Source organism: Capra hircus, chromosome 4 (genome assembly GCF_001704415.2).
Source record: "Capra hircus breed San Clemente chromosome 4, ASM170441v1, whole genome shotgun sequence".
In the NCBI taxonomy this organism is placed as follows: domain Eukaryota; kingdom Metazoa; phylum Chordata; class Mammalia; order Artiodactyla; family Bovidae; genus Capra; species Capra hircus.
In genome coordinates this window covers 2,288,019-2,358,695 of record NC_030811.1, presented here as the reverse complement: position 1 = coordinate 2,358,695, position 70,677 = coordinate 2,288,019, and the positions used below count along the sequence as shown (strand labels likewise).

The following is a 70,677-nucleotide window of genomic DNA, read 5'->3' as shown; positions in this document are numbered from 1 at the left end:
TAGCCACCCCAGACACGGCCCCTGTCTGGGGCCCCAGGACGTCCATGCACTGGGGTGGCCTCGTGGATTTGGGGCTCACAGAGGCACAGGGCTCAGAGGGGCCGCCAGAGGCCTCCAGGCCTTGCCCCCTCACCGGGGCTCTCTACACAGTGGCTCTGATGGGCCCCTCGACCCCAGGCACGCATCGGGGACTTGCTTCGGCAAACAAGAGCGGTTCCAGGGCTGCCGACTACTGCACTCGCCCTACCTGGCCTGATGGGCCGTGGCCGTTCCGCTGGAGCCCCAGTCCAGGTCCTCACGCCCCGGGGTGCGCCAAGTGGGTGGGTGTGTGACCCTCTAAGACAGCGGGGTCAGAGAGGCGTCTTCTTGCTTCTTCCAAGGTGGTGGCCCTGGGGTCCCCTCGGGAAGGGTTAGGGCGCTGTGGGCCCAGGTCCCCTCCCTGCAGCTCCTTCTCCCCATTCCCTCTGCGTCCCCAACCCTGAGGCAGCAGCCGGGCCTTCACAGTGCTCGGCCCTGGGCCCCCCCGCCTTCCCCCCTCCTCTGGCTCCACGTGAGCACCCTCCTGCACCCCGATTAACCAGGTTTAGCTGTTGGGTACAGCCTCAGGCTCAGAGATGCCCACCACGGTGCTTAAATGAGCCCGGGAGTTATTCCTCTCGCATGCAGAGGCCTGGAAATCTCTGCTCCCCCCAGACGGACATGAGCTTCTGGTCTGTCTGGTCCAGGCTCATCTGCAACAACACTCCGGCCACAGAGGAGGGGACGGGAAAAGATGAGATGCGATGGTCGCGAAGGTGGTGACAGGGTTGCAAGGTCACTTCCCTTCACGTACCACCGGGGAGAGTCTTGCCTGCTTGGACTGAGCTCTGGGGAGGGGGCACGTGGCCTCCACTGAGGCCAGAGGCGGGAGGCCCTGTGTGAAGGGAAGGGAGGGGGTATCCGGCTTGATCGAGACTCCAGCACCACGGTCCCGCCTCTGGTCTTTCCTGCAGGCGCCCTGTTCCCACAGGGATTTTCCCAGAGTGCCTTGTGCGGTGGGGGAGGGGGGATGCTTGAGGGGCCGTTTGTTCTCTCGCTTCTGCTGGCAACTCTGGTCACAGGATCTTGCCTGATCGGCCAGAAGAAAGCTGGCCGCTGAGGCTTCCTGCGGCCCCCGAGGGCTCCCAGGCCTTCTCCTGGGGGTTGGAGGAGGCTGGACGGTGGGCGTCCCTCTCAGCCTGTGTTTCTGATGCCTGGACGCGGTGCTGTGGTCCGGTCCTAGCCAGGACCTGGAGCGGGCAGCACCCAGGCTGCGTCCTGACGTCTGCTGCGAGCCCCACCACCCTCGGTCTCCTCGGCATTGCGTGCTCTCTTCCCACCCCCGTTGCCAGGGCCCGGGCCTAGGGGTGCTACAGCCCACGTCCTGACAGTCTCTGCTCATGCCCCTTCAGCCAGACCCAGCTCCCAGGCCCCCAGCTCTCAGCCTCACCAGGGGAACACGTCGGCGCCTTTCCAGAAAGGTCGAAGGATCCATCCCCCTGGAGGGAGGCCATGGTGCTCCCTGTGCCCTGGGGAGGGGCCAGGTGAGGGCGTGGGCAAGTGTCCGTGTGGGAGGTGGTCCCAGGAGTCGGGCGAGCAAGGAGCAGCTGGGGGGCTGTGTACAGGAGGACGGGGCTCTGATCTATGAGGCAGGGACGCCCCTGGAGTTGCCTCTTGGTGGGGAGGGGGTGGGCCTCTGCCCAGAGCTGTCCTCCCCCGGCCGGGGCGGGGGCTGCCTCTGGGGGCGTCGCAGAAGAGCCCGAGGAACAGCAGAGACCCTCGGACGGCGGGGAGTGGCACGGAGCTGTCCAACATCCTGATGGGAGTCAGGCAGCCCGAGAAACTCCCCCAACTCCCCCGCCAAAGACAGGCCCCACACGCTCAGAGAGAACCATCGCCCAGACACTGGCGCCAGTCAAGATCGCCGGCTACACTGTGCTCCCCGTGTTTCACGCCACTCAGGATTTCACACCTGGTTTTCCGTGTGTAGACGCTATCTTCCAGTCTGTCCTGGGAAGACTCATGACCCCACTGTTCCCGTGTCTCCCTCCCACCCAGGGCAGAGCACGGGCGACGGGCTCCCGAGACCAGGGTCCTTCACGATCGGAGAGGGGACTTCCCACAGAAACTCAGAACGTGGCATTTTCACTCTAGCATCTTTGATGCAAGGAACATTCCCCTTCGGTCGACAGGGGACCCCGAACATGGACTCACAGAGATTTAAACCCCTGGTCTGAAGGGAACAATCTTCACACAGTCATCATCATATCAACGCACTTAATGTTTTAAAACCTTATTTATCTTTGGTAATCAACTTAGGAATACAGCCCAGAAGACTTAATTATGGCTTCAGGAGTGAATGCTAGTGTTAGGGTTCCTGCCAGTGTGAAATAAAATCGGCAAAGTGGTAGAGAGAGCAGAGGGGAGCGAGGGGGAGGTGCCCCTGCCCCTGGTCTGTAGGGTGGGTGTCGAGACACCTGGACAGCTGGCAGAAGGGACAAAGTGTATCACCTCAATGTATCAACTGGAGTCAGAGGAGAACTGAAACTACCGGATAGTAACACAGCTACTGGGACTTCCCTCATGGTGCAGTGGATAGGAATCTGCCTACCAGCGCAGGGGACGCAGGTTTGATCCCTGGTCGGGGAAGATCCCGCGTGCAGCAGAGCAATGAAGCCCGTGCACCACAGCTACTGAAGCTCGAGCGCCCGGAGCCGCTGCCCCACAGCAAGAGGAGCCGCTGCGATGAGACGCCCCTGCACCGCAGGGAGGGGTAGCCCCAGCTTGCCCCGACTAGAGAAGATCCCAGTGCAGAGATGAGGACCCAGAGGTGCCAACCCCCCCCCCAAAAAAACCCCAAAACCCAAAAAACAAACCAGCGTAGCTGCCGTATGACTGGGGGGTCTTGAGAAGCAGTGAGTGAGGGGCCCTTTGCTTGTCTCGAGCGGCCCCCACAGAGAATTTCTAAAGCTGAAAACTGGAAGGAATAGAGGCTGTCCTGCCGGGACAGACAAGGTGTGCTGTTTACAAACACGCTCAAAAGCGTCAGCTGTGCAGCTTCGAGGGAGAGTTACTTTCAGCTCGTGTTAACTGGGGGCGGGGGGGGGGGTTTGGGGGTGAAGATGCAGCCCCGGCTATGGTTTTGGCTGGGGAGGCAGCTTTCACTGGCACTGAGGATCTGCATCCCTGAGATGAGCCGGTGCTGAAAAGTGTGACCCGGCTCCCCTCTTCCTGCGGGGTCCCTTGGATGGGGCAACCACCTCCCAGGTCAGTCAGTCAATTCAGTTAGTCAGTTCAGTCACTCAGTCGTGTCTGACTCTTTGCGACCCCATGAATCACAGCACGCCAGGCCTCCCTGTCCATCACCATCTCCCGGAGTTCACTCAGACTCACGTCCATCGAGTCAGGGATGCCATCCAGCCATCTCATCCTCTGTCGTCCCCTTCTCCTCCTGCCCTCAATCCCTCCCAAGATCAGAGTCTTTTCCAATGAGTCAACTCTTTGCATGAGGTGGCCAAAGTACTGGAGTTTCAGCTTTAGCATCATCCCTTCCAAAGAAAACCCAGGACTGATCTCCTTTATAATGGATTGGTTGGATCTCTTTGCAGTCCAAGGGACTCTCAAGAGTCTTCTCCAACACCACAGTTCAAAAGCATCAATTCTTCGGCATTCAGCTTTCTTCACAGTCCAACTCTCCCATCCATACATGACCACTGAAAAAACCATAGCCTTGACTAGACGGACCTTTATTAGCAAAGTAACGTCACTGCTTTTGAATATGCTATCTAGGTTGGTCATAACTTCCCTTCCAAGGAGTAAGCGTCTTTTAATTTCATGGCTGCAATCACCATCTGCAGTGATTTTGGAGTCCAAAAAAATAAAGTCTGACACTGTTTCCACTGTTTCCCCATCTATTTCCCGTGAAGTGATGGGACCAGATGCCCTGATCTTTGTTTTCTGAATGTTGAGCTTTAAGTCAACTTTTTCACTCTCCTCTTTCACTTTCATCAAGAGGCTTTTTAGTTCCTCTTCACTTTCTGCCATAAGGGTGGTGTCATCTGCATATCTGAGGTTATTGATATTTCTCCCAGTAATCTTGATTTCAGCTTGTGCTTCTTCCAGCCCAGCGTTTTTCACGATGTACTCTCCCGGGTCAGAGGTCAACAAACTTGGCTGGCCACTCATTTTTAGGTGACTGTTGAATTGAGCAGTTTTTCCATTTTTAGATGATTGGAAAAAATCAAAAGTTGAGAAATAACCCATGACATGGGAAAATTATATGAAATTCAAATTTCAGTTCCTAAGTCACATTTTATTGCAGAAAAAAAAAATTCAGAAGGTTCTAAAAGGCAAAGCTTGAATTTGCTGTAGGCTGGCCGCTGTTCATACACGACTTGTACTGTATGAGGGATTACAAACAACATGGAGATGATTTAAAGCATAGGAAGGAGGTGCATAGGTTAGATGCAAATACTGTGCCGGTTTATGTGAGAGCCTGGAGCATCCTCGGATATTGGTGCCCATGGGAGTCCTGGGTCCAGTGCCCCCCGTAGACACCTGGCGACAGCTGCTTGCCGTCTGCCCTTCACGGGACAGGCTTGCCCGCGTGCTCCTTAGGGGTGGGCACTCGCTTGGCCCTCCCCAGCAGGAGGATTCACTCATTCGCTCATGCACGCCTTCATCCCGCAAACGTTTAATGAGCACTGACTTCGTAAGAGGATCCACCCCTTGGAGATGTCGCTGCCACAAAAGTATATGAAAGATGCGTTTCCTCCTCAAGAAGAGCAGGTCTGAACTAGCCATTCAGGCCCCTCTGTCTCAGAGTGGGGCCCTTCCTGCGATTCCCCCAACGCCCGCTGTCGTCAAGCCTGGGGTCCCCAGGGGATCAGCAGCGTGTGCTCAGTCTGAATTCAGCTTTTCCAAAGAGAGGCACGACCCTGGAGGTGGAGTGGGTCCCATTTTCCTCTGGGGAGCTCAGAGGCCCAGATGTTGCTGGACGGGGCAGCCTCATGGGTCCCAGGCGGTGTCTCACTTACCGAGGAGTCCCTGAGGGTGTGAAATAGACCAGCCAAAGAGCCCCCAGACCCTCAGCCCCTCTCCAAAGCGGGTCTGACTTGGTTTACAAACATTTCGTGGAGTTCTCGCACAGATGGGGAGAATGGAGGGCCTAGAATTAACGACCCGAGTTTGCCAGGGAAAGCTCTCAAGAAGGTGCAGCGTGAGGGCTACGATCTGATGGGCGTTTGGTGCGCTCAGCCAGGAGGGGCGGCCAGGACGGAGTTGGAGGTGGTGCCGGGGTTTCCAGCTGCTGCGGGCGGTCCTCCCACCGCCTGGAGAGGGGCCGCTCCTGGGGGCAGGTGGGCTTTAAAACTCTCATCCTCCACCCAGTCCCGTCCCACATCCCACCTCCATCGTGGTCCAGAGGTCATCTGGGGCAGAGGTCATCTTCCTGAATGCTGCCCCCTGACCCCGGCCCTTCTCCCCTGCCCGGACCGGGCACGGCCCCCATCATTCTCCTGTCCCCTGATAGAAGGAGCAACGAAATAAATGTGCCTCCGTCAGCCGTGTCTGCTCTTGGCCCCGTGAAGGAGAGGCACCCGTCTTCACGCACAGGCAGCGTCGCTTGTATGAAGGGGCCCCGAGAGCCTGGGTTTCAGCGATACCTCTGCACGCTTCCTCACATACCTCCTCTTCCCCGGGGCTGATCCAGGCGCCCTCTCTGCCCCAGACGCGCCCCGACTCCACCGCTGATCACAGCACACGTGTCCCTCTGCGTTCCCGTTTCTCCAGGACCCTGCACGGTGCCGCGCTTCTGCCGCCGTCCTCGCCTTGGGGCTTCTGGGTGGCCAGGCACACCCCGGCTGGGCTGCGCGGGAGCGTTCGGGGGCTTGCTTCCCCGGGCAGTGGATGCCGCCCGGCGTGGGGGGGCTGGCTCGCACGCGCTGAGCCGCCTCCCCGGACCGCCGCTCACTCGCGGCTTTTCCTCTCCCCTCGATGTTTGGGTTTAGTCACGTGCTCTGCGTTAGTTTCCCGCAGAATGGAGCCTCTCCCAGTCCTGGGGGCTGCAGTCCAAGCTTCAGATGCGGGCAGGGCGGGCTCCTCCTGAGGCCTCTCGGCTTTTCTCCCCATGTCCTCACGGCGTCACCCCTCTGCATGCCTGTGTCCTGATCTCTTACAAGGACACCAGTCAGATTAGACCAGGGCCCACCCGCGTGACCTCATTCACCTTAATCACCTCTTTTAAGGCCCCATCTCCAAATGCAGTCACATGCTGAAGTCCAGGGGTTAGGACTCTGGCATATTTCATATTTATTTCATATTTCTGGGGTGGGGGTGTGTGCGCAATTCAACCTGTAACAGATTCTGAAAATAAATGAAGTTGAAGCTATTATTTGAGGAAACATCCTTAAGGCCAATGAGTTTTTTTAAAAAGTTAATTTATTTATTTTAATTGGAGGCTAATTACTTTACAATATTGTGGTGGTTCTTGCCATACATTGACATGAATCCCCCATCCTGACCCCCCCCCATCCCATCCCTCAGGGTCACCCCAGTGCACCGGCCCTGAGCACCCTGTCTCATGCATCAAACCTGGACTGGCGATCTGTTTCGCATATGGTAATATACATGTTTCAATGCTATTCTCTCACATCACCCCACCCTTGCCTTCTCGCACAGAGTCCAAAAGTCTGTTCTTTACATCTGTGTCTCTTTTGCTGTCTCACATATATATATATAAGGTCATCGTTACCATCTTTCTAAATTCTATATATATGTTAATATACTGTATTGGTGTTTTTCTTTCTGACTTAACTTCATTCTGTATAATAGGCTCCAGTTTCATCCACCTCATTAGAATTGATTAAAATGAATTCTTTTTAATTGCTGAGTAATATTCCATTGTGTACATATACACAAAGGCCAATAAGTTAAAAAAAAATCACTCAGATGGATACTAGGCATCTCATCATTCACGAAATGCTGCATTTTGGAGCATTATTAGAAGGGTAACATTGAGCTCTATGTGCGCATAGATGATATGGTCCAGAATGCTTAAAATGCCAATTTTTTTTTTTTTAAGATAAGAATGGATATAGGCATGACCTGAAGCAAGCCCATTGGAGGCAAGTCGACCTCCTAGCGCCCTGTTGGGGTGTCTGGCCTCCAGTGACTGGGGAAGCAGGTGAGCATACCTGCTGCCTGGGAGGAGATGGGCAGGGAGGCGGCAGCTCTTGCCTCCCGTCTTGGATGACAGGGACTTTGGCTGGAGGCCTGGGCGCCTGGTCTCCCGTCTTTCCTGCACCCCAACTCCTGTCTGGCTGGCTGTGGAGTTCTGACCCTCCCCAGCAGAGAGGCTAGGTGGCATTGCCCCCAGCACTTCAGCTGGTCTCTGCCCCTCCTGGGCAACCAGGGGCCTCTCACGGGTGGACCGATGCTCCTTCTCTCCACTCCTTGCAGAATGGCGCTCCTCTTAATCAGTTTTCAGTATTTCTGGACAATCAGCCCAGGTTTTGTGTTGCCAAATTACAGCTACCCCCTGCCCAGACTGGAATCCAGGAGTGTTTTTGTCTAGAACAGTCGCTGAGTCCCAAGGAGTGAAAATCTTTTGAAGAGTAGTATCAGATACACTCTCTCAGCTGGCAACTGCCTATGTTTTATTTACAGCTTCACATTTCCTTAGTTCCGAGGATAATGTTATTTTTGTCCTGAAAATTCAGCCTTCCTATTAATAACAAATGCAAACCCGTGGCCATATCCTGCCGCCGTTCCGTGCTCAGATCAATGGCAGGATGCTGCTTCTGCTGTATGTGTGTGTGTGTGTGTGTGTGTGTTTACTGAGAAAACATTTTGTTTTGCTGTGTCTAGTACTCTTTAGCTATGATCTGTCCAGAGTGCTTGAAATGGGTCCCAATAGCTTTTTACCCTCCTGGTTTGGTTATCACCAAGCGCAGATGACTCACAGGCATTTTAGTCCAGTTTTTAGAGGCAGAATTTTGGAGGTTAAAGAAGATGTTAAGACCGTGGGCTTTTGCAGCCTCATCACAGAGATGAAAAGGAGGAAGGAAGAGAACTTAGAGGCTGCAGGTCCTCTGTGAGTTAGCAGCATAGTCAGTGCTGGAACGCTGGGACCCTCTTCTCAGTGGGACATTTCCTCTTTGCTGATGGTTCCTTCCCTGAAGCATGGATTCATGGAGTTGGCCACCCTGCAGCTTGGAGTCTGCTCTGTGGACCGTCCGTGATGTTAAGGGACGCAGAGCCAGGGCGTCGAGAGGGGACTGTTTGCATGACCTGGATTTCCGACCGCCTGGTCCTCCTGGTGGCGAATCGCAGCGCCTGCATTTTCCGATTGGTTCGCCCAGAGTCACTTTTATCTGGTAATTGCCCAGCTGTCCATGCTGTTATTGGTATTGGCGTCTCATGTGTGCACAGGGCTGGAACTGATTGGCTGAACTGCTGGATCAAGCCAGAAACATATAACCATACTTGAAGAATCCAATTAGACGTTTAGGGAAATAGCAGTTCCCCCCGCCACGGCCCTCCCCCCCAGAGTCTCGCTTTGTACGATTCAGATAGGAAGCAATCTTGGAACCATCTGAAAACACGCAGAAGCCCGCCGCTGCTCCCTGGAGGGAGGGAGCATCGATCTCGCGCTGCTCCTATTGATTTAATGTCGCCTCTGTGATTTAATCGCGTTTTCTTTCCTCTCTGTTTGCAGTCTTTCTTCTATTGTCTGCCATAAGCAGCCAAGGCCTTTCAGCCGCTGAGCTGGTCAAAATAACTTTGTTTTCCATTTGCATTGTTTTGAAGCAATGATTAAGCCGCTCAGGGTGGGACATTGGTGGCTGTGTTTTGAGGGATGTATGATATGGCGGGGCTCCCGAGTCTTGGCCTTGGAGCCCCAGCCGCAGGGTTGGTGGGGGTCTCGGCCACGGGGGCAGGGGCGGCTTCCCCTTCAGCTCCGAGGGAAGCGCTTGCTCCGCGGACGATGCCCTTCTCGCCCCTCCTCCTCCCCCAGGCCACAGAGGCCATGGTGGAGAGGGCCGCTCGCTCGGAATGAGGAGTGGTCCAAGGGAGACTTTGGGACGGACTTTGTCTTAGAGTTCCTTTGATCACTAGGACGACTCTGATTGGTGCTGGCGTGGCAGCCTTGAGGGGCGGCAGACAGCTGGGGGGCCGCTGCGGGCGGCGTGGAGGCCCTGGCTGTCCATGGGTCCCAGCCGGCCGTCACCGAGTCGTGCTGTCTGTCCCTGTCTGGGCAGAAGATCCCAAGACATGCAAGTGTGTGTTGTGTGGAGGGGATGAGAGTCTTCTCTGGAATGCCCCTGACTCGAGAGCTTTGCTTTAAGATTTTAAAAAGGTGATTTTTTCCTTTTTTAGATAAGCTTTTTCCTTTATTTTTTTAGAAGCAATAGACATAGACATAGACAGAGAGGCAGACAGGGAGAGGGAGAGAGGGGATGAGAGAGAGGCAGGGAGGGAGAAACAGCTACCTGGTTCTAATCAGCGATCTCCATGAATGTTGGCCAGGACCGGCCTGGGGGTCCAGACCCTGGCGGGTCCTCCTTCCCTGGGGCCGAGACTGAGGTTCCCTGGGCTCTGAATCTGCCCTGACTGTGCTCAGGTCTCTGTCTCCCTTTAGGCGGTACCCTCTGCCTTCCCCTCCTTCTTCATCCATGAAGATCAGGATAAAATGCTACCTCCAACTTGATTAAACGTTTTAGCCCCAAACTCAGGAGATAGTGGAGGATGGAGGAGCCTGGTGTGCTGCCGTCTACGAGGTCGCAAAGAGTCAGATACGACTTAGCTACCCAACAACAACAACAACTAAACCTTCTAGAAGTTAAGAGTCACTTAATAAAACAAAGTGCCTGAGAGAAGGAATAAAAAAGGCACTTACTGTTTAGGCAGTATGCATGAAGCCCTGTATATTATTAAGTCCGTGGGAGCGATCCTAGTAGTACCCATGAACGTTTGCAGGGTCCAGTTCACTCCTTACCATACAGAAGAAGGTAAACAAATGCGCCAGACACTCAAGACAGGAGCAAAGACAACAAGCACGAACAACGGCAAGAAAAGCAGGGAAAGCGAATGACAGGCAGGAGTGAGCCTGTTAGAAAACAGGCCAGCAATCGGGGCCGCAAGGCCATGGCTGGCTGTGTGGGAAGAAATGATAGAAATAAAGATATCCAAAAACTGAAATAAAAAGAAATGAAATGCATAGCATTAGAAGATACAAGCATATAGTACTGGAAAATGAGATCTGACTATGGACATGTCGTTATTAAGAGTAAACCCGAGAATGAATATGGCCGTGATATAATTCTCTGCCTGTAAATGTGTGGATTTTTCACGCACTGAATTGTTTTGTGGGAGAACACAGATACGCAAAACAGGCTCAATAAGAGGTCTAAAGCATGGATGGATTGATGTTCTGGGAATAAATTCTTCATGTTGTTAAAAGAGTTACTACCAAACTGGAAACATAAGTCTGAGAGTTTCAGCAGCAAATTCTTTTAAACCTCCAGGGAAGGGATAATTTTCTTTAACAGATTATTTTTTTAGAGCAGTTTTGGGTCACGGCACACCTGAAGGGCACATGCAGAGATTTCCCACATACCCGCTGCTCCACTCATGCCCTGGTGGTGGTTCAGTCTCGACTCAGAGTTGTGTGCAACTCTCTGCTACCCCATGGACTGCATCACGCCGGGCTCCTCTGTCCTTCATTGTCTCCCAGAGCTTGCTCAAATTCATGTCCATTGAGTCGGTGATGCCATCCAACCATCTCATCCTCTGTCGTCCCCTTCTCCTCCCACCTTCATCTTTCCCAGCATCAGGGTCTTTTCTGATGAGTCAGCTCTTCACATGAGGTGGCCAAAGGATTGGAGCTTCAGTTTCAGTCCTTCCAATGAATATTCAGGGTTAATTTCCTTTAGGATTGACTGGTTTGCTCTCCTTGCCGTCCAAAGAAGTCTCAAGAGTCTTCTCCAGCGCCACAGTGCAAAAGCATAACACTCGTGCACAACCTCTCCCATTACCAACGTCCCCCAGCACCCAGCGGAAGGTGTTCTGTGCTTGTTTTTAACCCAGGTTGGATCTACATTGACATCATTATCACCCAAAGTCCACAGCTTACATCAGGGCTCACTCTGGTGCTGAGCACCCTGTGGGTTTGCACGTGTACCCACTGTGGTATTGCATGGAGCGGTTCTACTGCCCTGAAAATCTGCACTCATCCACTTAGTCCCCTGCCCCCAATCCCGGGCCGCCACCCACCTCTTTGCTGTCTTCTGAGTTTGCCTTTTCCAGGATGTCGTGCGTTTGGGGTCGCAGTGTGTAACCTTTTGCAGACAGGTTTCTGCCGCTCCGTCATCAACATTTAAACTTTCTCCTCGTCTCTCTATGGCTCACAGCTCATTTCTTTTCAGTGCTGAATAAGGTTCCATTGGGCTTCGCTGGTGGCTCAGACAGTAAAGAATCGGCCTGAATGCTGGAGACCTGGGTTTGATCCCTGGGTCAGGAAGACCCCCTGGAGAAGGGAACGGCCACCCGTTCCACTATGCTTGCCTGGAGAATCCCACGGACAGAGGAGCCTGGAGGGCTACAGCCCATGGGGTCACAAATCATCAGGCATGACTGAGTGATTTTCACACTTTGCAACATTTCATTGCCTAGATCCACCACAGTTTATTTATCCACTGAAGGACATCTTTGTTGCATCCAGGTTTTGGCGATTAAGAATAAAATGACTATAAACATTCACCTGCACATTTTTGCAGAGACATGAGTTTTCAGCTCCTTTGGGTAAATAACAAGGAGAATGATTGCTGGCTCGTATGGTAAGAGCATGTTTAGTTTTGTAAGAAATAAACTGAAAGAGAATGAACTGCAAATGCTACTGAGACTATTCAGACAGTTTGTGCTCAGTAGGCTACTTACAGTGAAGAACATTAACCAGTAGGTGTTCTCCCTGTTTGCAACAACTGGTTGGAAAATTTAAGGGGAGAAAATATCGTATTCATTATAGTGTATAAATTGCCTTGGAATAAATGTAAGAAGCATACAGAATTCCTATAGCAAACAACCAAAACAGTTTCATTTAATGAAATGGAAAGGTATGCCATGTTCCCACATGTAAAAAATCATTATTATAAAGATACAGTTTCCTCATAATTAATTAAAAATAAAATATAACTCAAACAGAAACAGACTCACAGACATAGGAAAAAAACTTTCTTGTTACCAGAGGGGAAAGTGAAGTGAAGTGAAGATCACTCAGTCGTGTCTGACTCTGTGTGACCCCGTGGACTGCAGCCCACCAGGCTCTTCTGTCCATGGGATTCTCCAGGCAAGAACACTGCAGTGGGTTGTCATTTCCTCCTCCAGGGGATTTTCCCAACCCAGGGATCAGATGCGAGTCTCCTGCATTGCCGGCGCAGATTCTGCCTGCAAAAGGGGAGTCGAGAAGTGTTGGATTAGGAGTGTGAAATCAACAGATTCAAACTGCTATACATAGAACAGATACACGACAGTCATTCACTGTAGGCACACGGAACTACATTCAACATCTTGTAATAACCTATAGTGGAAAATGATCTGAAAAAATATGCATGTACATAACTGAGTATACACAGTTTCGTATATGTAAAAAACTGGACTGCTCTTTGCTGTGCACTTGAAACAGCACAATATTGTTCAATTAAAAAAATATACCTGCACCTGTTTGCAACAACTAGCTGAAAATTTATTAAATATAAAAATACTTCAACTAAAAAAATACATCAGTTAAAAAATACTATATTTCAATTAAAAACATATAATGTAATCTCAACCAAACTTGTGTAAGGATATTTTTGGAACTTGACCAAGTAAGTCTAAATTAAAGAGATAACAATAAGTGAGAATAGAGAAAGATTTTTAGAAAAGCATTTTAATAGTATATTTGATGTCTCGGATTAAAAGTATTGTGAGGACATATTGAATCCACCAGTGTGAAAATAGTAAATCAATAGGGAAAAAAAAGAAAACTGAGAAACAGATGCAATATTTAAAAATCTAGTATATAATAAAATGTGCATTTCACATTAGTGGGGAAAGAGTAAGTTATTCATGAAAGGTGCTGGGACACCATGTCACGACTCAGAGAAGAAGAATTTGGGTCATACTACCTATCAGACATCAAAATAGACTGCATGTGGGTTAAATAATTCCATGAGAGAGAAAAATGAATCGGGGGAAAACAGAGCAGTGTTTATCTGACCTTAGAAAGGACAGGACCCTATAAAGGCAAAGACTGAGGTTTGACTATATTAAATTTTAAATATCTGCAAATTAAAAATAGTATTTCAAGTTAAAATGCAAACAAAATGTACTGGGAAAAATCCACACATCACAAAGAGGTAGAATTCTTAAATACAAACATTCCAGTGAGGATCCATAAGAAAAGGCGGAACATCCAAGGAGAAAAGTGAGCAAATAACATCAATAGACTATTCACTGAAGCCAGTGAGAGTAAGTCAAGTATTCAGTCCCACTAGCAGTTAAATAATTCACAGTATAATTAAAATAATATCTTTTAATGATCAAATGGGCAGAGATAAAATACTGAGATAACAACCAGCCCAGATCGGCACAAGACTGAATGACGAAACTCTTGTGTCCACATATGAGTGAATTGGTACAATTTTCTGGAAGCACTTTTATTACTGTTAATCAAGCTTCTTAAGGCTTAAACCACTTGACCTAGCAATAAACCTCTCCTAGGAATTTACCCTAAAAATAATTTTAAAAAGCTGCATGCAATAATTTTTATTTCAATGTCATAAATTGTCCCCAAAGAGTGGAGACAACATCAATAGCTAAAATGCGAGATTGTCCAATAAAAAAGCCCTGTTTATGTAATGTGATACCACAGTCATAAGTATGAAGAAAATCTAACGAGTTGGAAGATTTGCATCACGTAATAAGTGACAGAAAGGATGCTTCTTGTAAGAAATTCCCTAAGTCCAATAACGTAAAATAAATGTTCGGTAAGTATAAGTCCTTAAAATAGTTACTGTTTGGCTCTAGCTGGTGCAATTAGGGGAGATTGAAAGCTACCTTTGTGTAGCTTCCGAATTTTGTACAAGGAACACGTATTACTTTTATAATCGTGGGGAAAAAGGGAGTACCATGAGGCTGAAGGAAGGGCTTTGCAGACTGAGGGGAGGAAGAAGTGTGTAAGAGGGCGCCAGCTACCTGGCGTGCCTTCAGGAGTCCTCATCCATGGGACCAGCATCCGACGGCGGAAGCACGCTTGCAGGTGTATCCTCGGCGTCTCTGCTGGGGGCCCTTGGAGGGGATGTCTTGTCGTCACACAGTGTGTTGTGTGCTGGCTGAATGCTGGCCCTCCCTTGTGGAAGAGCGGTTTCTGGGGTGGGGGGCCTTTGGGGGCGTCCCCTCCCCTCCCCCTGTTCCCAGCCCTGTTGTGTATCCGTTTTGGGCTCAGGGGAGATGGCTAATCCCTGCTAGAGGGTCAGAGATGCCCTCGTTGACATTTTTTAAACTTGGATCTTGTGAAGGCCTGGGATCCCATGATGTCGTTTAATAGCTCCTCCTCCAGAGCTGCAGAAAGCCTGAGAAAGACCCGCTGCGTACGGAAGGCAGGAGCGGTCGGAGCTGCACTCCCCTCAGGGCAGGCATTTATTCCGTCACATCCCGGACTCTTTGCTCCGCAGTTGCACACTTTGAACAGAAGCGTCACACTTTCAGAGCTGCGTTTCTCAACATGGGATCCAGGGATTCTGCGTCAGAACTGAACTGCTCGGAGGCAGGGGTATCTCTTCTTCAGCCCTGTCCCTCCTTGTCCCCAGCTCCTCCCCTGCCTCTCTCACCATGGCCTCCGCTCTGCCCTGAGCCCCGTGTTCCCAGCCCATCTCTCCTATAACATGCATCTAAAGACAGCTACTGTGTTTGTTTTGCCAGGATATCGTTCACAGCACAAAGATGACAGTAATAATTCAACGAATTTACTGGGTGCTGACTTTGAGACTGGCATTGTGGCCTACCTAATTATCTCAGCTGGAGAAAGTGTCTAAATTATTCTTCTTTCTCAGATGCAGTGGCACAGAGAGGATAAGTAAGTTGTCTGCAGTAACACAGCTGCATACTGAGCGGTAGATTGGGAGTGGCCCACACAGCCTGCCTCTTCTCGTCTGTTCCACACATTCTTCTTGGGACTGAGTCCAGCTTGCTTCAGTTTAGCTGCCGAATTGTGTCCGACTCTTTGCGACCCCATGGACGGCAGCACGCCAGGCTTCCCTGTCCTGCACTGTCTTCTGGAGCTTGCTCGAACTCATGTCCATCGAGTCGGTGAGGCCATCCAACCATCTCGTCCTCTGTTGTCCCCTTCTCCTCTTGCCCTTAATCTTCCCCAGCACCAGGGTCTTTTCCAGAGGGTCAGCTCTTTGCATTATGTGGCCAAAATATTGGCACTTCAGCTTCAGCATCAGTCCTTCCAATGAATATTCAGGGTTGATTCCTTTAGGATTGACTGGTTTGACCTCTTTGCAGTCCAAGGGACTCTCAAGAGTCTTCTCTAGCACCACAGTTCGAAAGCATCAATTCTTCAGTGCTCAGCCTTCATTATTGTCCAACTCTCACATCCATACGTGACTGCTGGTAAAACCGTAGCTTTGACTAGACAGACCTCTGTCAGCAAACTGATGGCTCTGCTTTTTAATACCTTGTCTAGGTTTGTCATAGCTTTCCTTCCAAGGAGCAAGCATCTTTTAATTTCATGGCTGTAGACCCTGTCCATGGTGATGTTGGAGCCCAAGGAAATAAAGTCTGCCACGGTTTCTAATTTTTCCCCATCTATTTGCCATGCAGTGATGGGACTGGATGCCATGATTCTAGTTTTTTGAATGTGGCTTGCTTCAGAGTTGGCCTCAAGAGTGTCCAGATCTGGAATCAATATGCTGAATGTGGTTCCAGCTGGAGTCTGAGTGTTAAATCCTGTGGAGGTTGCCCAAACTCGTGTTATTTTTATTGTATTTTTCGGATCTGTCTCATTGGCAGTACACGCTCTTGGTCTTCTTCACGTGTACTAAATTACGTCTCCTCCAGCTTGCACCACGTGGTCAGTTGAGTTTAGCATTTGTATTCATGTTGGACAAATTCCATCTTATTAGTTTTGCTATATATCTAGACTCTTTAGTTAAACATTTTTTAATCCAGTCACTTGAATATTGTTGTTGTTCAGTTGCTAAGTTGTGTCCGACCCCTTGTGACCCCATGGACTGTAGCCTGCTAGGTTCCTCTGTCCATGAGATTTCCCAGGCAAGAATGCTGGAGTGGCTTGCTATTTCCTTCTTCAGGGGTTCTTCCTGACCCAGGGACTGAGCCCACGTCTACACTGGCAGGTGGATTCTTTACCGTCAGCCACCAGGGAGGCCCTTTGCATATTAACTGCATCTTAAGGTTTGTGTTAGCCTCAACCCCAGGCCTCCCACGTGGCAGGTGAGAATTTTACCACTGAACCACCAATGCCTCAGTGAAATACTTGCCATATATCTAGACTCTTTAATTTTTTTTGATGCAGCCTTTTGAATATTGCTATTTAGTTGCTAAGTTGTGTCTGACCCTTTGCGATCCCACGGACCGTAGCCTGCTAGGTTCGTCCCTCTGTGAGATTTCCCAGACGAGAATACTGGAGGGTGCTGCCATTTCCTCCTCCAGGGGCTCTTCCCGACCCGGGGACTGAGCCCACACCTCCTGCACTGGCGGGCGGTTTCTTTGCCACGATCTACCAGGGAGGCCCTCGGAATGTTAACTGCATCTTAAGGTTTGTATCAGCCTCGGATTTTCCGAGCAGGTTGGCCTTTTCTACGTGGATTCGATGTGGAGGAGCCCAGCTCTGGGGGCGGGGGCTGGACACCATCTCCCTCCTCAGGAAATGGGCCCCTTGCTGCCCGCCACTCAGCCCTGTCCTTACTCCTGGAATATGGCAAGACGTGGCTGCAGGCGTGGACACCCTGGAAATGGTGCTGTCTAAAGCAACCCACCACACAAGTGTGTTTAAACGAGATTTCTCAGCTTCTAACGGTAGACTTGAGAGAGGGTGCAAGGGAACCGCGCGAGGGAGTTTGTGCCTGCAGTTACCTGGGCCCAGGGCGATTCCTCCTGGGCCGCGGTCTCCTCAGGGGGCTCTCCAGGCCGCTGCTCGCCGCTCTGGGGGTGCCGTGTCTTCACCAGCGTGCCCACCCTTCTGTTGGCGCTTCCTGTCCTCTGCAGGCTCGCCACAGACGTCCAGTGGGTCGTGAGAACATCCGACCGCTAAGCGAGCGCGCCGCTCCCCAGAGAGTCTGGTCTCACTCGCGTCTTCCCGGGCTTGACTTCATGCTTGGTGTGCAGGTCACATGGCCTGTACTCACACCCCTGGAACACGCCCGTGAAACAAGTGGGTGCTAAAGCCACACAAAACCGTCCCTGCGGTTCTGCCGAGAAGCATTTATGTGAGGACGAAGAGTGTCCCCTGGGGCAATTTCTGAAGAGTGGCCGGAACAGGCTGACTGCAATTTAAGTGAGCCCCACTGTTTGCCGGTTTCCCTCCTGTTTTCCAGGAGTTGAGTCCTCACTCTGAGACAGGAGCAGCTTGCAGGGCTGAGCTGTGGCCTTTCCGGGAGCCAGCTCACCTTGAATGTGGCCTCACACGATTCTCCCCGGGCCCCCTTTGCCTGCAGCGGCTCAGAGCTCCCTGCCTTGGACAGTGGTCCCGCCGGGGTCATGTCCAGGCAGGGGTGGCGGTGTCCACGACACCCAGGCAGTGAGTGACCGTCGGACACACGTGAGGGGGTGTGTCTGCTCTCTCACCTGGAGACGCGTTGATTTCTGCCCCTCAGAAACAATGTCTGGTGAGGGGGCCTGGAGAGGAAGGAATGTTCTCCATGGACTCTGGGTGTGATCTGGGCGCCAGGAGAATTCTCGGTTCAGCCCATGCTTCGCCCCAGTCTCCATGGCCAAGCATCTTGGAGGGGAGTGTGGCTCCCCTGGGTGTGGACTGAGCAGCGCCCCTGGATGGAGCTCGTGGGAGACAGTGGATCCCTTCCAGGCCTCCTGAGCCGTCGTCTTCTCACTTCTTGGTGGGACAAATCATTTTAAAAGAGACGGTCTTCTTCTGAAACACACCCCCTCCAGGGTCTCCAGGGGCAGCGTGGCTGCTACGGGGGCCCCAACCCCACGGGTGCTTGCATGCAGCTTGCTGGCCTCTGCACATCCTCCTCCTGGCAAACAGAGTTGCTCCCCACTCTCGGAGAAAGCGTCCTAACGGAGATCACAAATTCCCAGGAACTCAGATCCAGACAGTAAAGAATCCGCCTGCGGTGCAGGAGACCCGGGTTCGATCCCTGGGTGGGGAACATACCCCTGGAGGAGGGCATGGCACCCCACTCCAGTATTCTTGCCTGGAGAATCCTATGGACGGAGGAGCCTGGGGGGCTACAGTCCATGGGGTCGCAAGGAATCGGACACGACTGAGCGACTCAGACCCAATTACAGTAAAAACATCAGCATCATCCTTATCACAGTGTTTCCCGCCCAGAAGCCTGAAGAAGGGACAGACCCTGTTCCCAGCTGTGTCAGGGGTGCCGGCCCCCGTTGGAGAGAGACAGGAGGCAGGCCTGGCCTCCTGTCTGAGCCCAGGTGGCTGAGCCACCTTCCCGAGCAGCTGTCCTGGGCTCTCGGGCACCTCCCTTCACGGTTTGGCTGAGACCAGTGGGGAGCTGATAGCCGGACTGCGCGTGGTTAGGAGCAGGCCCGGCCACGGAGCAGGGTCGGGGCCTCACTGCGGGGGCCAGGGTCCAGCAGGGGCTCCTGGAGAAGGGGGCAGATGCCAAAGTGCTCTTCTCGGCCAGAGGCCCCAGACGCCAGTGTGCCGGTGTGAGCGCTGCCTTTCGCCGCTGAGATGAGCGCGTGGCTGGGTAACCCCTCCATGGGCCTGCTGTCCCGCTGCTTCCGGAGCTGAGCCTGAGTCCTGGGTTTACGGCCACCTGGCCCCCCGACCTTGCGAGCTGGGTGACCTGCCAAGGCCTCCCTTTGGCCTGCCCGTCTCACCTGGCGGCGGTTGTGGAAAGCAATGCAAGAGGCCAAACGTGCACTGAGTGGGAGGCCTTTGTCATCGGTCAGATGACAGCATCGGACGAGGCCGTCCTCGGGACGCCTCGCGAGGCCAGCGGCGGGGGCGCCCTTCTCGGCTGGGAGAGTCGGCTAACAAGAAGGCCGGGCTCTTCCAGGTCAGCGACGGCTCCAGGAGGGATGGGGGCCCCTGCGGGAGACTCTTGCAGGGTCTCAGACGGGAGGATCTTTACAGGAGGATTCCTGTTCCTCACGTGAATCAGACCCACGCCACGGGGAAGGAGACTTCTAAACCCAGTGATCCTGGGACAGTTTTGTAACCACCCAGGAGCTAATCTTTCCTGGGTCGGGAAGATCACCTGGAGGAGGAAATGGCACCCCACTCCCGTATTCTTGTCTGGAGAATCCCATGGACGGAGGAGCCTGCAGGTTACAGGCCACGGGGCCAGAGTTGGACACGACTGAGGGACTGAAGCACCCCCACCAGGAGCTCAGGACCTGGGGTCTCAGCAGGTCTCCCTCCATTTCACCCACGGTGGCCCCACTTTGTATACAACAACCCCAAATGCCCCCCAAATCCTGGGGCTTCCCAGGTGGTTGTAGTGCTAAAGAACCTTCCTGACAATGCAGGAGACCCAAGAGATGTGGGTTCCACTCCTGGGTCGGGAAGATTCCCTGGAGAAGGGCATGACAACCCACTCCAGTGGTCTTGCCTGAGAATCCCATGGACAGGGGGGCCTGGCAGGCTACAGTCCACGGGGCTGCCAAGAGTCGGAAAGACTGAGCAGGCAGCCCCAAACGCCTTATTCACAGGGCTTCTGCCCTTCATGGAAACTTGCTGCTGTGAAACCTAAGGCATGCAGGAAGGTGCATAATGGATAACCAACAGGGTAAGGAAGGGTCATAAGCAACAGCATGACCCCCAACACACTCGAGAAGCAGAACACAGCTGTCTCCCCAGGGCTTCCCCAGCTTACTCCTCACCTCGCTTGGTGAGCGTCCGGCTCTCCATGTACCTTCCACAGCGTGCACCTTCTTAGCTCAGCTCAGTCACTCAGCCGTGTCTGACTCTTCGCGACCCCATGGATTGCAGCACACCAGGCCTCCCTGTCCATCACCAACTCCCGGAGCTTACTGAGACTCTTGTCCATCACGTCAGTGATGCCATCCAACCATCTCATCCTTCTTATTGCCATAGAATATTCTGGTAACAAGGACGAACAAATTAAAACTACAAGCAACAACACGGATTAATCTTAAGACACGACAATGAGCAAACGAAACAAGAGTGGGAGGAACAGATACAGAGGAATCCCGCTGGCGTAAAGTTCACCCAGAGGCAACCTTTGGGCCCGATGGAGCGAGAGGACACCCCTGCCCCCCCACCTGCCCAGGCCTCCAGGTGAAGCTGCTCAGGGCTTGGGGCCCACGTTTCCTAACTGGTAACGACACTGTCCCAGGAAAACTAGGTTTTCAAGTCTCTCCCTTCTTCGGCGGAAGAATGCGGACTAGCAAACACACCACTGGCTTGCAGAGGGTTCTAAATGGGGGTGTGGCCACTCAGGGATCCGCACTCACGTGGAGATATCCAGACCCGGACCTCACGGCGCGATGCCCGTGGGGAGGGGGCGGGGGTCGCTGGGCCGGGAGGCCGTGGTGGGAGCGTCCCCAGAAACAGCCCTGGCCGCAGGACCACTGCTTGCCTTGGACTCAGTCCCGCACAAACTCCGGGGAGTAAGAAGCAGAGTCGGACCCCTGGCCCTCGAGGGGCAGACAGCATGACCCAGAAGCCTGGATGGATGTGGCGGGGCCCTGTGGGGCTGGCCTGGTGCCCGCCCATCACGCGGGAGGCAGGACGGGCCCCTGAGCTGGGAAGGGGGGATGGGGGGGGAGCAGCTGTCACTCTCTCGAGTCCTGAGTCCTTCCCGGGACAGGGGCGTGGGGGCACTGACCAGGGGAGATGCCCGCGGCTCCGGGAGAGAAAGGGGGGCCTCGGGCCCACCCGGAGCCGTGAGTGCGGGAAGGAGGCTGAGGCCGGCCCCCGCGGCTCGTCTCCCACCTGGCCTGCCTCCCAGGGGTCGTGCCAGCCTCTTGGCGCCCCACCCGCTGGCTCCGTGCTGCCTTCGGGAGACCTTCGATGGCGCTGCGCTGCGCTTCCGGGCGGGCCGGCCCACGCTCCGGGGGCTCCCTTTCTGAGTGCTCCCTCCCCAGCACTGCCCTCTGCTCGGGGCTGCTCCACAGAACCTCTTTGTTCTGCATGGAGCCTGCTCTCTGTCCACCACTGTGCACTCGGGACAAAGAGGCCTGAGTCACCGCTGACCACGCGGCCCTGCCCTGCCCTCCCCTTCCAGAAGCGCTGAGCTCATCTCCTAGCAGGACTCTGGGCTGTGGGACTCCAGTTTCCCTTTCCAGTCCTCTCTCCTGTCCCCATCCCCCACCCCCCCCCAGCCTTCCCTTTGATGTTGGAGGTGATGGAGGAGGTGAGCAGGGAGCCTTGTCTCATGAGCACCCGTGCCGAAGGACCCCCGATCCTAAAGAGAGAGAGTGGGCCCTGCAAGGACACACGGCTCAGGGGGAAAGATGGACCCCAGAAAGGTGGGTGCTCAGGTCAGCGACCAGACTCTGCTCCCACCAGGCCCATGGAGGGCAGTGGGCTTTGCCCCCGCCAGGCTAGGGCAGGAGCCGGGCTGGGGTAGGGTAGGAGTGGATAGCTGCGGGGTGGGGGGGTGTCCTCTGGGTTCTGGGGAGGGGACTAGACTGAGGGACCCCCGAGTCCTTCCCCTGCTTAGATTCTGAGCATCCTGCCTCGTGGGGAAGGCTCTCTGGGCAGCAGCGCCGTCCGTGCTTTTCGTTTGACTTCAGTTTCCCGGTGTTGGTTTCGGCGTCCGGCACCGCGAGTCAGCACGTCCGTGTGCTCTTTCTGCCTGGTCCTTCTCTCATGCAGGTTACTCAGAGTGCTGAGTAAGTGCCCTGAGCTGCCGTCCCACCGTCAGCCCGAGCAGGGGCCGGCAGCGTCCCTTCCACTTAGCTCTGCTGCCCCTCGACTTCGTGACGCTGGCTGAGGAGTGATCGTCGTGATCCTCTTACTCTTTTGGAGGACAGCTTTTGCAGCATGTGAACCTGAGTTTCCGTGTATGTTGAACAGGCAATGTCGCATGTTTGATGACTGGCTCTTGTTGGCACCCGGGAACTCAGGTCCTGCCCCTCTTCCCTTTGGGACCTGCTTGGCGCCAACACGGGGTGACTTTTCTTAGCGGATCTTTGGAGACGGAAGTTCACGTAAAAGTGACGGAGCGGGGAGGGCACTGCGTGTCTGCAGGACGGAAGACCCTGGGGGCTGGCGGGCGCGCTCTTCTGGGGCCCCAGCTCCACCACGGGAGAAGGACAGCGTGCCTCTTCACTGGGGCAGCTCTCGGTGGACAGGAAAGCACTCTGATGCTCTGAGTCGGATGGCATTTCCTACTTTACGGGGATGAAACATGCCGGGAAAGTTAAACGGGGTGGCAAGCTCGTGCCAGCTTGCCCGGTGTTCCTGGTTCCAGCACGGAGAAGGCCTGCCTCCAGGGAAACTCACCGGTCCAGGGACGACCGGAGACCATTCCAGGACAGGCTGGGGCTTGAACTCGAGCCCCTGAACTTGGGGCCTGCTCACGACGGAGGCTCTTGCCTGGGGGCTGCTCTGTGCTGACCAACGGTTGTGAACGCTCATTGCGTCATCAGTCCTTCCACTCAGCGGACGAGGACTCCCGGGGCGGGATCGCCGGCTTGATTGGGTCCAGCTGGGACCCCGAGCCCCGTCCTCAATGCACGCTCGCCAGTCCTGGCCCCCCTCTGTGTGCATGCGCAGTGGGGGCTACCTTGAGTTCCTGAGCAGGGGCCGCAGGGGGCTGACAAGCCCTGAAGACCCGCCCTTTCCCTGAGCCCCCGGGGGATGATGAGGAGGAGGATGGAAGGGGGTGCCTGCCCCCTTCACCAGGCGGCCGCCTCAAGTGGCCTGGCTCGACTCCTGCCCCAGGAGCTGGTCTGCGTGGGCCTAGTGCCTCACCAGCCCCAACCTGAACCCGAACCCTACCCGCTTGTCTGGACCCTGGAGGCGTAGGGTGGGGCGGCCCAGGGCTGGGTTTGGGCTGTGGAAGCCATGTGCTGTCTGCCCTGGAGCTGTTCTCAGCTGGAAGGGCTCTTTCGTCAGCCTCTGCTGCCGTTCCCTCTCCTGCCAGCTGTCTGTGACTCTGCGGGGTCGGGGGCAGAGGGAGCCAGCAGGGTGGTGTCAAGGTGACCTCACGGGACCCTTAAGACAAAGCCAAGCGGGGAGGAGAGAGGCCTCGTGGCAAAGGCAAGCACAGAGCGCAGGCACAAAAGTCTGAGGATGCTCAGAGTTGGGTGGGAGCCCGTGGTTCCCCGGGAAGCCCGGAAAAGGGTGGGCCTCCAGGTGGAGCTTTCTGATGCGTTTCAAGAGCTTCTTGAGACAGAGTTGCTCAGTCCCCAAGGCCAGAGTGGAGTCTCAGGAGGGCCAGGCACATCCTTGGGTTCTTCTAGAAGGTTCCTTCAAAGGAGCTGCTCCAGACCCTTCCTCAAGGATGCAGCTACAGCCAGGAGGCCACGTGTGCCCCCACGGGGCCCGTTAGGAGTTGTCTGTCCTCCCCTGGCCCTGCAGCTTTCTCCAGAGATGCCAAAAAGCAGGTGTATTTAGCAGCACCCCCTGCCCTGCACGCTGGGAACAGCTGAGAAGCTAAGTTCTATGAGGCTCTCCGTTTAGGTGCCTACATTGTGTCAAAATGCCAGAGTTCGTGATGATAGCCACTTTCCTACTTGTCCCCTTAAGAGTGCCTGTGGATTTTTTTGCTTCTGCCAGTTTGCAGACCTGAAGACCTGTGACCTATGACCCCAAGACCTGTCACGATCCTGGGCAGGTGTCAGTGGAGCTGAGTTTCTGTTGGGCCGGCTACCACCTTGACCTCCAGGAAGGAAGGGGTTTGAGAGTCAAGATCAAACGACTGTCGGAGAACGTTAGTGCAGACGCTCCCCACCCCTGCTTGGGGCCTCAGTGATATCAGGGGCTGCTCCCCTCCTTTCAGCCCGCTCTGCAAGCTTGGGTCCTTCTCATGTTTTGCCCAGGGTCCTGGTCTCCACGTCTTTGCCCATTTGCTGGCTGTTTCCAACGGTCCCCAGGTGTAGTGAAGCGTGGTACCCATCTCCCAAGTTTCAGGATGTGGTGCTGGGCCGTGTGCAGAGAGGACCTGCTAGATCAAGTCCACTCAGGCACCTGTTAGAGGGCTGTTGGCTGGAGCTCACTGTCCATGAACCAATGGGATGCACTCAGCACGGAGTCTTTAAACAGAAACAGGCAAAAGAAGCGCGTATGCTGATCAGTTGGCAAAATGAGAAGCCTGAGGCTCGTGGGCACCCAGCCCCATCTTTCCTGGGAACCACGGCCCAGTTCCTGACATCTCGGTGCTTGTGGGCTTTCTAGAACACAGCTTCCACGATAAGAGGGCTGGCTGGGTCGTACCTCCCCAGAGATGCCGGCTGGGCTTGGGGGCTCCCCGAGGCCCCTTGCCTGGTGCCCAGCTGCGGCTACCTCTCCTTCCGGGCCTGGCCGAGCCAGTGGCCTTTCAAACAAGCACCTCTTTATTGCCACGGTTCCCGGGCCACGATAGCATTTGTTTATGATGGGAAAATAGGCCTTGGCTTTGCGTGGCCTTGCTGGTTGATGCCACAGTGCTGACTTCTGCCCCCGAGGCTGTCACCTTTATGGGAGTGGGATGGGGGACTTCCTGCTGGCCAGGCAATCTCAAAGGGCACTGTGTGACCTTCCAGGCCCGACAACAAAAGGATTTTCATCTGGCGGGGCATTGCTCGCCCTGTGGCTGCCCAGCGTGGTCACATTGTCCGTGACCTTCAGGACAGGACCGCTTGGAAGTTGGGTACAGGAGCCCACTTTCTCCCGGGACAATGGAACCTCGAGTGCCAGCCATTCTCAATGCCCGGCCCGGCCATCTGTCCCGTTCAGAACCGTAGGTGTCTGAAATAGATGACGCTGCAGCAAGCGGGCCTTGAGAACTTCAACTCTCGGCGGGGCCTGGCTGGCAGCCACCCTCGGGCTCTCTCTCGGGACGTGTTGCAAAGGCGTGGGGGTCTGGGGGGCTCCCGGCCCTGGGGGCTGCACCCCTACATTCCAGAAGCCCCAGCAGACCCTGGATCTGGCCTGTCTGACCTCTCCTGGATAGATGGCAGGGCAGTGAGTAAAGTCTCACCCCCATGCGACAGGACTCGGGCGGGGCGGCTGGAATGTCACGCGGTACAGAGGAATGTAGCAGGTCGCACAGCCGGACGCACACAGACCGGGCCTTGTGGGGCTGGGGCAGAGAAGCCGGCCTTGTGGAGGACCATGGGGGCGGGCGAGGCTGCAACGAGGGCTCTCCTCCCCCAGGAGAGGCACTGGCCGCCTGTTCTCCCCAGTATCCAGGGTTTGCCTCCCACCACCCATCATGGGCAGGGCGGCCTTCATGCCTAAATCACCTGGGGACTGCTTTGTCTCCTGATGGAATCCCAGCAACATGTGGAACATGGACACTGGGGTTTATGGCTCCGCTGCTCGGTCTCAGGGGTGCTCGGCTCATCTCTCGGCCTTGGTGTCCTTGTCTGTGAAATGGGTGCTGGACGCTGACGTTGAAGAGTGGTGGGGCCGCTCCTGTAGCCTGGCTGGAGGCCCATGTCCAGAGGGAGGCTGTCTGCACACACTGCTGCCTCCGCCAATAGGCCTGAGCCTGGTTACCAGCAAGGGGTGCTGGGAGAGGGCAGGGAGCTGGCCACCCCCTCCCCGCCATATGGGTGTTGAAACCTCTCCTGTGACTTGCTCCTCACGGCGTGGAAAGTAGCAGTGAGGTGCTGGTGGGACGGATCAGGCCAGTGGGGCAGCATGCTGCTCTGCACGGCTCTACGGGTGCCCGAGGACAGGGCCCGGTGGGAAGCTTGTTGGCAGCAGAGCTGAGTGAGGACCCATGGCCCCGGGACTCAGTCCCAGGCTCCCTTGGTGGGCGTGGTGCTGAGGACCGCTCCTTGCAGGCCCTGGGGGAAGAGCTGGTGCTCTGGGAGGCGGGGAGGGGGCCTGGCACCCAGGGAGGTGGCGCTGAGCAGGTGGGGGGGTGGTCCCTGAAGGCTCCTGTGGCCCAATTGATGCTGTGATCTGCAGCGACTGCAGACGGGACCAGCTAGGGGACTCAGAACTTTTGGACCCACCTCAGAGTGGCCCAGGGTCTGGCTGGGGGCGGGCCAGCAGATAGCAGGTGAGGAATGAAGCTGACTGCTTCAACCTGGCCCCCGGGGTGGCCCCCAAAGCCCCTCGCATCACCCAGAATGAGGGGAAGGGGTTGGGAAGGGCCTTTGACTGGTCGATTGGCCCACTCACTCTTGCCTGAGAGATATATGAGCATCCGTGTTCTGTGCGGTAGGTAACGGGGCTCCAGAAGGTGAACAGAGGAGAGAGAAAAACCTTTCCCACAGGAGCTCATATCTCAAGAGGAGAGAAATGGCAGACACACAAGTGAGAACACGCAGCTGCTCCTGGTGGCATCTGCTGCGGACGAGACAAGCAGGGGGCAGGGCACTGGCCAGAGGGGGCGGTGCCAAGGCAGGCAGGGTCCAGGGGTGCCCCAGGGCTGGCGGGGAAGGGCCCCGAGTGGAGGGGGCCCCGAGCGAGCCTGGCCGTGACCCGAAGCCCTGGAACGCGTCTCGTTGCTCATGGGGAGCTTGTGGGTCACACAGACCTGGGGCGCTGGTGCAGCAGGGCACCTGCCTGGGCAGCTGGGTCCTCAGCGAAGGGGGGGCACGTGAGGCCAGCATGCCTGCCCCTGACTCGACAGGAGGTAGTGATGACCCGTGGTGAGGAGGAATCAGCCCCGCCGGGCGCAGCTCAGCACCACACGCCCTGGTGTCTCCCGTGATGCTGGGCATGCGTGTCTCAGGGCTGCAGATGGGGAGACTGAGGCTCAGGGCGGTGGGCACGAGCGGTCACAAAGTGCTGACCGCGCAGCTCGGGTGGGAGGCGTCCAGGCTCTTCGGCTCCAGCTGCCAGTCCCCTCAGTCCCTTGTAGGCAAGGTGTTGGAGCCCTGGGTCTCTCCTAGGTGAGCCTTGGTTGGGGGGGGTCCCAACACGTGGGTGCCCTGCTCCGGGAACATGGGTGGGGCGGGCACTCAGCACAGCCCCTCTGCCCGGGGTTGGGTCAGCTATAAAAATACCCAGCCTGGGTTTCTGGCGTCCTGTCCTTGCAGTATTGGATTGCATGGTTATAGCTCTGCGGATGGGCCCTGATGGGCCGCAAGATGTCAAGCGGCAACACCGAGATGAATGCTCTCCTTAATGCCCGGTTCTGGCTTCGACCTTGTAGGGCAGCAAGGGCCCGGCCACCTTGCTTCTCCAGAATTTTGAAAAAATTAACTCCTTATTCTTATCTCAATCGTTTGCCAACTGTTTGTTTGTTTTTATCTTGAGCTCAAGTGTTTTGAAGAGGGGGGCAGGAGGGAAAGAGGGGAGGGTGGAGGGGAGGAGGGAAAGAGGGGAGGGTGGAGGGGAGGAGGGAGGGAGAGGATGGGGGAGGGCAGGAGGGAAAGAGGGGAGGGTGGAGGGGAGGAGGGAGGGAGAGGATGGGGGAGGGCAGGAGGGAAAGAGGGGAGGGTGGAGGGGAGGAGGGAGGGAGAGGATGGGGGAGGGCAGGAGGGAAAAGAGGGGGAGGGTGGAGGGGGAGGAGGGAGGGAGGGAGGGAGGAGGAGGGAGGGAGAGGATGGGGGAGGGCAGGAGGGAGGGAGAGGATGGGGGAGGGGGAGGGAGGGAGAGGGAGGAGGGAGGGGAGGGGGAAGGGAGGGGAGGGGGAGGAGAGGAGAGAGGAGGAGGGGGGGAGGTAGGAGGAAGAGGATGGGGGAGGGGAGGGGGAGGGCAGAGGAGGGGAGGGGAGGAGCACGTGGGAGGAGGCACCCTCGCCTGCCCCCCAGTCCCTGCCCTGCCCCCGATGTCCAGCTGACTGCGGGGCCACCCTGCGCGGGAGCCTGGACGAGCGGGCGCCCTGGGTCCCCGCGGCAGCTGCTCTTCCCCACGTGGATCCTGCAGCGTCGTGTCTCTTGCCGCAGCCGTGTGCCCTGCGTGCTCCAGCTCTCCACCCGCTCTGCCCGTCTCTCCTCTCTCCCTCCTCGCCCGCCTCCTCCCTCAGCTGGGTTTTGTTTCCCGCCCACCCCCCCGGAGGCCTGGAGGGGAGACCCTCCCACCTGCTTGCTCAAGACGCCCGGGTGTCCTGAAGCGGGGCGGGGCCGCTCTTGGAGGGGGCTTTCCCGACAGTGCCTGTGGGGGTTGGGGGTGCCTTCCGGCAACCTCTACCTGCCTGTGGGGTTTACCTCTGGGCCCCTGACGACCCTGCAGGAAGCGGGTGGGGCTGCAGGGGCTCCAGGGGCCGGAGGGGCCACACTGGCCCCTCCTGCTGGTGCCATCCTGGGTCAGTGGAGAGCAGGGGGAGCTGGGGGCAGCTCCTTGGTGAGGGTCCCGCCGTCCAGCTCGTTCCCGACTCTGCCCCTCGTGAGGGCGTGTCGGGGACCCGAGTGATGAACCCTAGGGGATGTGGAGTCCTGTCCCCCGAGGACTCGGGTGATGCTTAGGGTGGCCAGTGGTGCCATTTCCTGCTGCCCAAAGCCCTGCAAAGGAGAGGGGCGGGAGCCCAGGGATGCAGTGGGCAGGGCTCTGCCTCCGGGGGCCTGGGCAGGACAGAGGAGGCCGGAGGGGCAGGAGAGAGGGCCTGAATCCGGTGCCTTACCCTGTGTCTTAAAACAGCGGCAACTCCCAGGTATGAGCTTGTGAACACAGGAAAGGAGGCAGGGGGCAGGGGGCTGCAGGCTCACTTCAACACTGTTGTGAAAGGCCCCGCCAGCCCAGGACCATCCTGAAGGAAATCATCCCCGGATAGTCACTGGGAGGACTGATGCTGACTCTGAAACTCCAGTAAAAGTATTGGCCCCCGTGATGGGAAGAATTGACTCTTTGGAAAAGACCCTGATGCTGGGAAAGACTGAAGGTGGGAGGAGAAGGGGACGACAGAGGATGAGATGGCTGGATGGCGTCACTGATTTGATGGGCATGAGTTTGAGCCAGCTCCGGGACTAGGTGATGGACCGGGAGGCCTGGCGTGCAGCAGTCCATGGGGTTGCAAAGAGTCAGACACGCCTGAAGAACAACAAGCCCAAGAAAGTGTCCCTGAGCCCCTGCCCTCCCATTTGGTCACAGACACTGGGACCTGTGTTCTCCTGGTGTCAATGGCAGTGGAATGAACCGGGGAGTGACGAAGGCACAGGGGCAGCCCGAGCTAAGGGGGCAGAGGACCCCCACCCAGACTCATGCCTTGTACTCCACTGGACAGGACACACTCACTTTCTCTTGAAACCCGTGCTGCGTCCCGTGGAGGAAGTACCGTGGCCCTTCAGAGACACTCCTGAAAGGAAGACGAACACTCCGAAGCCTCACTTGTCCTGCACTGTGGAGTCAAACAGACATCCAGCCACTGGGGCCGGGGGCTGTGGGTGGCGCCCATGTGCCCACCTGGCCTGGTCGTCAGCTTCAGTGGGTGTGGAGAAATCTCCCCTGGCCTCAGCCAGAGGCTGGGTTCTGAGAGGGACCTGATTTGCACTGGGCATCCTCACTGTCAAAAGATACCTCGGGTCAAACCATTTCAGGGGTCCCCCAACCTTGGAAATCTCAGAAGATTTTCTACATTCATGATGGGAGCCGAGAACCTGAATCGGTCATCATTTTAGAAACCAGAATATTAGAGACTCGGCTGACTCAGCTTGACAGCTTGTGTGTCTGACTGCTCTGGCCCTGCGCGCAGTAGGTCCTCAGCAATTGGGCTGGAAACGAAGATGAGCTGCGGTTTGAGGGAAGGTGGTGGGTGGGGGAAAGTTGGAAAGAGGGAGAGAAGGTGGGATTTCATTTCCTGCCATTCCGCGTCCGGGGCACAAGCATCCGTGATTGCGTCACAGGGACCTGCCCTCTAGGGAATACATCAACCCTCCTTTCTGAAATCTGCAGCAGCGGGGCCTGGGGTGCAGCTGTGGCTCCCAGGGGGGATGGTGCAGACCTTGGTGTGCACAGAGCTCTCTCACAAACGGGGAGGAAGAAGCTGGCGGGCAGCCCCGGATGACACGACGCCTGGCGTTTCAGGGTCGAGGGACCGATGAGCCGCCGATGGAGGCGCCAATGGGGCCTGTGACCCCTCCCCGCCACGGAGCTCCGTGTCCAGGGGCGCACCAGCTGCAGGGCGGCAGGGTGCTCTGGAGACACGCGTGCCGGTGCCCCCACCTGGCTGGCCGCGTCCGCTGTGGGGGCTGTTGTGGACTCCAGGCCCCGCCATCGGTGTCAGCGTTTGCAACCCATCTCAGATGATGCTGGCACACCTGGGGTCCAGGACGGGGCCTCTGAGCTCATCCAACAGCCTCACCTGGTGGGCGGAGGGGCTGAGGCCGGGGGTGGGTAGGTGGTGAGACCAGAGTGTCCCACCCCTGTCCAGCGTCCCAGACTGGGCAACGTCCAGGAGTGTCCCACAGACTCTTGCCTGCTTGTTCTCTGGATCCTCCTTGATTCCCATGACAGCTGGTTTGCGGCCAGCTCCAGGGGGCTCCGGTGCACGACGTGGGTGCTGGGGAGGGTCAGAGAGGAGGTAAGGCAGGTACACTTGCTCCTACCTGAGACCTGAGGAAGCTGAGCCCTGGCCTGGCTCACCCGAGGTCCCCCGTGCACAGAGCCAGACGCCAGGGAACACGCCAAGCCATCAGGTGCTGCCACCTGTTGGATCCACCAGCTGTCCAAGGAGGGTGTGCCCAGAGGCCGATGGATAAACTCGGAAACCCACGGTGCACTTGCCTCGGCCGGGCACAGTGGGTCTGCCCTGGATTGCTCCATGGTGACCCACAGCTCACGGCCACTGCATCTGGGAGCGGCCACATCCCTCAGGGCCCCATATGGAAGCCTCTGGGGGGTCCTGGCCTGTGGCTTTGGATGTGTGTGTGCTGGGCTGGAAGCAGCAGATATGGTTATAATACTCGGTTTCCAGGAAGTGTGAGTCTGTCTTGGGCCTGAGATTTTGGACCAAAGAGCTTTTTAGAGGATTTGGAGCTAAGAATCCCCAGACTGTATGGCCCCCGTGACCAGGTGCCCTGCGCATTCCCCAGCCCTGGGGTGAAGCGTCACATTCCTATTCGGAGGCACACCCCACTGAGTCCTTTGGGCCTGCTGGCTGGATGTGCGATCAATTCACTCCTCCTCAGGGCCTGGCTCAAAGCCCTTCTCTGGGAGATACTTCTGGGTTTATCCAGCCCTTGTTTACTCATCCACTAATTTACTTGTTCAGAAATGTTCACAGGATGCTCGCTCTGTCCCAGGACCACGGAGCTTCTGATGACAGGGACAGAGCTGAAGTCTCCAACACCATCGAGCCTCTTCCAAAACTCCCCGGTCCCAACTCGGGAAGACCCAGCTCCGAGGTCAGCAGATAGTGGTGCCTGTGCTGAGTCAGTCGCTGCCTTGCACATGAGCTGCGTGTGTCTGCCCCTGAAGCCAGAGAGGGCGCATCTTTGATGTCCCGACAGGTGGGTGTGGGGATGGGTGGAGGTGGCTGGGTGGACCTTCTGAAAACTCGCTTTGAAAAAATCGATATGACTTCATAGCTCACCATGCGCACGTGTTATTATTAGTAATTATTGGGAAAGAGTGAAAACAGAAATCTTTATTTTTTAATGGGGCGTGATTAAACTTTAATGACCAGTGACCTCACGAAATGAATGCCGCACGATGTAATTTGCCCATCTCTGCTTGTGCGTACCTTCTGGGTATTAGAAAATTACATAATTAAGTATAGATTACCACAGGCATGTCTTTACACATTTTATTATTCGTTAGAGACTTAGTAGTAATACTCTGTATTTATATGTGCTTTTCAACAGATTATCTCCAATCACTTTACAAATATTATCTCATTAATCCTTTGCAATAGTTTCATGAATTTCTCTATTTGATGGATTAAAAAACCACAACCTGCAGCAATTAAGTGACAAGCTGAACATCGTACACTCCACGCGTCTACCAGGGAAAAGGCGGCTTCACCAGCTGTATCCACCTGGAGAGGGTGTGTTCTCATTAAGTCAGAACCGAAGGTTAAAAAAATCCTTTCCAAGCGCTCAGGAAAATAAGTAGAAGTAGGATTGTTCATCGTAGAACAATCATGGTGGCTGATTCTTCACCATCCTTCATCGTTGAAGTTCTAGAAGAAGATTGTAGATGGAGCTTTCAAAGAGAGGTGTTTTTTTTTTTAATATAAAGCGTCTGCCTCCAATGCGGGAGACCTGGGTTTGATCCCTGGGTCGTGAAGATCCCCTGGAGAAGGAAATGGCAACCCACTCCAGTATTCTTGCCTGGAGAATCCCATGGACAGAGGAGCCTGGTGGGCTGCAGTCCATGGGGTCACAAAGAGTCGGACACGACTGAGCGACTTTACTTACTTACTTACCTGCATCCAAATCAGGGCATGGGAGCAGGAAGCCGTTTGTTTCATATTCACTTGCAAACTGCTTTGTTGCTTGTGTTTGTGGACCATGGCTGTAGAGGTTACCATCACGGAGCAAGACGGCACCCAAGGACAGCAGACGGTGCCCAGTAGCAGCAGAACCCGTTCCTGGGCCCTTCTGGTGATGAGCCTTCTTGGGCGGTTTGGGCCTCGTTTCCTGAGGGTCCTGTGCATTCCGCTCATTGCCGCTGTCCTTTGGGACCCTCTGGTCAGGAGGCTTTGAAGGACGAAGACCCGCTGCTTTCTCTAGTCGCTGGCACTTCAGCCCGTAGCAGGCACAGTCAAGCCTCTCTTTATACACAAACAAAATATTCGGGGATTATGAGTAGTCCAAAAGGCCTGTTTGTCACGCAGATAATTCTTGTTTGTTTTTCTCAGCTTTACTCTCAGGAAAATGGGTGGGAGTCTGGGTGGCTGAGCTCATCTCAGTGGAGTCTGCAAATTGTCAGACCCTGGGAATAAGAGCACTGTGGGACTGTAGTGTGTTTACGTATAATTATCACTAATTTACCAGTTCAGCTTGATGGTGCAGGGGAACAGTAAGTGCATCAGATCTTTATTTCATGAGTAATTCACGGTGGAGGCTCTGAAACAAATTACCTAATTAATTTGTGGAAACTTGACTTCTTGAATTTTTAAAATTATTATAGTTTTACCTTTGTTAGTATTCACGAGGCAGTCACCTGCAGTTTAGCCTTCAAGTTGAGCAGGAGGAAAGAAGGCCTCTGTAGTCAGGAAGGAGTGGCTGTCTGCTACTCAGATGACCTCCGTGGGAATTAGGGGTCTGCTCTCTCCCGATGGAGGCCCAGGGCACATGCTATGCGGAGGAGGGCAGTCTGTCTGTGGGGTTCCGGTCTAGGATGGACCTGTGACGGCTGATGGACGGGGAAGTCACAGTGGAGAAAGGAGTTGGCGCCCGAGTGGGGAGCCCGTGTGATTTCGGGTGTCTCTCGGCCTGTCTGTAGACGAATTCCCCTGCCTGTACCATAAGCGAGTAGGTTAGTCGAGTGCTTTCCACACTTGGATGTCATCTACTGGAAAATTTTAAAAAATGGGCATGTAACCTTGGGGACTGGCCTCTCTCTCTGCGTTTCTGTCTCTGTGTCCTTCTCTCTCTCTCTCTCTCTCTCTCTCTCTTTCTCTCTCTCTGTGTTTCTCTCTCCTTTTTACTTATTTATTGTTAGAGACTGAAACTCCCGTACTTTGGCCACCTCATGCGAAGAGCTGACTCATTGGAAAAGACTCTGATGCTGGGAGGGATTGGGGGCAGGAGGAGAAGGGGACGACAGAGGATGAGATGGCTGGATGGCATCGCGGACTCTATGGACGTGAGTCTGAGTGAACTCTGGGAGTTGGTGATGGACAGGGAGGCCTGGCGTGCTGCAATTCATGGGGTTGCAAAGAGTCGGACACAACTGAGTGACTGAACTGAACTGAACTAAGGGACTTTAGAAAGCCCTCCTATTATTAGCGGGCTTCCGAGGTGGCTCAGTGGGTAAAGAATCTGCCTGCAACACAGGAGATGCAGGCTTGCTCCCTGGGTCGGGAAGATCCCCTGGAGGAGGGCATGGGCACCCACTCCAGTGTTCTGGCCTGGAGAGTCCCGCAGACAGAGGAGCCTGGCGGCTACAGTCCCTGGGGTCACACAGAGTTGGTCGCGACTGCGGTGACTGAGTATGCACGCACTGTTATTAACACCATCCTTTCATGAATGACAGAACGTTCTTGGACTGAAAAGACCAACTTCAGAACAAAGGTGATCTTTTCAATTGAATAAGCTTGAATTTTTATGGACAAGGCCGCCGCTACTATCCTTACTGTCCTCGTTCCATCGGTGGTACCTCCTCATGACTGAGGACCAGCGTATGGGAAACCCTGGGCCCAGGGCCCCTGCAGGCCCTGCAGCAGCCCCCCTGATCATTTTTCGGGTCCATGAGCCAAACCCAAAGCCTGCCCCGGGACTCTGTCCGTGCTCTTCCCCTGCCTGGAACCCTTGTCCTCCAGTCTTTCCTGAACAGACCTCGTTTACTCATCTGAGTCTCAGTTCAAGGGCCACCTCCTCTGCTCAGATGTCAGCTATCACCGGGCCGTCATATGTAAAGCACCTGGAGCAAGGCCTGGCTTTAAAATGAAGGCAATGATGAAGGCCTGGCGCCCGGGGCTGTCTCCTGAGGGCTTGGGTTTTCTGGGTCTGCCCACTGCTCTGATGCTGAGACCCTCCCTGACTCACTCAAGTGTCCCCAGCTGTTGTGACCCTTCTGATGGCAGGCACACATTGGTCCTTACCTCTGGCCTCCGTCTCTGAGGCTCAGTGACTTTATTCCATGCATGAGTGAATAAATGAGTGGACGGACAATATGAGATTCAATCTTTACCTTCAAGAAGCTAGTGCTAATTGGTGTAAAAGTGTTTATCTGTAAACAGTGAATGAGGTGATGTACATGATTGTATTAAGCTCAGTGACCGACTCCCATGGGCCTATAGACTTACTTTTCTGCAAAATTACTTGAGAACTCATATTTTCTCAGTTTTTAGCTTTTGTAGTGCTAGGTACTGTGAGAAGGGCAGGGCTGGGGCCTGCTGGTTTTAACACAATTGAATGAAGAGAGAAGGTGGGTGAAGGAGGAGACGGCGTGGGCTGAGAGCAGGACCCTTCAACCTCAGCATTCCAACCTGAATTTCAAGGCAGCACAGGAGCCTGATTGAAATGTTCTACTTTTCAGTTAAACTTTAATCAGAATATTCAGAGTCATGAAAGAAAGCAAAGAATACTCATAACTGGACCTTCCTAAGCAGGCACCACTAACGTCTGATTTAATCATCATTATGAAAATATTTCCAGGGCCAAACATTGGCAAAACCTCTGCACATGTTGGTGATGATTCCCGGCTTCTGTCCCGAGGTGCACACAGGCTGAATCCTGAGTCAGCTTATGTCTGGGTTTCACACCTGGGAAGCCCCGTGTCTATGTCATGCTTTTCAAATTTTGAGGATTGGAATAAATCTCGGCCATAGAGTCACAGCCCCCGGTGCTGAGCACTGTGCTTCCAGCATTGATCACACGAGTCAATTTCCACAGCAGGTAAGATGGCCTTCTTTTTTTTTTTTAGGAAATGAAAATACTCTGGGTGCTCAAACTCGAGTTTCAGATGCACAATGATATCTTTAAAAGTATAATTATGTCCCCAGTATTGTGTGGGACATACTTATACCCCTAAATATTTGTTTCAGTGAAACTACTTGGGATCTGGGTAGCCGTATAAATCCACCCTCATTGCTGGGGCGATTTCGCTTGAGAGAAATGTGCCAAGTGTTTCTGAGCAGCAGGAAGAGCAGAGGCGTGGGGCACGCTCACTCCTGCCCCCCAAATTCTGAGCAATGCTCTGGCCCTCTCAACGTTTCTCAACCGTCGCACAGCCGAGCTCCTTCGCTCCTCACAGGGGAGGAAGCTGTGGTCCTGCCCCCTGGCCGAGCGTGGCTAAGCCGAGACCGGCCTCTGCAGGCTGGCTGCTCTCGGAGCTCTGGGTGCCTTGAGCATCCACCACCTCTGCGTGGACACCCACACCCAGCGTCTCATCCCAGCTCACACTGGCTGATTTCTGGCCGCACTTAACTGTATTTTTTAAAACAATTCTTTTTTGGCTGTGCTGGGTCCTTGTTTCAGCGCTCAGGCTTTCTCTACTTGCTTCACGAAGGGGCTTTTCTGGTGCGGGCTCCGGGGCGCGCGGACTCAGTGGTTGTGGCCCACGGGCTCCGTGGCTGCACAGGGTGCAGGATCTTAGTTCCCCACCAGGGATCGAATCCGTCTCCCTGCGTCGGCAGGTGGATTCTTAGCCCCTGTACCCCAGAGAAGTCCCTTGCCACACTTATTTTAGAATATGTAACCTTGGTCACCTCGGGATGGACATAAAGTTCTTCTGTCCACGCTATCCTACCCATTCCTAGAGCAGAAATGATGAGCTGGGCAGATGGGAGGGTAAAGGCTGAAAATTATTAAAGTATGCTGGCATGGAGGGAGCGTCTTAGTTTCCTGACTGCCGTGCGACACACTTCATTTATTCTTTATAAAAACCCTGGGCTGTGGGAACTAGTCACAGCCCCGTTTTGCAGACGAGCGAACTGAGGCCATTAGCTACTAAGTGTCCTGCCGCGACTGTGGATGAAGTTGTCAGTGAGCGTGAGTCCCAGGGCCAGGTCCTTCCTCTCTCACAGGCCGCTTACTCTGCCCCTCCCTCCACCTTCTGCCTCAGCAACTTGCTGGTTTCCAGGAGAATCTGCTGGACACATGGCAGCCTGGACACCGTGCAGATGGCCCTCGTTAGCCTGACCCATCTGTCGGGCTGGAGGGTGGCCACGTGTGCCACTGCAGCTGGGCAGGATGCCTCTGCTCATCTTTCCCACGCAGCTCTGCCAGGTGAGACTCATCTGACCCGGGCCTGGTGGCTGCTGGCTGAGCCTAGGGAGGTGGGCTCGCTCCGAGAGGTCAAGGTCAAGGTGGGACAGAAGGAAGGAGGGGTGTGCCATCAGCTGCCTTCGTCTGGAGCAACTCTGTGAATTCTGCACCAATGGAAATGAGTCCTGGAAAGGAAGCTCAGCTTGGTCCATCTGCCCGTAGGCTTTGCAGGGCGAGCGCTCGGCTGGTCTGCAAAGGTGCCAGGTTGAGTGGTGGCCCTGGACCCCCTTCCTGTGTCTTCTGCCTGAGGGGCCCCTCCTGACTGCAGTGTGTGGTCCCCACTCCTGCGCTGCCCCTGAGGGTGCTGGGGCTGCAGGGACAGGACACTCAGGAAGAAGGTGTGTGTGTAAGTGTGCACATGTGTGCATGAGTGTGTCTGGGGGTTCTGGAGTTTGAGCTGCTCCTCCTTAGGGGGTGGTACAAGGCTGTGTCCTTCCTCAGGCACTTCAGGCCCTGGCGGTCCTTCCTGGACCCCTGAAGTCCTCCAGCAAAGCACCACTATGACCTTCCTGACACCATAGCAGTGACTCGTTAGGGAACAAGAGAGAAAAGGAAGCAAGAGTTCCACGGAGGAGACTTTCTCTCTCTGTGGGTTCCAGGATCATTTGGATTTAGGGGCTGCTGCTTTTGTTCTTTCAGACCGATTGACTGGAGATGAGGCTACAGAGGCCATGAGACCAAGGGGCAGCCTGTGAGGGAGTCTGTCCAAGGCTTTGGCGCGGTCACCTTTAATGTCATCAGCCTATGCAAAAAGGCAGCAAGCCAAGAAGCAGTTTCCTTTCATCAGGCTGCCCTGAGGCTCTTCCTATGATGCAAAGAAAAGCTTTTTGGACAAGGAGCCCGAGGGGTGAGTTGAATCTCTTGATTCTACTGTGACCTGAGCAAATGATGGTGAGGATAATCATCAGGATTGCTTGTGTGATGCCCACCACCACCATCACCAGCATCATCACCATCATCACCATGACAACCATCATCATCACCATCGCCATCACTACCGTCCTCATCACCATCATCACCATCCTCACCACCATCATCACCATCACCATGACCACCATCCTCATCACCACCATCACCACCATCACCGTCATCACCATCACCACCACCCTCACCACCATCCTCACCATCCTCACCATCACCACCATCCTCACCATAATCACCATCACCACCATCCTCACCATCCTCACCATCCTCACCATCACCACCATCCTCACCATCCTCACCACCACCCTCACCACATCACCATGACCACCATCCTCACCACCATCCTCACCATCACCATGACCACCATCCTCACCACCATCCTCACCATCACCATGACCACCATCCTCACCACCATCCTCACCACCACCGTCACCATCGCTGCCATCTTCACCGCTTCCCTCACCATCTCCACCACCGCCAGCAGCAGGAGCGCTGTCGTCATCTCCACCGCCGCCCCCGTCGGCACTTGTGCGCTCTCACCACCGCCGCCACCACCACCAGTGCCATCACGCGTGTGGTGTCACCCTGTGCCAGCTAACGTCCTAAATGCTTAGCCATATTCATTCATTGACTCCCCACAACAACCTAAGAAGTTCAGTTCAGTTCAGTTCAGCCGCTCAGTTGTGTCTGACTCTTTGCGACCCCATGAACCGCAGCACACCAGGCCTCCCTGTCCGTTAGCAACTCCTGGAGTTTATCCAAACTCATGTCCATTGAGTCGTTGATGCCATCCAACCTAAGAAGTAAGGTGCTGCTGTTATTATCCTCATGTTATGGGTGATGGAGGACTCAGAGGCTAACCAACTTTGCCAAGCGCTGCACCCAGGAGCTGTGCAGCTGGGATTCGGTCCTGGGGTTCCTGCTCTTGGCCCTTAGGCAGCAGCGCAGTCATTTACTGCTCTGGCCCTCTGCTCTCTCATCAGTAAGATGGCATCATATTTATGTCTAGAGATGCGAGTGAGGGCTGACGGGCGTCCCCAGAGGTGAAGAATCTGCATAGAATGCAGGAGCTGCAGGGAAGATCCCCTGGAGGAGGGCACGGCAACCCACTTCTGTATTCTTGCCTGGCAGAGGAGCCTGGCAGGCTGTAGTCCATATGGTTGCAAAGAGTTGGACACAACCAAAGTGACGTAGTATGCCCGCATGTGTCAGAGCTGAAGGGCTAGGACAAATACTATCGAGAGGCTGCCAGGCATCCACCCTGAAGTACGGAGGAGGAAAGGGGGTTACAGGAGGGATGAGGCAGCGGGGCTTGGGGTGAGGAAGCCGGGAGGACCGTCTCACAGATGGGGCTGCGGGGCCAGGCCTGTGAATGGCCCAAAGCTGGGCCCCGTCTTCCTCCTGGCCGAGGGCCTGAGACACCGCCCACCGGGAGACGTGGACGTTGCCCGCCCATGCTCTTGTGGCCGTGGGTGCCGTAGCCCTGGCGTCGGGAAGCTCATCTCGTCCCCATGCCACCTGTGGCCATTCCAGGTCTGTGTGGGCATCACCTTCTCCAGGCTGCCCGGGGGCTACCGGCTGCTCCCACTTGCAGCCTGGTGTCTTGTAACCTCCCCCCTTGGTGCTGGCCTCTCGTTCTGGAGCAGCAGAGCTGGATTCTGGGGACTGAAGCCTGGGGAAGACGGGAGATTCGCCGGAGGTATGCAGATAGGGGGTGTTCCTGTGTGTGGACTCCCGGCAGGTCTGCGGGAGGGCATCGCTTTGCAGCCCTTCTGCACGTTGGCCTTGTCGCCCGGTAAGGTGCATGCCGTCACTCAGGGCAAAGGCCATGACTTACTGAGCGAGCCCAGCCTTTGTGTCCTACAGAACTGGGTTCAAATCCCAGGTCTGCCAGCTACTCCCTGAAAGGCTACTCCTCAAAGACTCTTTTTCCTTGTATATTCAATGCGATTAACAAAAGGACCGTGATCGTCATGTTCTGAGCGTAGCCCCTGGTGTATATTAGATGTCCAGCCCTTGCCCTCAATGCCCCCAGGAGGCCGTGTGAGGAACACGCCATTTGATGATTGCCTGATTGAAAGCTGCTGGCCAGGTGCAGGTGCAGGAGCAGAAAACGGCCTGAAGACAGGTTCCATATGCAGTTAAGTGCGCAGTGTGCTAGGGCCTGAGAGTTTGAGCTGTCAAGAAAACACTGCAAATGGACCAGCCTGGTGTAGGGTGTTTGCTAGCACACGGAGTCAGAGGGCACCGCTGGGTTCCATTCATCTTCATTTTGGGGATTTTATTTAGAGTGAATCGTAAGAAGACATGAAGGCAGGGATATTTTAGGACGAGGGACAATGGGGACTGGCTTTGAATGCGCAGGACAGAGTTATCAGAGATTAAGTCAAAACTGATAGGTGATGAATCAGTAGCTGGAAGGGAGGATAACCCCAAGGAAAAGAAGTTCAAGGATAAGGAAATGGGTGGGAAATCTATTGTGGTTATTTCTAGTTTCCTAGATAAATGGTTATAAAACTTGGAAAAATATTGATTGCAACCAGCCAGGAGCATAAATGCCCTGAAGAGGCTTAGAACGACTCTCTTCTAGAAGATCTTAGAGGATGTGAGAAATTTCTCAGAAGCGAAGTCTTTGTGACTTAAAATGCCTCACGGCAGGACAGTGCTGTCCCCCAGGAGCTATGGCTGAGGGTCCAGTGTCAGGGGCCCGAGCCCGTACAGGGGCCAGAGCACCGGGGACGCACAGGGACCCAGGACAACTCTGGTGAGCAGGGGTGTGGCAGGGAGGAGCAGGACAGAGGCACCCCTACTGGGCAGGCTTCTGGACAGCCTGTTCTCATGCAGCAGCTTCCTTTCCTCTTCCCAGCTCTTTCCTCTCCCAGCTCTGAGAACTGAGTCCGGGAGAGAGCTCCGTCCCACCCTCCTGCCACGGGACACAGGTCCCGGTCCGCGTGGACATTAACCGATTAAACAGTGTGGACAGCGTCGATCATGGCAGCCTTCAGGGCCGGCTCTGCCTGGTGCCATCTGCCAGTGCGGTGACATAGAGCTTGTCCCATGGGGCTGTTGGTACTGGAAAGGAGTGGGCACTGGGAAACAGTGATTCCCGGGCCAGCGGCTGCCTGAGGAATGAGGTCTTGGTGTCAGTAGGATCCTCCTTGACAAACCCAGGGACGCACGGCTGGGAACGGGCCTAGAGATGGGCTCGGAAGCCGCCGTGGAGGCCTGTCCCGCGCACCAGACCTGCTCAGGTTCGTCCAAAGGCCCCAAAGTCACAAGAAGACAGGCTCACGTGCGTGCTGAGGTTATGTAACCCACGAAGGACAAGGCCCACCCCTCAGCAGGTTAGGTCATGAAGGGCTGTGAAGAGAGCAGGCTGGGTGCTTCGCTTGGAGTGAAGATTTGGGGTTTCAGATTTTGTTTTAAACCTATGTGTAGACTTCAGCTTCTTTGGTGCTCGGTCCTGTCTGACTCTTTGCGACCCGGTGGACTGTAGCCCACCAACACCCTCTGTCCATGGGAGTGTCCAGGCAAGAACACTGGAGTGGCTGCCATTTCCTCTTCCAGGGGGTCTTCCCGACTCAGGGATCGAACCCGGGCCTCCTGTGTCTCCTGCGTGTAGGTGGGTTCCTTACCCCCTGAGCCATTAGGGAAGCTGAGTTTATTTAAAGTTATTTCAGAAACATGCATGGCTCTTGATGTGGATTTTCCAGCTGGGGGTCAGAGTCTTTGACCGGGGTCCTTGGACGTAGCAGAGTTGGGGGTTGATGCCTTCTCATGCCCTGGGAGAGTTGCCTTGCAAGGTTCTGATGGAGGCAGCCATTCAGCTGGGCTGTTCTCGGGCTTGGGTAGATGGGGGCAAAGCCCCTCCACTATTCGGGTCTTGGTTTTCTCATCCATAAGGGAGAAGCTGGGCTAAGATCAGCCCCCGCTCCTATTTCTAGAGGAGCTCCGTCGTTCGCTGGGAGCACCAGGTTCTGGGGACTGAATCACTCCGCAGCCTCACATCCATCCAAAGGAGAATTCCATCTTCCTTCCAGAAGGCCAACACGACACAGCAGCAAGCAGTAACAGGACGCGGGTTTCTCCGTACGGACATTCTGTGGCACAGATACCACCTTTCCTCTGTCGGTTGCACTGGAAGCGTTCACCATCTCTAATAAGAAGAAGACAGCATGGCTTGATGACTCTGGTTAAGTGGTCAGGACCCTGCCTTGTGCTCATAAAGCAATTACACCAGGCCCTGAAATGGCCCTGTTGATTTATTAAGCAGTGCCAGGCAGGAGAGCTGGAGCAATTTCTTGTATGGGTTGACACATAGGTTTAAAATACCTGAATGGTTCAATCTGGTATTAGTATGAGTTTTCCTGAAAGGAAAAGTGGAGAAAGGGTATGGGACACTCCCTCTGAGATGGTAGGCTCGGCCAGCGCGGACACTCTTCATCCTGACTCAGGTGCTGGGTGGTTGCAGCTCGCCCAGGACACAGGGATCCTTTCCGGCCATCTCCCCTGCCTCCCTTTCATTTTGAGCCCGGAAGTGTTGTAGGTATTTTCCCTTAATAAGCATAAACCCATGGTCCAAAGTTCTCCCTGGACAGCCTGATAATCGGCAAGACAACGTGTTTATGCACTCAACAGATATTTGCCTGGAACCCACTGCGTGCCAGACACCCCTCTAAATTCTGACATGCCGCGGGAGGGAATGAGCCTCCCTCTGTCATGGAGCTGACAGGTTGGAGGGCAGTAAGGCCTCTGTTTTGTTACGAAATAGGTTGTGCTTCTGTGACCTCGAGCGAGCGTCAGACAGAGCCCTCCCCTGCCCACCAGAGGCTGTTCCCCTGGGGGCCGAGCTGTGCCTGCAGCCCCGTCAGCACCCGGGCAGGGCTGGGTATGGGGCTTCGGGGTTCATTGTGGCATCCAGCGCCTGGCACGATTCTGGGCACACAGTAGGTGTTTTTTGAGTATGCAGCTATTGTATGACTAGCTTTTTCCTAGAAAGCATTCTGGGTTCTAGTCACTGGTGAGTTCCCACGGTCAGGAGAATGTCTGTTCTGTTTTGTTTTTCTTGCTTTTTCAGGGAAGCAGCTCATTCACGTGGGACGAATAAGGCTATGCCTGCCCTTCAGGGATGTTCTCTTCGCCTGCCTTTATTTACACAAAGTCACCTGGAAATTGTTCTTAAGACTCGGGAAGAAATTGTATCATGCTCCTAGATCATTTGCAAAACGGTTCTTCCCCAAGAATCCTCAGAAGGATTCAGAAACCATCCAGGGGAGAAAATGCTAATGTCCCCGCATCTTTCACAAGCCAGCTTTCTTCAGCACTTGAGAGGACTTGCCAGAGATATTTTTGGTAGCTCGCTCAAACTGAGGGGCTTCAGGAAATGCACCGTGGGACGACGTCGCCTGCACGCTGCTTGTCCTGTCTTTGATTTTCCTGTCAGAGGCTCGGACTTACCCAGAATCCGCCTGACTTGGCATTTCCTGACTTTCGGCTTTGGACCCAAGCGTTGTTTAAACAAAGGGCGTGGGGCCCAGTGGGGGTGGGGACCGGGCATTGTTGGAATATCACACGGGATAAAAAATTAGATGTCCCTGTCAGACTAAGTTTAGGCCTGTGAGCCATTGTTTGCTATGTGACAACAATGCTTGTCCATTTTATGACAGTGAAAAGAATTAGCAGGGCTACATGCTCTGATGTAAGATGTGAACTGGGTGAATGGGCGTGCTGAGTCGCTTCAGTCGCCGCCCCACGGTTGGCAGCCTGCCGGGCCCCTCCGTCCACGGGATTCCCCAGGCAAGAATCCTGGAGTGGGCTGCCATGCCTTCCTCCAGGGGGTCTTCCCGAGCCAGGCATTGAACCCGTGTCTCTTATGTCTCCTGCGTTGGCAGGAGGGTGCCACCTGGGAGGCCTGAACTGGGTATTTCTCTTAAACAAAAATCTGCACTTAACTGCCCGTTAGCCATCAGACTGCCAGGTAGCAGTATATAGAGTATATTGACCTCCCTGGGTGGGGAGACAGCCTTCTGGAATGACAACAAGGTGGAAATAGTCGAGCCTTAGCCTTATTTCTATGGAGGTTGCCGAGGTTTTTGTGAAATGACCTATTTACGGAAACAAATTAGCCTTTGCTTGTATCTTTCCCTGATCTACCAACCAAGAAAACGAGCTTGATTTTTTTTGTTTTTTGCTTTCTAAATGTTGTAGGGGTTCAGATTAAATAATCATCGTCTTGGTTTTACTAAAATAAAGTGAAGTGAAAGTCGCTCAGTTGTGCCCGACTCTGCGACCCCATGGACTATACAGCCTATACAGTCCATGGGCTTCTCCAGGCCAGAATATTGGAGAGGGTAGCCTTTCCCCTCTCCCGGGGATCTTCCCGACCCAGGGATGGAACCCAGCTCTCCCTCGTTGCAGGCGGGTTCTTTACCAGCTGAGCCACAAGGCAAGCCCGAGAATAGACTTGATTTAAAATATTGCTACCAGGTTGTGGGTCTAAATTTCTTTTCCCAGCGGGAACGGGCCTCCATGAAGAACGCACCTTGTAAGGCAGCGGTGGGTGTCTGCTCTGGAGGCTGGAGCATGCCGCATCGCCCCAGCTGTGTGGTCGCAGGACCTTGCTTCTGCCCCACAAGCATCTTTCCAAACCAGCCCGTGGAACAGCCTGAGGCCTGGGCTGGTGGGGACGCCAGGGCGTTCGTCATCCCAGGGAGGTGGGGACCAGCCACTTTGGGGACTTGAAACCATCTGTTTCTCACTTCCTTGCTGGTATGAAGCAGGTCTAAGAGTAGGGTGTGTGAGATAAAGAGGGAGGGGGTCCCCACCCACGAGGCTGCTGCTGGAAGTGTGGTCCGGCCCCCGGGTGTGTGGGGGTGCGCCCCAGAGCCCACAGTCCCCTGCCAGCTCCCTTCCTCCGTCCTCACAGTTCACGAGCACGTTCGGTCTGCAGGAAGTTATCTGTACCTGTGGTGTGCAGTGCATCCGTTCAGCCCCTGCTCACTGAGTGTTTGCTAGGTTCCAGGGAGCAATCGAGGGGCAGGAGCCTCAGCCATGGGTCACACTTGCCCCCAGAGTCACCGCATCCCGAGGAAGGAGGGCCCAGATGGGTCAGTGCCCCCCACCCCCTCATCGTGCTCCTGGAGGGCCAGGGGGCGGGGGCGGCAGGCGTCCCTGGGCTGGAGGCAGAGCTGGACTGGGCTCTTCCTGCATCCCTGGTGCGTCCCTGATGCCCAGTGGGGAGGACCACTCACTGTTCATGGTTGTCAGAGGCTCCAACACCACCTCTCTGGGAGGGTGGGCGCTATGCCAGATAGCAGAGCTTTCAGATGAATTTTAATTACTGTAAAAATAATGTGCGTGGAGAAGACTCTTGAGAGTCTCTTGGACAGCAAGGTGATTCAACCAGTCCATCCTAAAGGAAATCAGTCCTGAATATTCACAGGGAGGACTGCCGGGGTCCAGCCCCGGTGGATCCAGGGTGATTCGAAGGTGGGGGGACGGAGTCGGCGTCTTTGGAAAAAAACATATTTAATCACAGATATAGAGAGATTAGAAATGGATAGTGTAGTAGGAAGATTAGTGGAGAAAAGGAGGCTGAATAACTTGGATTACGTGGAATAGCATCCATGGTCCAGATGGGAATTCAGCCAGAAAAACGGGAGCAAGAAAGAAGCGACATGGGGGAATCAGTCTTTCCGGAAACTGATCCGATTTCTTTATTTTTGGGTTTGCTTATATACCTTTTGTTACACATAAGGATGAATACAGAGTCACGCGGGGGTCAGCAGTCCTGACCTTTGTCAAAATCAGGTGCTTCACATAAATGTATAAAAAAGGTCTTAGGGATATTACATCATCTTCTGGCCAGGAGTGAGACCTGCTGACATTTTATGATCCTTTCTTTCTGATAACCAAAAAACTTATTTCTTCCAAGGATGTTTTTTCTTAAACCAGGCACCACCCTCCAAATAAAGTTACATTCCTATAGGGTGAGGATGTAGTGAGTTACAATCAAGAAAGGAATTTATTTAACCCAAGGTTAACATGATTAATCTTAAAGGTTAACACTTATTTCTCCTATATGCTTAAAGGTTAATACTTATTTCTCCTATAGGTTAGTTATATTCATTATAAGAGTAGGGAACATGGAGATTTAGCAGCAAACATCAGCCCACCAACTGAAAATCCTTTCACCAATGCTCCCCTTAAGATCTATTTAGTCTTAAGATAGTGATAAAGTTACATTCTTACATAGCAAGGACACAGTGATTTATAACAAAGTACAGTGATCTATTACAAAAGAGAAAATCCATTAACTCAAAAAGTCTAGTATTGCTAACATCAAAAACTACTATATTTCCTTTGCTATATTCCAAATACATTGATTAATATATTCCCAAGTGCCTAAGGATATAGAGGCCTGGCGGCGATCATTGACTCAACAAGAAGAAAAAGTCCTATGCTAATTAAGACTCTCAAAATACTCCAAAACTCTATGTGCTGTTTGCAGTTGAGAGGTAGTAAACAATCTTGTGCCTAGTGGCAGCAGTATGGATAATCCTGTCACACAAGCTAGTCTGTCAGCAGAGAGGTTTGACCTGAGACATCCTTGTCCCACCCAGAGCAGGGAATTAGCAGCAATTATTGACACAACAAATGAAGAACCCTTCACCAATATAATTCCTAACCAACTATACTAATAATTTCTAACTCCCCAAAATAATTTGCCTTTAATAAGTCTAAAACATCTCATGCCTCTCAGGTTGGGAGGCTGTAAACTATCACATGTGGCCGGACAAACCTATACAGGTGGGCTAGATAACCTTCAGAGGAGTCCGTAAGCTGAAACACTCTTGTCACGCCCAAGAATTTTTATTGCCTTGGAGCTGCACGTTTACTCCTTCTCCGAGAGAAAAGGTTATGGGGGAGAGCCCCCCGTAAAGTCAGAAGTGTAGGTGAGAGCATAAAACAGACTCTGGTTTTGGGGTTAGATGCTCGGGAACAGGGGGTTTCCTGAGGCTTGATCACGCCTTTGCGTATGCCAAGCCTCCTTCCTCATGACCTTTGCCATGGGCGGAATTCCTCACGCTGGCCCCCGGCAGAGGACTGATGCTGAAGCTGAAGCTCCAGTACTTTGGCCACCTGATGCGAAGAGCTGACTCATTGGAAAAGACCCTGATGCTGGGAAAGATTGAAGGTGGGAGAAGGGGGCAACAGAGGATGAGATGGTTGGATGGCATCACCGGCTCGATGGACATGAGTTTGAATAGACTCTGGGAGTTGGTGATGGACAGGGAGGCCTGGTGTGCTGCAGTCCTTGGGGTCGCAAAGAGTCGGACACGACTGAACTGAACTAAACTGAATCTGTGTGGATTATAGAATATTTTGAAAACATAAAATGTTTAAAAAATTAGAAAAAGAAATAAAATCAAAGGCACAATAACAACCACTCTGGTCATTGTTTTCTCAGACATATTTTTTTCAGTGGCTGCGTGTATGGCCCATTAAAACAGTATTCTTCCTTGTCTACTTCAGGTATTCTCCCATTAATTTCCTATACTCTTTGAGATTTTTAAAAAAGTGATTGGAGTGTAGTTGATTTACATGTTCTTTATGTTTTAGGTGTAAAGTGACCCAGTTATACATATATCCCACTCTTTTTAGATTCTTTTCCCATATAGGTCATTAAGAGACTGTTGTAAACAGGATTTTGTAATGACTGAATAATGTCCTGTGGCTTAGATTTGCTTTTTGGTTTAAAGTTTTTCCTATTTACAAACAAGGGTTTGGTGCCTGACTTTGTCCGCAGAATATGTTTTTGTTTGTTGGTGGTGTTCAGTCACCAAGTCGTGTCTGACTCTTTGCGAGCCCATGACTGCAGCGTGCTAGCAGGCTTCCCTGTCCATCACCCACTCCCAGAGCTTGCTCAGACTCATGTCCATCGAGTGGGGAATGCCATCCAGCCATCTCGTCCTCTGTCGTCCCCTTCTCCTCCCGCCTTCAATCTTTCCCAGCATCAGGCTCTTTTTTAATGAGTCAGCTCTTCCCATCAGGTGGCCAAAGTATTGGAGTTTCAGCTTCAGCATCAGTCCTTCCCATGAAAATTCAGGACTGATTTCCTTTAGGATGGACTGGTTGAGTCTCTTTGCAGTCCAAGGGCCTCTCAAGGGTCTTCTCCAACACCACAGTTCATAAGCATCAATTCTTTGGTGTATATAAACATTTTTAAAGGTGTTTGGGTGAATATCATCAAATTGTTTGCAGATAATAATTAAATCGTTCTGGGAACCTTGTTCCTGGCAGCCCTTAGTGCTGTGGGCTCAGGCCCTGACTAAGCTGAGCAAATGCTGCCTTGTCGTCTTATCTGAGTTGCTTTTAAACTAACGAAGCTAATTTTTATCACCCATGTTTATTTCCCTTTTTTGAGCCAATTCTGTTTCTTGTTCCAATTTTCTGTCTTCATCTTAGTGGCTGTTTCCACAGCTTTTGTTTTTTGTTTAGTGAATATTCACCTTCCTTTATTACATGGGTTGGAAACATTTACTCAAGACTCATTTAATTTTTGAATGTTTTATTTTACAGATGTATTTATATGTTGAATCTATTCTTTTTTTTATTTTTAGGAAGAAATTGAACTTTTGATATAAGATGACACTACTGCAATATTTTAGATTTTAAGTGCTGATGCGTGCTAGGTTGCTTCATTTGTGTCTAGCCCACCAGGCTCCTCTGTCCATGGGATTCTCCAGGCAAGAATACTGGAGTGGGTTGCCGTTTCCTTCTCCAGGGGATCTTCCTAACCCAGGGATCAATACAAGTCGTCATGGTATTTAATGTATGGAACCAGGTTCTGCCCCATTTGGGTTTAAAATGATGGGCTCAAAAACAGGCGTCTCAGAATAAAACGGAAGACCTATTACGTGAACCTTTCACTTTTATTTGGTTTGATCACCACACAGTTAGAAAGACCTATTCATCTGGTCCCACAAGCAGACAAGAGCAGTTCTTCAGGAGTCTTTCTTTTGGGTTTTCCCCCAGATACGTCCATTCAAATGTCATTTCTGTCGGAGGTTGGTGGCAGGCTGGCTTCAGAAGGATCAGGAAGAGCTTGAACTCTCCTGGTTGTAAGGAAAGACAATAATAATAAAGCCTTTGTTGTGGGAAGGCGGGGGAGCGTGGGTTTGCTCAGGGTTAAAGACGGGGCGTTTGCTGCGGAGGTGTCCACCCTGACTCAGGGGCCTGGGGATCTGACCGGGCCTTGCGGGGGAAGCTGAAAAACCGTTCTGTGGTCCTGCCAGGGCTCAGAGCTGGAACTCACTCTGTGAGGGGCCTGGGGCATCCAGAACTGGCAGTGAGTTGCCTCCGAGTCTGACAAACTGAACGTGGCAGGGTTCTGGTTATCCGAGGCCCCCAGTTGCCCAGCCCAGGGAACCGAGATTTGGCTGTGTCCCTACTGTGAAACAAAGGCTCTGAGAGGGCCAAGTTGGGGCTGGAGGCGGCTCAGAGGAAGGCGCGTTTTGGTGGCTTTGCGACTCTTTCCCTAAATAACACGACCGTGAATCACGACCTCTTGGAGGGTGCTGGTGGTGACTCAAACCGAGTGAACCAGTGAGCCCTGACTCTGCTCCGCGGGCAGGACTGGACTTGACCTGGAATCCAGGGCACAGCTGACAGCAGCAGGCCAGGAACTTCGCTTGTTTTCTGTGCGGGGGCAAGAGCTGAGCCCTGCCACACCGTGCCAGCGCTGCCCGCTGCAGGCCCTGCGTGCTCAGGGCCACTTCCGGCCCCTGTGTCGGAAAAGTGCTGCCTGAGTCACCCCTCGCCGGGTGTCACAGGGCCTCCCCCGCCAGGCCCGGAACCCCATGCCCTGGTCTCTCCCCTTCGCCTCCAATTGTTCTCCGGCTTCCCTGGGAGGCCCAGTGACAAGCCACTGGGGCTGGAGTGAGTCACGGGAAGGCAGAACATCGGGGTCAAAGGGGCCAATGCAAGCCTCGCCCTCCTCCCCATCCCCGCCCCTCCATGCCCGGCTCTGGACATGGAGCCGTGGACACGGGGAGGCCAGGGGGCCGGCACTGGGCATTGTCCGCCTGGCCCGGGGGCCTGAGTCTTCCGGTTACCACTTCAGCGTTGTTTTCACGCTAAGGGTGCTCAGATCTTGGAGATAGCTTTCTGAGCTTAAGCCCGAACACACCTCTCTGTTCAGCTGGTGTCTCAGAGCGCCTCCCCTGGGGCAGGCTGCGGGTCCCCCTCTTGGTCCCCGGCCCTGTCCCCTGCCGCCTCGTCCCTCGGGCCCTCGGTGACCGCCAGGCCCTTGATCGTCCTCCTGCGGGCACTCTCTCCCGGAGCCCCTGGGCGGTTACCAGACGTGGTCCTCCTCGACTTAGAGCCCTCCCCGGCCCCGCTCTCCCAGTCTCTAAGTGCTTCTCTGTGGCCCTGCTGGGAGACTGCTTGCTAACTGCCCGTGAGCTACAGCACGTGTTAGAATGGAAGGGATGGGGGAAGTGAGCTCACGTGTGTCCCTCTTTGAGTCCGAGCTTTGTAGGAACGGGCAACTTGGCAGAAATGGTGCCTCAGCCCAGAATCTGCTTGTTCTTTCCCTGCTTTTTCTTTTTCCTCCTTACGTTTTGATGGACAGCCAGCGTGGGCCATGGTCAAAGGTGCACCCCGCCCTCGGCACGGAGCTCGTGCGTCTGTAGGGGGCTTGCTGTGTGAACACACAGTCTCTAGCATCAGTAGCCAAGCCTGCAGTTCTGCGGCCCCCAAGCCTGTTCAGATTTCTTGTGAAATGACAGGCTTTGGTTATTCCCTGGTATTCCATTACACGGTGTACCACTATCAACAAACAGATCTTTTGAAGACTTTTAGCTAGTTAAAATACTAAAGCAGGCCTTAAAAAAAATAAAGCAGTCAGAGCTGGGAGAAGAGCGCCGGCCAGAGGGTCCGCTGGGTGCCCACCGAGGCTCAGGGTTGAGTCCCGCTCCGCCCCCTCCCCCCACCCAGGGCTGCACTCAGCTTCCTGGCTCTCCACTTGCATTTTCCCTCTGATCTTTCTCAGCGGTCAGCTGCTGGGGGAGCTGGAGCGGGTGTTGATCGCTGCATGAGGGGGACTCCAGCTGGGAGGCCAGGGGAGGGGGCGGCCGGGGCTCTGCCTGTAGCCTGGGGCGGCCGGGTTGCATGCGGCTGGGACCCAGGGTGGCAGGTGACACGTGACTCCATTTATCTGCAGCGTGGCGAGCCAATCTTATCTGCGCTGTAGGCCGACGACAAGCGTTCCTGGAATAAATATTTGCCTCTGGTGTGGTGTCCCAGCCTTCGGTCCCTGGCACGCATTTGCCTCCTCCCTGTCCATGCAGCCATGTACCAAAGATGCCACGTGCATGGTCTGAGGCCTCCGGCTGGGCGAGGACCCGAGGCCCGACCCCTGTGCTCCTGCGGATCACAGACCCCCACGCCTGGGGGCCGGGGCACTTTCACCATCACTGAGCCCCCGTTGCTGCTCCGATGGGGACGAGACGGTGGAGGGGGGCCCCCCAAGGGTGGCACAGGCCTGCTGGTGCAAAGCCGGGATGAGCCCAGCCTTTGCTGGGCTCCTCCTTCTCTCAGGCACTCGCAGCCTATTTCCTCCTTTATCTCGCAAACGCCTAGATTCATTTGCCCAAGAATCCCCTGTGCTTAGTTGCTGGTCCTGGCCAAGTCTTTGCGGCCCCAGGGACTGTAGCCTGCCAGGTTCCCCTGTCCATGGGACTCTCCAGGCACGGATCCTGGAGTGGGTTGCCATTCCCTCCTCCAGAAGAATCCCCTGGGGGGCTGCATAAGACGCAGATTCTCAAGCCCCACCGGGAGCGGTGGCGTGCGCGTCTGGTGTGATGCTGCTGGGGGAGTGAGTTGCAGTGTTTAACAAGGACCCCCAAGTGACAGTGACGCAGGAGGGCCCTTGGGTCCCACCTTGGGCCCTTCTCTCCTAGGAAGGTGGAGCCTGGCTGTGTCGCTGTGGATGTGGGTGTGTGCCATCCACAGCTCAGGGAACACCGCGTGGAGGCACTGTCCCCTGCCTGTCCCCCTCCATGAGCCCCGGAGGCAGGGAGCCCCAGGTGCAGGCTCCACAGCGGTCAGGGCCCCGGATGGACTCAGCGCCCGGCTGCTCGGGCTGTCGGGTGGCCCCTGGTTTCGGGGAGGTGCTAGACTCCTCTTTGGCCCTGGCTGAGCCTCCGTGTGCAGCAGCCTCCAGCCTTTTTCCTTGGGTGCAGGCCAGGGTCTGCCGGCCAAGGCTCCGCATCTTGCTGGCTGTTCAGAAGGTGCTTGGTGCCCCGGTGATCTTCCATCCAGCGTGTCTGACCGGCCTGACCAGGGTCCTAAGTCACAGGAATTACTTAACTTGAGAGCAGACTTCCTTCTGCTTCAGGACGTGGCTGTGTGACTGGACGTGTACATGTGGGCCCATGTCCAGTAAAGAGGCTGGACGCCTCTCACCCATTTCTTCTGCCTCCTCCCCCTACTCAGGTGAGCAGGTTGCACTCAGGGACCCTCAGGAGCTGTGGGCCTGGCCTTGTGCCAGGAGGGGCATGTTCCCCACCCCCGCAAGTCCACGAGGGCCCTCGACTCCCCACTCCGCACGGACGCGTGGCTGCTGTCAGGCCGGGGATGCCACGACTTCCCTGAAGGAAGTGGTTTTATGGGTCAGTTGTTCACACAAAGCTCAGGATGTCAGTCCCTTCAGTGAGACCACCCTCTGGGCTGTGGATCGTGCTGGAAGCCCAACCCGGGGATGTTGGGCCTTTGGGAGGGGAGCCCCGGGAGTGGGGGCGGCAGCCACGGCCTCTCCCGCTCTCGGCCACACCCTCCTGTCACAGCTGCCAGGACAGCGGCCGGTCCCTCCGGCAGCCCCTCGCAGGCCAGCCGCCCCGAGTCTCATGATTCTTCTCATGAGTCACCTCATTTGCATCTCATCCCCCCCGACCCCGTCAATTAGGGGGCACCACACAGCAGACAGAAGAGGATCTGATCCCCCAGACAAGCTGCCACCGCCGCTGCTTCCTCCTTCCTGGAGCAGGCACGGGGCCACCGTGTTCCTCCCCAGAGTCGCTGTTCCCCAAGACAGGGCCATGGGCAAGGACCCGGGTGTCCTGGAGTCACGCCTCGGGGTCGTGGGTCGAGTTGAGGCCCTAAAGCTGTGCTGACCCCCTAATCCTGGCATCTGTGAATGTGGGCTTACGAGGAAATGGGATGTTTGCTGATGTCATCAAGATGCGGTGAGGCCCCACAGGGGGAGGAGGGGCTGCATGACTTGGGGTAGGACTGCGGAAGGCCATGGGCTGGGGGTGCCCCAGGAGCTGGGAGAGGGGGAGATTCTACCCTGAGTCTTGGGGGGAGCGCAGCCAGGCCTCCCTGCTGCTCAGGCCCCAGTGGGGGGCCCGCTGCTCTCCGCAGCCACAGGGATGGGCGCCTGGCACGGGATGGGCGGCCTCAGTGTGGCCAGTGTGAGACGCGTGGTCCAAAGGCCCAGTGCAGAGAGGGGTGGGAGATGACACGGCCAGCACGGAGCATCATGGGCCCAGGATGGGAGCAGGGCGGGCCCCACGTGTCAGCCCAAGCTGCGGCTTCCCTGCGTGGCCCACTCTCTTCCGATACAAGTGATGACTTCTACTCATGATGGCTTTGAAGGGGAATCATGGTAACTTTCTGAACACAAACAGCCTTCCCCTGGACGTGAATCAGGCAGTTGGGAGCCTCTGAGCCACAGCCGCCCGCAGCGCATCAACACTGGCATCGCGGCTGGGGCAGTTGGACTGGGCCTTGAGGTCACCGCAGACACCCTCCTGCTGTTGGGGTGTGGGGCTCCGGGGCCCAGTGATGCTCCGGTGGCACCTGTGACTCTGGCTTTGGGGGCAGGGGTGAGGGTCATGGCCCGGCTCCCACCACGTCCTCTGCGTCCCGGGCCCAGAGCCGCCACCAGCCCCAGTGGCCTCGGGAAGGTCCCCCTGACGATGGGCTTGGGGGCCCCGTGATCTTGGGCGGGGTGAGACTGTCCCCGTGGGAGGAGAGTTCTGACCGGGGGTTTCCACTCTGTCACCCATGGTCCCTCTTTTCACCCCACCCCCCATAGCCCCACCACACACGCAGCATGTGTCTTCCTCCCATTTCAGCCTCCTCTGGGCATCACCAGATGGATGGGGGTCCCTGAGATCACCCAGGGACCGTCTCATCCTTCCTGTCTCCCTAAGAAAGCCACATAAACCCTCACGGCTCCTCCACACGTGGCTGCTGCTGCTGCTAAGCCACTTCAGTCGTGTCCAACTCTGTGCGACCCCGTAGACGGCAGCCCACCAGGCTCTTCTGTCCCTGGGATTCTCCAGGCAAGAACACTAGAGTGGGTTGCCATTTCTTTCTCCAGTGTGTGAGAGTGAAAAGTGAAAGTCAAGTCACTCAGTTGTGTCCAACTCTTCATGATCCCATGGACTGCAGCCCACCAGGCTCCTCCGTCCATGGGATTTTCCAGGCAAGAGTACTGGAGTGGGGTGCCATTGCCTTCTCTGGAAGAGAGGGCCTGCCTTGTTAAATAAATAAGATAATTGGCAGAGGTCCATTTATCTACCGTGTAAAATTTAATTTCTGGGGACTTATTTCCCCGTAATTGCAGAGGGGGTAAAATGTTCAAAGTGGTGTTTCCATGTCGGAGGAGAGTCACGAAGGGGAGGTGTGAAGAGACTGTCCTTGTGTGTGTCCAATATGCCTGTGTGTGAGTATGTGTGTCCGTGTCTGTGTGCCCTTGTGTGCCCATGTGTGTCCATGTACCCGTGTGTGCCCATGTGTGCCTGTGTTAGAATCCTTTTCCAAGCTGGCTTTGAGAACAACCCACTCCGCTTTCTGTGGCTTCCCCCATTCTGACCACGTCTGTTTTCATTAGATGAATTCACATTTTCCATAGCATCTTTCTCTCCTTCTCATCTGAAGTTTCATGGCCTTGACCGACCAACTTGGATGCTATGTAGCATCCAGATCTATCAGAATTCTGGTTCATCAGAAATAGTTCTAAGCAGCACAGTGAATTCTGATGAGCTTTATGACGAGAATTGAGGTGAGGGATGGTTTTAACAAGTGATGGCGGTGTTCTGCAGCTGGTCTCGCCGCATTTGACCGTCCATCTCAGGGAAGAGTTGCTTGTATCCATCTGTCTTTTTTAAACCTATCTATTGATCTTTGGCCGCACTGGTCTCTGCTGCTGCGCTAAGGCTTTCTCTAGTAGCGGCGCGAGCTTCTCCCTGCGGCGCCCGCTCTGCTCTGGAGCGCAGGCTCAGGGCACGTGGACTCAGTAGATGTGGCACGTGGACTTTGTTGCCCCGAGGCACCGGGAATCTTCCCAGACCAGGGATCGAACCCAGGTCCCCTGCATTGGCAGGCGGACTCTTAACCACTGGACACCAGGGAAGCCCTGCCGGCCTGTCTTTCTGGCATCACGTGGTGATGGAACGCCAGCTCACAGAGGGGCCGCCCAGCCTCCAAGGATGGGGCTCTCACCCAGTCTCCGTGCAGTTCTCCAGACTTTGGACCCTGGGCCCCCACGAGCACCGTGACTCTCGGGGAGGCCTCAGGGCAGGGGGCCTGTGAGGACGTGGCTGGGGTCGGGGGAGGGAGCTGGAGCCTGGCTGGCCGGAGCGAAGATGATGACCGGGATGGAGGGAAGGCTCCAGGAGGAGCCTCGTGCTTGGGGCCCCGGGGCAAGGAAGGGACCAAGCCCGAACGGGGGTCCAGCAGACGGGACTGGATGCAAGGAAACAAGCGCGGGGCCCCCAGAGCCCGGCTGGCAGACAGGCTGGTTGCTGCCTCCCGCTCTCCTTGGGAGGGCCAGGGCGGGAGGCTGTCGGTAGCAGCAGCTCCCCCTGGCAGGCGGGCCCATCTCTTTGGGGAAGGCGGAGCAGCCTGGGTCTCTGAGCTGCCCTTCTGCGCTCAGTGCCGTTGAGCAGCTGGAGATAGTGCTCACGTCTGTTCATTGCCCTTCATGACTTAGTCTTCATGAGCTGCCTGTGTCCACCGGGTGCCCTGGGCCTGCAGGCCGGCCCAGCAGCAGCTGGGACCTTCCCATCACGTCTGGGCTTCTGCACTCAGGCGATCTGGTTTCTCAAGCCACCCTGCTTCTCCGGCCCCTCTCACAGAGCTGGGCATGGTCCCCCCCGATGGAACTGCCTCTTTGGGCAGGGCTGTCCCTACTCTCCACTAGCATGGATGCTGGGGTTTTCCCCTCCCCTCCCTAGACCAGGAGTGGTTCTCGGGAAAAGATGACTATCAGCCATTTACACGCTAGTGTGAAGGCGCTGCTGCTAAGATGCCCCCTGTTTCGTTCAGTCAGTATTGAGGGCTGACTATCAGCCATTTACACGCTAGCGTGAAGGCGCTGCTGCTAAGATGCCGCCTGTTTCATTCAGTCAGTATTAATCGAGGGCTACTAGGCTAGAGGTGGAGGGACGTGAAGGTCTTGGCCCTGACCTGTGTCTTTCAGCTCTAGAACAGCCGTGGGAAGAGAAAGATAGAGGTCCAGGTGGTGAGTGTGGTGCTTTGTCCTGAGGCGCTTTCAGGAGCCGGGTGCCTCTTAACATGGACGTGGCTCGGTTGAGAAAGGCTTTCTGAGTCTCTAGGACGAGCGGGATGAGAGAGGCGGTGTGGATGTGCAGAAGGGCGGGCCCACAGCCCCACCCGAGATCCTCGGCCTGGAGGCTCCGGGAGTTTGCGTTGCCCGCAGGGTGGACCCCGGGCGGCTGGAGCCCGGCCCTCTGCCTGCCTGGTAGCCTAGAGCTGGGGGCTCTGGAGGGTTTGAGCAGGAAATCCATACAGCCCTCTCCGCTTTTCACGGGCTGAACCACAAGTCCACTGTTGGGGACTACACAGATGGCAGTTTTGCGTGGGCTAATCCCGTAGGAAAAGGTCACGGGCGTCTCAGACGGGAGAGGACACGCTGGGCCCAGCTGGGGTGAGGCTGGCTGATCAGGATGGAGCGGGGGCAGGTGCAAGGCAGGGCCTCTGGCCGGACCGCAGAGAGGGTGGTGCGTCCAGCTCGGCTCAGGGGCTGGGGTCAGAGTGAGGCCAGGCACCTGGCGGGGGTGGGGGGCAAGTTAGCAGGAGGTCCAGGTGGGTCCAAAGGAGCAAGGCTGCACTGGTGGGATTTTAAAGATGGAGAGTGATTTGAGGATGTGGGGTCCTGCGGCCACCAGTCCCTCTCAGATGACAGCTTGGGGTGGCCTCCTGGGGGTCGGCTGGGGTCCCAACCTGGACTGGAAGGGACTGTCCTGCCGGCCAAGCTTGGCGGGACTAGTGAGGTTTTATTGTTTTCCAGGCGGCCGCCAGGCAGAACTGTGATGGCCAGGCCTGCTCAGGGAGGCCAGGGCTCAGAGAAGTTGGGGCTCAGCATGGGAGAGGGCGGAGCCAGGGTCCGGGAGGCACCACCGGCAGGCTCCCCCAGGTCACCCAGCACCTGCAGTGAGACCCAGGGTCACCCGGGGTCCTCACTGTGGCCCCAGAGGGCCACCCAGTGCCCACATTGTGACCCCAGGGATCACCCAGGGTCTCACTGTGGCCCCAGAGGGTCACCCGGGGTCCTCACTGTGGCCCCAGAGGGTCACCCGGGGTCCTCACTGTGGCCCCAGAGGGTCACCCGGGGTCCTCACTGTGGCCCCAGAGGGTCACCCGGGGTCCTCACTGTGGCCCCAGAGGGTCACCCAGGGTCTCACTGTGGCCCCAGAGGGTCACCCAGGGTCTCACTGTGGCCCCAGAGGGTCACCCGGGGTCCTCACTGTGGCCCCAGAGGGTCACCCGGGGTCCTCACTGTGGCCCCAGAGGGTCACCCAGTGCCCACATTGTGACCCCAGGGGTCACCCGCGGTCCTCACTGTGGCCCCAGAGGGTCACCCGAGGTCCTCACTGTGGCCCCAGAGGGTCACCCAGTGCCCACATTGTGACCCCGGGGGTCACCCAGGGTCTCACTGTGGCCCCAGGGGTCACCCAGGGCCCTCACTCTGACCCTGGGGCTCCCACCCTGGATGGCATCTCCTTCCGGGGCTCATTCACCTTGCTCCTCCCTGGGGTCCCGCCTCCCAACACCTCAGCTTCCCACTGTCCCCCACCGCTCTCACCCCATGTCCCGACACCCTGCCTCCACACAGCCCACCTGGTTGTGCCGTCCTCGTCCCAAGTGAGGCTGAGGCTCAGCTGTCACGGAGGCCCTCTCCTAGCTGGTTTGTGCGCATTCGGGCGTCCGTCCTCAGGCCCAATTCCCAGGTGGGTGGGGCTCGTCCCTATCGCCCACTTTACAGGCGAGAAGACTGACGCTGAGTCAGGGCTGGAGCCGGGGACCGACGGGATACTGCAGGAGGTGGCCCGCCCTCCTCCTCTGGGAAGCACATGCCTCCTGGGGACCACTCTGGCTGCTCAGCCAGGTGCCAGAGGATGAGGGTGACCCTGGCGGGGTGAGAGGAAGGCCCTGGGGAGGGTGGGGAGGTGGCCGCGGGCACCTGGGGGCTCCAGAGGCCCTCCTGGTGGGCACCCACCTCCTGGGACGCTCAACCGCGGGCAGGCCCATCCTGGGGTGGCCCCAGGCAGGCGGGCTCTGGACGGGTTGGGCCAGGATGGGCTCCGGGAAGTTGTGGGATGGAGGCTGGAGGAGCGCCCGGGGTGCAGGCCAGGTCCCGTGCTGGTCCAGGGCCAGCTCCAGAGCGCAGAGGACCCGGGAGCCTCCCACTGGCCGAGCAGAGCGGCTTCCTGCCTCGGTTCACGTCTGGCCGCCCTGCTGGTGTCTGAGGTCCCCATACCCCACAGGTCGGGGCCTGTGTCGGGCCGTCCCACAGCACAGCTGGGGGAGGAGGGCTCCCGGCAGGAGCTGGGCAGCTCTCTGAAAACACACACGTGTGTGTCTCAGTGGGGTCTCACAAAGAAGGGCTGGGCCTGCTGCTGGCTGGGGGCGTGGGCCTGACTCTATCTGGACTCTGCTTCCCTAGAGGCCGGGGCTCCAGAGGACGTCGGGTCGGCCTCTCTCACTCTCCGCCGTGGCCCGCCGCTCCTGGCAGAGGCCCCTGTGGAGTCGCCCCCTCCACACAGACTGACTCAACGCCCTGGGGACCCCGGCCTGCCTGAGCCCCAGGTCTGGTTGGGACCCTGTTCGTCCCACAGGACAGGTGGGCGCGGTAATGACCAAAGGCAGCCAAGCGACAGGGGGCCAGCTGGGCATGGTCAGCCGCGGTGCTCGTGAGTGTGCACGGGTCTGGGCACTTGGATTCACACCTCGGCTCTGAAAATCACTGGAAATGCCTCTGGGCCCCGCTCCGCTCACGTGGACATATGTGCACCTCATCTGAGATACATATTTATGAATCACCTGGGTCTTGGGTGATTTCGATGGGCAGCGTCTCAGTTAGATTTAAGAGCTGCTGTTTCCTAGACCTCAGCTCCCGCGGTGAGCACCTGCAGGCAGGCAGGGGCTTCCTGAGCCTGCTGGCCATCTGCTTACATGCTGCTCTTGCTCCCAGAGCCTGTCCTGGGGGAGCCCCGCGGACCCAGTCCCCAGGCGCTTCCTCGGGGGCCCTTTCCCGTCTCTCCAGGTGCCTGGTGGCTCCCTGCCCCGTGATTCCCTCCCATGCACCCCTCCAGCCCCCACCGGTGATTCCCTCCCAAGTGGGCTGATGGGTCTCCTCTCTGCTGAGGGTCTCTCCACCTGGGCGGGGCTGGGAGAGCTCACAGGTGGGTTTTTAACACGAGAACGGCTCCTTCGTTGAAGCATCAGGCGGGGAGGGAAGCTGGGCAGGCCTTCCCATCTGCGCTGCCTGAGACCTGGGGGAAGAGTTTCCCCCGCGGCCTGGCGGGTGGGTGGGTGTCTGTTGGAGGCAGGGTGCACGCAGGCGTCACGCTGCCCTGGGCGTCCTGTCTTGGGATGGCTTCCCATCACTAACAGACATGCCGAGGAGAGACAGTGGAAAGTCTCCTCCGGCCTCTCTGCCACTTGTCCATGGGCTGGGGTGTCGGGGGCGGGACGGGGCGGGTGGCTGCGATGGACCGGCTGGGCTGCGCCGGTGAGGGCTGGGCTCCAGGGACACCTGTCTGAAAGGTGAGCCCGTGGAATGGTGGTGCTTTCATCAAGGCCCCTGGCCCGCGGTGGGGCGCAGGGCTGGGGAGCAAGTTTCAAACCGTGCAGGCGTGGATGGCAAGAAGCTGACCCTCCCCCCCCTGGGTCCGTCTGGGCCCTCACTTTCTTTGATATTCTGACCTGGGAGCCCTACTTGGAAGCCAGTTACACAATGTCAGACAGTCAAGACAGTGAGACAGGTATGAAGCATCTGAGATTTATCACAAAAGCCTTTTATATCTTTGACTCCCTAACGGGGCCTCCTGGACCCACGGGCCACACTTTGAGAACCACTGTATTCATCAAAGCAAGTCCTGTGGCTGATTTCAAATTGCAGAGATAGAGAGAGACTGACCCCCTTTAGTGCTAGGAGCTCAAGAGGATGGGGGAGGGACTCAGGGAAGGGGGAAGCGGGGAGCCAGGAAGCCCACTCACCCACAGAATTCTTGCCCAGGGACCAGGTGTCATGTGAGAAATTGATCCTAGAAAGTGTCACTTTGAGGGCATCCCTGGCGGTCCAGTGGTTAAGACCCTGCCCTCCCAATGCAGGGGCACAGGTTCAGTCCCTGGTCGGGGAACTGAGACCCTGCGTTCCGCACAGCGCGGCCTGAAAAACAAAGAAATCAGCACTTTTGACAGTCACCTTTATTTTCTCGTGAAAACTCTAAAGGACCTGATTTTAGTTTCTCTTCGTGCGTTTGAGTCCATTTCCCTCCCGTTTTGTACTAGTTTCTTAAGAATCCTGACTTCTGGTTCTCATTTCCCTCTTACCTTTGCAGAGGATGCCATCACTGGTTCTGGGGGACCTCACTCAAAGCAGGACTGATGTCACAGGCCCTCTGCTATGCCTTGGCCCTTGGCGGGTGACCCAGACTTGTCCCCAGCGACAGTCTGCCCGGGAAGGAGGCTCGTCTCATCTTAAAGAAGCAGGGGACCAAACAGACGAGGGGCTGTCTGACAAGCCTTCCTGTCCAGCCTCGCCTGGGCGCATCCAGCCCCTTGGACTCAAGGTATTGAGTCTATTTAGGAAAAACTGGAAGAAACAGTTTTTTGATCACCTTCCCTGGGCTGGGTCTGGGATGAAAGTTACCCAAGTCTCAAATCTGGTTTTTCTCTGCATCTCTTATGAGTTCTGTGCAACCTTCATGCCTAAACATACATCAGACAGGGTGTTTAGTTTGTCTCATGGCCCTGATTTGAGTTCTGCAAAGAGGGGACAGGACCCCTTATTCCCAGTGCTGTCGAGGATGCTGGCCGACTGCTCCAGTCAGGAGCTGCAGCTCCCAGGCCTGCTTCTTCTGCCGGGATGTGCTGGCCTCCAGTGTTCCAGATGAGGGACAGGGTCTTTAGACCGCCTGGGCTAGTAGCATCGATTGCATGAGCTTTACCTGTAATGCACAATCCATATTTCTGCAAGTTATTGCTGAAAAGCACCCACCTTCCTGAGCTGAGCATCCCTTCTTTTTTTTTTCTGTCTTCAGCCTGACTTGGGGACACTGGCGTCTTCCTCGGCCACCCAGGGCGTCCCCTCCAAGGCTGAAGTCAGAGGCACCATTCCTGCCAGGGTGCTGAGTGGAATGTCTCTCTCGGGGGAGAAAGTCAACAACTAGGAGTGAAATTCTGCAGAGCAGAATGAGGAAGAGGCTCGCGAAGTCCTGCAGTCGTGCAGGTGGCCCCCAGGAGAGGACTGCCCCCCGCCCCGTCCACAGCAGAGGGGCCGCGTGCAGGTGACACGGGGGTGAGGAAGCCACGGCCAGGCGTCCTGAGCCCTGGAGTCCTGCGTGGGCTTCTCGGGCTCGGAGAGCTCTGCGTTCCCTCTTCCCGTCCCCTTTCCTGTCTCTTTTCTGTCTTTCCTTCTCTCTTCCTCCCTCCCTCCTTCTTTCCTCTTTCCTTCTTCATTCTTCCAAGAACCACTTTTTATTTCTCTCTCTATCCCCCCCATGAATGATGTCCATCATATTTTAGAACCTGAATTCGGAAGCCCAGGCTCATGGCCCCGCGTCTGGTGCGACTCACAGCAATGCAGTTCATCATGGAAATGGGCCTGCTGGCTCCCGGCAAGGGCATGGCTTTATAATCTCTGTACCGATACTTAGTAGAAGTCAAGCTCTTTTTGGACGCAGCAGTTTTCCCTTGCACATCGTGTATATAGGTTAAACTTTGTATTAGTTATGCTGATTTCGATCACAAGTACAAAAGTAACCATCCTGTTGGCTACTCAATCTACTTAATGATTTTTTAGAAAAGGGTTGTTTGATCAGGGTAAGGTTGTGGACGGGCTGAGTTGGTAAAGAATCCGCCTGCAGTGTGGGAGACCCCGGTTCAATTCCTGGGTCGGGAAGATTCCCCTGGACGAACTGTATCTCGATTTTCTCAGAATCTTTTCAAAAACCAATTCGAGAACTCACGAGGCCGGGATGAAGGAATAAACCCCCAGAGTGGGCGCAGAAATGGGTGCAGGGGAGCCTCTGAAACACTGGGCTTTTAAGGCACCCCAAGTTCCAAGTCTACGGCTGCTGCAGCTGAACAGCCGGGGCAACAAAGCGGTGAGGGTTTTGGGGGACGGAGCTCAGTGGCCTGGCCGCACGGCGCCTCCAGAAGGAGAATTCGCTCATGGGATGCTGGGTGGGGCAGGGCAGCCCGCTTCGTCCTGGGGCGTCAGGCATGGGGCCACCGCGATCCGTCTTAGTTTAGCGGCGAGGACCCTGGTGCTCACTGGTGGAGGTGAGGCCAGGCTGGCGAGGCGTGTGAACGTTTCTGGACGGGTTTGGGGGAAGGCCTCTCCAGGAGGAAGGGGCGAGCTTGTCTGTGCGGCCTCAAGGCTGGAGCTGCCCAGCAGGTGGACTAGTAGCAAAGCGGGCTTGAGATCCGAGGGGACCTTCTCTCAGCAGGAGCTCTCCAAAATCAGCAAGGGTGGCTTCCGACGGAGCCCGTGTCGCACCCGTGGGGGTGCTCAAGGCCGGAGAGCCCACAACGAGGGCATCACGGACTGACGGAAGTCCAGGCAGGAGGTGGGGGTGGTGCAGCTGACCTCCGGAGTCCAAACCTGGGGTGGGGGTGCTGACCAGGCGTTGGGCCGAGGCCATCAGTTGCTTATTTCTTGAGATTCCTTATGCTCTGGGGCCTCTGGGAATACAAAGAAAGATGGAACATGGCTTGACCTGCTGTTGTATCAGACATGACCACGTGGGACACAGTCCCGTGAGAAAACCGTGCTCCTGGAAGCTGAGGAGAGTGGGTGCTGGGCTGGACGCCAAGAATGGGCAGTGGGTGTTTCATCTGGGCTTCAGGAGGCTGGGCTTCACGCGGAGAGGGAGGAGGTGCAGACCTGCTCATAGGATGGGGACAGGAAGCCAGGAGAGGCCTCGGGTGAGCTGCAGGGCCCATCTACCTTGGCAGGGCTTTCTGTCTCCCGTGTCCAGGGTGGGAAGGCCCCCTGGGGTGTAACACTGGCCCCCGCAGTTGCTGTTGTTCATCACTCACGACAGTCACTCAGACAGAACACGACCATTGTTCAGTCGTGTCTGACTCTTTACAACCCCACGGACTGCAGCACGCCAGGCCTCCCTGTCTACCACTATCTCCCGGAGCTTGCTCAAACTCATGTCTATTGAGTTGGTGATGCCATCCAACCATCTCATCCTCTGATGCCCCCTTCTCCTCCTGCCTTCAATCTTTCCCAGCATCAGGGTCTTTCCCAATGAGTAGGCTCTTCGCATCAGGTGGCCAAAATATTGGAGCTTTAGCATCAGTGCTTGCAATGAATATTCAGGATTGGTTTCCTTTAGGATGAACTGGTTTGATCTCCTTGCTGTCCAAGGGACCCTCAAGAGTCTTCTCCAACACCACAGTTCAAAAGCATCACTTTCCGTCCCCTCGCCCCCACAACCTCTATGCTGCTCTCTGCCTCTGGATCGGCCTTTCCTGGGTGTGCAGTTAGATGGAATCATTCGGTCCATGCTCTTTTCTTTCACCCAGTGTAATGCTTTTGAGGTTCATCTACGACTCAGCATCAGCTGTTTATTCTTCTTCATTCCTGAACATGATCGGTTGTACAGACAGGCCTCATGGTGCCCATCCATGCATCATGTGATGGGCACGTGGATTGTCTCCAACTTGGGGCATTTGTGGTACCAGATGCTGTGAACATTCGTGTGCCAGTCTGTGCATGGACGTGTCTCCATTTCCCTTGGGCAGGTGTGCAGGAACAACTCAACTGGGCTCTGATGAGCATTAGTGGTGGGTGAAGAGGATGGGAGAGGATTGAAGGGGGCGCAGAGCCTGCTGAGGGGGGCCCCCACCGAGAGGCGCAGAGGAGCATGACCAAGCAAGGATGCTTTTTGGTCAGTGGGGTTTGGGTCCCAGGCTTGACTGATTACGGCCAAACCCCTGGTGACCTGGAGAGCAGAGCCAGGAGCAAGGGCTTGGAGTCCAGGGACCAGAGGCCCCGGAGCTCCCTGCACAGGGTGCAGAGGCGTGAACAAGCAGGCTGAGCTGGGAGCTGCCCAGGCGTTCAGGACGCAGTAACCGCAAGCAAGGACCGAAGTCTGGAGCGAGAAGGGCAGAGAAGACCCTGTGGGGCCTGACAGTGGAGCTCAGAAGACATCACGGTTGAATGAACAGTGACTCAGTGGTTCATCCCAACTAAAATTAGTTCTCATGCCTACAGCGAGAGCACTCTTTATGTCTTAAAATTTTTCTTTTACACATTCTGCTTGAAGACTGCTCAGAAATAACCATAAAATGACAAAATATGAATAAACTGCTAAACTGAACAGAATAGAATTCACAAGGGGCCCCGATTCTGACAACACATAGACAGTAAATGACTAAAAATTCTAAGTGAGCACAGAAAACGTCTGTCGCGTTGCATGCAAGAATTCCAACAGTCTAATAGATGTACTTAATTAAAATGGTGAAGCCATCTGTCCAGAGGCTTCTTGCTGAAACTGTGATGAGTAGTCTCAGCTCTCCTGCAGCAAGAAGGGTCTTAGAGCTGAGTTCTTCTCAGCAGATTTGGAAACTGGATAGTGAGACAAAAGCGTTTCTTTTGGCGACATTTGAGAAGAGATGGGAATATCACTGTTTTCTTCCGATCTGCAGTCAGATGCCTGGCGCACTGGGCCACTGCCCCACCCTTGTTACTGTGCCTTCTTTCTGGCTCTTTCTGGAGTGACTGCAGATGAAAAATTGAGACTTTGCAACGCCCATCTGAGCCTGCAGCCTGTGGCTTGCATTAGAGGTTGTGTCATACTGAGCTCATTACATTTGGTGGTTATATTTGAGGAACATTCTTCTTTAAAAAATGTTTGTTAATTGTGGTAAGAACACAACATAAAACTTGCCATCTTAACCGTTTCATGTGTATGGCCCATGCCCAGAACCCTCCCCCTGCCCTGGGCACCATCCTTCTATTTCCCTTCTCTATGAATGTGGCTGGAGGAGGGCATGGCAAGCCACTCCAGTATGCTAGCCTGGAAAAGCCTTTGGACAGAGGATTGCTGTAACCCTGGTGGGTTACAGTCCATAGGATCGCAAAGAGTCGGACACGACTGAAGCGACTTGCACACACATATGCACGCGTGTGCCTCTTCCTCACGTGAGCAGTCTCCCAGGGCCTCATGGAGCTGCGTCTGGCAGTAACACCCACACGCACGGGTGTGGCTCTCCCGGCGCCCTCGCGTGAGCAGTATCCCAGGGCCTCATCGAGCTGCGTCTGGCAGTAACACACACATGCAACACTCACACGCACGTGTGTGGCTTCCCTGGCGCCCTTGCGTGAGCATCTCCCATGGCCTCATCATGCTGCGTCTGGCAGTAACACACACACACACACACGTGTGACTCTCCCGGTGCCCTCGTGTGAGCAGTCTCTCAGGGCCTCATCGTGCTGTGTCTGGCAGTAACACACACATGCAACACGCACACGCACGTGTGTGGCTCTCCCGGCGCCCACGCGTGAGCATCTCCCGTGGCTTCACTGTGCTGCGTCTGGCTCACGGCCCTGAACACAGCATCCTCAAGGCTTCTCTATGTCGTGGCGGCGTCACCGACGCTTTCCTGCTTAAGGCTGACCACACTCCATCGTCTGGATCTCTCACATTGTATTCACGTGTTCATCCGTCTACAGGCACGTGGGTGGTTTCTACCTCCTGGTTATTATGAGTGATGCTGCTATTGGAAGTGGAATTGCTAGACATATGGGAACTCCGTGTTTAATTTTGGGGGGAAGAGAATATTATTCCTTTTAGAGTAGATTTAAACTCATGTACTAACCTGTGTCACCCCAGAGCCCCTCCGAGATCAAGCTTTCGTTCAGAAGTTTCTCTAAAGCTGGGGAAGAAGGGGACCAAACTCTCTACAACCCTTGCCTTCTAAAGGAGAATGAGACAAAATGCTAAAAGTGGAAAGGATACTACTGTGAACTTCGGGAGATGCGCTTCTAGCCTCGACTTTCATCCTTTCTAGTCGCAGAAATGAATTTGACTAAACAAATTTACCTTTCCACGTCTCAGTGTCCTCACATGTAAAAAGGAAAGGACTGAGAGAAGGTATATTTAATGCCCTACTCAGCTCTAAATAAGTTATGAGGATAACTTCCAACTGAAATGAATGAATAAACCATATTAAACATTATTTACTATGTAATGCCTATTATTACAAGCTGTTCAGAACTATTAAAAGACCCCAAACTTACAAAAGTGAAAATATGGAAGCGACCTAAAAGCGTCCATCGACGGGCGAGCGGATGAAGATGTGCGCACAAGCCACGGAATATTGCCTGAAAAAGGGAGAAATGAGGCCGCTCGCAACGACATGAACGAGCTTAGAAGTCATTTTCCTAACTGAAGTAGGTCAGAGAAGGACAAATGTCAAGATTATCACTTACATGTGCAGTCTTAAAAAAGTCATCTAAGTTAATTTATCCACAAAAATTCATTCCAGTAGGAAGGGCCGTTCCAGCAGGACCCATTAGATTACATGTATGCCTGCGACTTGATATTAGGTATAGAAATACTTATTTGGGAGTTAAGGTTCCTTATTGTATTATTTCCATATGATTTTCTTCTGATGTTTTTCACCTACCTCCTACTCTTTCTTTCCTTCTTCTAGGCATTTAGCCAGTGATCAATTTCTGCAAGGCTTGCTTTATAAAAGCTACCCAACAAACTATGGAAAATTCTTAAAGAGATGGGAATACCAGACCACCTTACCTGCCTCCTGAGAAACCGGGATGCAGGTCAAGAAGCAGCAGTTACAACCAGACACGGAACAACGGACTGGTTCCAAACTGAAAAAGGAGCACGTCAAGGCTGTCTATTGTCACCCTGCTCATTTAACTTACATGCAGGGTACATCATGCAAAACGCCGGGCTGGATGAAGCACAAGCTAGAATCACGATTGCCGGGAGAAATATCAACAGCCTCAGATATGCAGATGACACCACCCTTATGGCAGAAAGAGAAGAGGAACTATAGAGCCTCTTGATGAAAGTGAAAGAAGAGAGTGAAAAAGCTGGCTTAAAACTCAACATTCAGAAAACGAAGATCATGGCATCTGGTCCCATCACTCATGACAAATAGATGGGGAAACAATGGAAACAGTGACAGACTTTATTTTCTTGGGCTCTGTGGATGGTGACTGCAGCCATGAAATGAAAAGACGCTTGCTCCTTGGAAGAAAAGCTGTGACCAACCTACACAGCATATTAAAACACACAGACATTACTTTGTCAACAAAGGTCTGTCTAGTCAAAGCTATAGTTTTTTCCAGTGGTCATGTGTGGATGTGAGAGTTGGACCATAAAGAAGGGCAAGGTCTGAAGAATGATGCTTTTGAACTGTGGTGTTGGAGAAGACTACTGAGAGTCCCTTGGACTGCAAGGAGATCAAACCAGTCAACCCTAAAGGAAATCAGTTCTGAATATTCATTGGAAAAACTGATGCTAAAGCTGAAGCTCCAATACTTTGGCCATCTGATGCAAAGAATTGTCTCATTAGAAAAGACCCTGATGCTGGGAAAGATTGAGGGAAGGATGACAGAGGATGAGACGGTGGAATGGCATCACCAATTCTACGGATATGAGTTTCAGCAAACTCTGGGAGATGGTGAAGGACAGAGAAACCTGGCATGCTGCAGTCCATGGGGTTGCAGAGAGTCGAACACGACTGAGCGACTGGACGACAACAAAGGCTGCATGGAAGTGTTAGCCACTCAGTTGTGTCTGACTCTGCAACCCCATGGACAGTAACCCACCAGGCTCCTCTGCCATGGGATTCTCCAGGCAAGAATACTGGAGTGGGAATCTTCTGACCCAGGGATGGAACCTGGGTCTCCTGCATTGCAGGCAGATTCCCCTCTACCATCTGAGCCAGAAGAGAAGGAAGGATGTTTTCTTTCAGGTATTAGGTTTCATATTATCTGCTCTGGGCGCAAGAGCACCTTCACTAGCAGAAGATCGTCTCCAGGTCTGCTGGTGGAATTCCAGGTTTTGGGGAAGCTGTGGAGAAAGCAGTCCTCTTGCAGTCCCTCCAAGCACTCCTCTTTGGAGACCCCTGGATCTGCCAGCAAGCCAAGCCTCTGCCCCAGGCTTGGAATCAGAAATGCCCCCGCCGTTTTCCTAGGGGCGGGGATGAGTGTGCTGTGACTCAGCTCTTGTCTCGGGGGTCCAGAGTGTGGGCGGTCACGGGCATCTGTGAGACCGAAGGTGTGCTCCTGATTCCATCTCCCCCGGGGACCCCAGAGGGGCCCACATCCAAGAAAACTCCGGCACTGCCTGTGTCTCTGTGAAGTGTAATTTTTCCACAGCTTTGACTTAATCACAGTGTAAATATCTTTGGCCAAAGAAGTCTGGCCACTTCGATTAATTCTGGTACTGCCACATTCTTTGTTAGGTAAACTGTCCTGTCACCAGCCTTGCAGGGCGCCCAGCATACGAGCAGCCCGACAGTAGGGAGCCCAGGAACATCTATTACGAAAAAAGTTCAGATCTTTGTTTCCATTCGTGAAACTTTATTGAGAAAAAAAATTTAATTTAAAAAAGAAAAGTTGAAAACAGGCTCTTTACAAGGAGAAACAGGCAAAGCAGAATACAAGCACAGGCGTGCTAGCAACCCAGGTCTTGCTGTGTCAGACCCACAGCGCCTCCCCTGAGTTCTGACACGACGTAGACCCCGGGCAGGAGAGGCCCCATGTGGTCTGGGTCCGAAAGCTGAAACTGATCACCAGGAAAGAGTGGGAACCTTTAGAAGCTACTTCTGTGGCATTCTCTGGGATTCTATTGTTCAAAGCCAAATCGGTACTTAAGGACTCTTTACTGCCCCCAGCTTGGTATTGGAAAATTCCACGAGCCGTTTTCCTCTCCCGTTTGAGCAAATAACCTGCTTACCTTTTGTCAAAGGCGCCGAGGCTCATTTTTTCTGGTCACTGCGGGAGTATTTATCATCCTTCTGGTTTGGGGACACTTGCAAGAACTCAGAGCTATTCTTTGTAACCGTTCTCTTGTCTATGAACATACTGTGGGTTTCCAACATCCCCAACCCAGGATGGCCTGGGAACATGTGATAAACGGGGGCTGGCTTGCATTGTCCGAGTCAAAGGCTGGAGAACTAGCCCATCAGGCCACACTTATGTCATATCTTGTTTCTGAAAACAAAAAAATCTGCACTAGACTAGCTATTTTGAACAGTTCTTGTATTTTTAATGGGTCTAAAATTATCTGTGTTTCCCCATTTTTCTAGAAATGGGTTTGCCTTTGACATGAATGCCCAACTAATGACTACAGAATTGAGCTCTGAGGGCGTTCTGTGGAATTAGACTAAAAAGATTAAGTTCCTGCATGATATCTGAATTCATATTATTTCTTATTAGAAATTAATTACAGTCGCTTTCTGTTTTTGGGGGAGGCTGGAGGCAGTAACTGAATATAAATAAGGAAAACAAAAAGGAGATAAAGCAAAAACAAAGAGGAAAAAAGCAGATGATCATTTAATATGCAGACTGAATTTAAGCAAATTACTGTCTAGTCACAGATTTTCTGTATGGATAAATTTATGGGGAATATAATTAGCTGGCTGAACAGACACATAGCATCTTCATTTATTTCACAAATCCCAGACTGAATGTGAACCGACAATGTACTAACTTACTCTTAACATCCAAACAATTCGGAAGTAATTGACTCTTTGGATAATAAGGTCCTCTGGGGTTTCTCTGTTTCCCCAAAGACGTCTTAATAAACATCAATTAGCGGTGCCTAGGTCTACAGCTGAAGATGCAAATCGTCTTTATTAGTTCTTCTGTTTGTTGGAATTTTGGGCAAATTGAGTTGACTGCACCCACAGAGTCAGCAAACACAGGTGTGCCCTCTCCTAACGGGACTTGCCGTATTTTTATTATACAGGCCTTTCAAGTCGAAAAGTCTCAGCACAGATCTTACCCTCTCTAGCGAGCCTTTCTAGGTAACCCCAGCCCAC

At 54.6% G+C, this 70,677-nt stretch overlaps 1 long non-coding RNA gene across 1 annotated transcript; it reads left to right on the top strand.

Annotated features, from left to right (window-relative positions):
• LOC106502075 lies at positions 21,589–44,357 on the top strand. The gene is made up of 5 exons (XR_001917925.1): positions 21,589–21,723; positions 31,512–31,749; positions 35,566–35,805; positions 37,816–38,023; positions 43,178–44,357. It is a non-coding gene; the product is annotated as an uncharacterized LOC106502075 (long non-coding RNA).